The sequence below is a fragment of the Mchenga conophoros genome, linkage group LG3 (genome assembly GCF_057382185.1).
Source record: "Mchenga conophoros isolate Kocher_MC1m ecotype Shallow Benthic linkage group LG3, M_conophoros_male_GT1.1, whole genome shotgun sequence".
NCBI lineage: Eukaryota > Metazoa > Chordata > Actinopteri > Cichliformes > Cichlidae > Mchenga > Mchenga conophoros.
Window position 1 is genome coordinate 29803024 of NC_140528.1, and position 70857 is coordinate 29873880.

The window sequence follows — 70857 nt, forward strand, 5'->3', positions numbered from 1 at the left end:
ATCACCACCTGAATCCATACATGACACTTCTGCTTCTCTGCAGAGGAACCTAATTCATTTAAACCCAAATTACCAATAAAAATATTCAGTCACAAACAATATTTTCACAAAATGCAGATGATTTTTTTCCACACATGGATCATTGGAGTAGGAAACATTTGAGCCTTTTGAGCTGTCAGTGTTAAGCCTGCACTCAATACTCACTGCAACCAAAAGACGTCCAACAGAAAGTGTCATCATCCATGTTAAAGGATGGAACAATGTCCTCCTCATGATGCTCATAAACAGAAAATCTGCTTCACGAGTTTTTTCTCTTAGAGCTCAGACACTCACCTGCTTCCTCTGACAGATCCAGACCTCAGACATGTAACTCTGACTGAGGGAGCAATGATCTCTTCAAAGTTTTCATCACCACAGTATGAGAAGAAAACATCATCAGCTCAGCCAGTAAAAGCAGGAGCTGGTGTTTCACCTGAATGTGTTGTCTCATTGCTGACGGCAGGTCAGAGTAACTGATGATGATTTAGTTTTGGAGTCCAGCGATTCTGTGGCTCAGAATACCAGAACACAAACTCTGTGTCCTTCCATTAGTCGAGGTTTTCCACACATGCTCAGCAAACTGAACGAGGTGACCGTGGTCGGTCCTGCTCTACAGCAAAACCAGCAAAGTATGACTTTTATTCTGTTGGGTTTGCTTACATGTTTGCTTACACATCCTTTGTTCTTTGTGTGACTACGTCATAGCCCATCCATCCATTTTCTTCCACTTTTCTAAAGCAGACAATATACATACAGTCTGTTGTCATAGGTTACGTGGAAACGTCCTTTGTGGTCAGTTAGGCTTTTGAATTGTTCCACCACGAGACACACACTAGCTCAATCCTAGAGCGAAGCTTCGTGAAACTGTGAAACATCTGAAGCATTTGATGATGCTGTTCTGTGAAATAGTGAGGGGACAGACTAGTTAAACCAGACTGTTAATAACTGTGATCATCAGGTGCTCTGAAGAAATCCTCACACACACAGAAAGCTGCGACTGTAATGATCAGTCAGTAAAATCATTCCTCTGTTAACATTTGTGTTGATCACAATAAATCAGTTTATAAGTCAAACACAGAGAGGAAAAACTTTTACTTTTACTTTTACTTTTAAAATGTTTACTGTAATAAGTAGTGATGTGACGTTCTGTATCGCGGCTTCAAAGCTTGTGTCGAGTAATGGAGGGGGCGTTTCCGCGATGCGCGTATCGAGGCTTGCTTCATTTATGAGAGGAGCTGAAAATGATGACGTCCGAAGCCTCGCTGCCCGGCTGTACCACGTGACTGGTTCATGAAGTGGTTCGAACTTTGCTGCGAGCTATGACAGCGATATAAACCCCTCAGACTTCAATCAAAAATGTGGGTGTTTGATGGAGAGTTGTTAGTGAGAGTTTGGAGACAGTTTGGAGGTTTATGAGAGTGAGGAGAGAAAGTCAGGAGAGAATGGAGCCAGCTAAGAAGAGGAGGATGTCCTCCCCTGTGTGGGAACATTTTGATCTTATTCCTCCCAACAAGGATGTAAATTTCTACAGAAGATGTATTTTCATAATACTGATGGTGCAATACAATTTATGTTAAGCTGTCTGTACTTTTGTACAAGGTGAAGTGTTTGCTATGTGCCAGGGAGCTGGGATATAACAACAACACCTCATCCATGCTTAGGCACTACAGAGCTTTGCATGAGAATAAGGGGGACACCGATTGTGGAGCAAGACCAGGTGAGCCATCAAATGCAATGATAATATAGCATGCAGTAATGTTACTAAATGATATAACAATATTATACAGCTGTAATAAGTTACGTGTGTGATATTTATATGTGTGCTTTGTCTTTATTGTCTTTCCTCAGGAGAACAATCTCAAATAGATGAAGACCTGGTTACCGTGGTGATTGAGGACTCCCAGCCATTTAGCATTGTGGAGGACAAAGGATTCAAAAGATTTGTTAAATCATTAAATCCCAGCTATGTTCTCCCCACTAAAAAGGTCATAAAAGCAGTGAAAATTTAGTTTTTACAGAATAAAATGTGAACAGGCAGGACTGAGGCCTCAGTGTGTAGCTGTCCATACCTCAGCGTTACAAAAGCACAACCACTGTCCACACCCCAACCACACCTCACCTCACAGTAAATGATCATTTTCCATACTGCCAGTATAAATATACACAGTATACTGCATCACTACAATATACATGTTTTACACACTCCTTTTGTTGTTGACATTTACAGGCTGTGTGCAAAAGGCCACACTCTCTTTACATCCAGTAGGTGTCCTACTAGAGCAAATGAAGCTTCAAGAAGCTTTGCGCTGGGGTGAACCAATTGGATGAAAAGCTTCAGTGCTTCATGAAGCTTCATCTGCCCATCACTAGTAATAAGCACACAGGGTTACAGATTTCCATGGACTCAGTCAGCTTAGTTTGGTTGATGTTTAAGTTGTCTTTGCTTGACACACATTTTTACAGTATAAATATTTTCCTTACGGTGGTGCAGTGTGTGAGTAACAGGTTAGAATGAGGATGACGTCACTTAATACAGTAGTTGACATTTTCTTTTAAAAGTAGAAGAAAGTAGAGCCCAGACCGAGTCAGAGCTGAAACCTCTTGCTGTTATATATTCTCCCTGAGAGCAGTAATGAGCTTTCATTGACATATTTCAATGAGAGTATACACCAGCTTTTACATTTTAATGACAGGCCTCAGTTGGGTCATTGAAACCAAGCACACCATTGTTGTTCTTGTGACAATACCAATAAGTTTGATGTGTCACATGACCCTCTTCCTATTGAAAAAACAAAAGTTGTATCCAAGATGGCCGACTTCTAAATGGTCACCATGGTCACCACCCAGCTGGAGGAGTTTGCCCCCCTCACACATACTAATGTGCCACAAACAGGACTTTAATATCACCAACCATTCCCATGTTGTTACGCTGTATGTATGTATCCATATAAATGGCCCACCCAGGTCAAAAGGTCATCGATCAAGTTTGCATTCTTGAGTGACACAAGCTGTATGCATATGTTTTTTTTAGCGTGGCTCTTGTGGTCCTCCATACTTTTATAGTTTGAAGTGTCAGAGACGAGCTGTGATCAGTTTGTTCACTCTGAGCCAGTCTGAGCAGTCAGACAACATATTTGTAAATCAGCACATGAAGGTGACGCCCTTTCACACTTCCACCTCCTTCCAGGAAGCAGCTCACCTGTGTGTCTGTGTTTAGTGTCCAGGTGTGGAGTGGATCTTGTTGTTGGTATGTGTGAAGAAACTGTAAGTTTGCTTTTTTCCTCCTTTAACAGTTTGACTCTTTGTTTCTGTGATGTTTGGACCAGATGTTCAGCTCTTAGTTCAGGATAAACTTTGATCACTGTTGTGTTTGAAGACAAATCCACATGATTCTAAATTATTGATTGAGTTGAAACAAACAGCTTTATAAACAGTTCATGTTTGATTGATAACTTCATAAACAAACTGTGCCTTTTTATTTCTTGGAATGAAAACATTGTCTCAGCATTACATCACATACATCAGTGTCCAAATGTTTCATGTCAGTCCTTTAAAATTAAAATGACATGAATGTTAGTTGTAATGTGTTTGATTGCAGTCGGGTTGTAAACTTCATATTTCCTTGATTGATCATAGAATCCATTTGTACTCCTGTTTGAATCGCATCAAAGAATCAGACAACAAACTGCAGTAATAGCCTCTGAAAATCTGAAAAGAAAGACAAAGTTGCTCCACACTCATAGGCCCAGATGAGACACAGCCTCATTTTTCAGGTGTGAATCAGACAGTTAAAAACATGTCAAAAAAACTCAGCTCTTATCATGTTCCTGAACCTCCTAAGCTGGACTCCTTCCTGATATTTGGAGGCTAAGCTCAGAGCTCTCTGAGAGGATTCTCAGGCTTTTTGAGAATACCAACACGGTGTGGAAAAATCCTCTCACTCCCTCTTCTCTCAGATGGCTGGGTCACTCAGATACTCAGCACCAATCCATCTGCCGATCTCCCGTGTCCTCCCCTCACTCGTAAACAAGACTTGAGACACTTAAATTCCTCCACTTGGGGTAGTAACTCACCCCAGAGTGGGTATTTCACCATTTCGGGTGCTGAATCTCATTTCCATTGCAAATGAGAGGTGAAGGCCACCACCTGAAGAAGCCAACAGAACCACACTAACTGTGAAAAGCACAGACGAGATTCTAAGACCACCCCAGTGAAAACCTTCTGCCACTTGGCTACACCTAGAAATTCTGTCTATTAATAAGAGAATCAGTGACATAGGGCAACACTGATGGAGTCCATCACCCACTGGGAACTAGTCGGACTTTTTGCCAGCAATGCGGCAAAAAGTCCACAAAACACATGACCTCATGGTTGGTGAAACTCACATGCACCCAATTATCCTTGAGAGAATAAAGAGCTGGTCCAGTGACTGGGACAAAAACTCAGTCTTTCCTCCTGTATCCACAGTTAATGGATAATCTCTTGTTCTTTCAGATGAAAATGCCCTCTCGTATTTTACAGATCAATGATGGCGAAGTCTGTTCCATTGCAACTCCTGGAAATGCTAGATGATCTGGGAGAGGAACAGCTGAAACGTTTCCACTTTTACCTGCAGAATGAACCTGTAGGTGATTTCCAGACTATCAAAAAGAGTCGTCTGGAGAATGCAGACAGGCTGAAAACGGTAGATGTGATGATACAGAGCTATTCAGACCATGCAGTGGAGGTGGCAACGTTGATTATTATGATGATGAATAATAGTAAGTGAAAAAAAGACATGAAAACAACAAAATAAATACAAAGGTTTATTTTATTAAGCATGTTGAGAGTCAGGTTGTGTCACTTTATGTTTTTAAATTTCTCACGTGTCTCCTCAAATTACTTAGAGGAAATATCCTAAAGATATTTTTTTGTTAGTTTTTTGTTTTAGCAATTCAGGTTAGTTAATATTTTTATTTATTTATTTTTCTTCCCAGTTACTCCCTTAATAAATAGCATGCCATTAATTTGTTAATTGTCCAGCCAAACTATTAATACATTAAATAATAACATTTCTAAAAAGATTATCCTGTTATGCCTGTTTTACCTTTACCTCTCCAAAAATTGCATGAAGAAATTAACACCTTTGATTTATTGATATTTAAGCAATTCATCTTGCTTTCATCTTTTCATTTCATTTTCATGAACTGACTTTCGTGGAAAACACGCTACACCCAATGTTATGTTTTTACTTTGTCTACTTTTATTATTGAGCTTAAATAAAGTTATAAAACAGGTAGTTACTACTGCAGGTCTCTGTGCTGTACATAGATAGCAATTCAATTGAAGTACATTTTGGAGTTGTTGCCCACTGACTCAATGTTTTCCTCTCTATAAATTGAAAAATTAAGGAAGAGTGCCGAATAGTGGTCTCGCTCAGGGCAGTGAAGTAACCCAGAAACTGTAAGTAAAGTTCAAAAATCCATTTTGTCTGTCACTCAATAAACCTTTCAGATACAGACGTGGACAAAATTGTTGGTACCCTTCATTCAATGAAAGGAAAACTCACAATGGTCACAGAAATAACTTTAATCTGACAAAAGTAATAATAAATACAAAATCTATGAATGTTAACCAATGAAAGTCAGACATTGCTTTTCAACCAAGCTTCAACTGAATTATTTAAAAAATATAAATGCATGAAACAGGCCTGGACAAAAATGATATTACCTACAACTTAATATTTTGTTGTACAACCTTTTGAGGCAATCACTGCATTCAAACGATTCCTGTAACGGAGACTTCTGCACCTCTCAGCAGGTATTTTGGCCGACTCATGAGCAAACTGCTCCAGATTTTTCCGGTTTGAAGGATGCCTTTTCCAGACTGCATGTTTCAGCTCTTTCCAAAGATGCTCAATAGGATGGAGGTCAGGGCTCATAGAAGGCCACTTTAAAATAGTCCAATGTTTTCCTTTTAGCCATTTTTGAGTGTTTTAAGCTGTGTTTTGGGTCATTGTCCTGTTATAAGACCCATGACCTGTGACTGAGACCAAGCTTTCTAACACTGGCCAGCACATTTCTCTCTAGAATCCCTTGATAATCTTGAGATTTCATTGTACCCCGCACAGATTCAAGACAACCTGTACCAGATGCAGCAACGAAGCCCCAGAACATAACCGAGCCTCCCCCGTGTTTCACAGTTGGGACAGCGTTCTTTTCTTGATATGCTTCATTTTTCCGTCTGTGAACATAGAGCTGATGTACCTTGGCAAAAAGTTAAATTTTGGTCTCATCTGTCCATAGGACATTCTCCCAGAAGCTTTGCTGCTTGTCAACATGTAGTTTGGCATATTCCAGTCTGGCTTTGTATGATTTGTTTTCAACAATGGTGTCCTCCTTGGTCATCTCCCATGTAGCCCTCTTTAGCTCAAACTACGACGGATGGTCTGACACTAATGTTCCTTGAGCTTGAAGTTCAGCTTGGATCTCTTTAGAAGTCTTTCTGGGCTCTTTTGTTACCATTCAGATTATCAGTCTCTTTGATCTGTCATCAATTTTCCTCCTGCGGCCAGGTCCAGGGACATTGGCTATAATCCCATGGATCTTAAATTTCTGAATGACATGTGTAACTGTAGTCACAGGAATATCTAGGTGCTTGGAGATGGTCTTATAGCCTTTACCTTTAACATGCTTGTCTACGATTTTCTTTCTAATCTCCTGAGAGAACTCTTCTGAAGAATTAACCACATATTCACAGGCTACTGGCCCTTTCTGCCACACACATGTAGTACACATGTAGTTTAAATGGCGTCTGGCCTTTTAAACTTTGAGAGGCTGAAACTTTTTGGCATTGTTAACACCTGTTTTTAATCGTTTGAGCAAATAGAATCACTGTAACAATGCCATGTTCACTTAGCTCCAACCAATCAGAAGTTGCAGCCAAACCCCACATGGGCCCAGATTTACAGCATGCGCCGTCTGTCCAGTGACGTGTCTGTAGCAGGGTCGAAAATGATGGTTTTGGACAGAGGTGGCTCTGATGTGCCCAGTTAGCCATGGTAGCTGCTGATATCACAGGGCTACTGGCTACCGCAGAAATAATGGAAAAAAGAAAACTCAGGATGGTAAGCCAACTTCTGTCTTAGTGCATTTGAACCGCTATGTGATTTTGTGGTCTTCCTTTGCAGCTCTTTCAGTGAATTATGGTCTGAGCATGATGAACATTGGTATTTGGAATCTGTGATAGCTCTGAAGGCTAGCTAGCCTTTCTTTAGCTGGTTACATGAGAATTTCTGGTTCAGTTGTTTGTTTAGTGGACTTTTACATAACTGCTCTTTTAATCATCACTTGTTTTCGTTGTTTCTTTGGATACCACACATGTTTGGACTTATACTTCTAAACCCGTGTTATGATGGATTAAATGTGATCTCCTCCCTTTTCCCCTAATTTTTGGGGTGTGGGTGCTTAACAGGACTTAAACTGCAATAAATATGTAGAAAAGGGTGTTCTAAAACTTTTGAGTTTACGTTTTGAGTTTATAGTGTATGTTAGAAAGCATGAAACACATTTCAGATCGCTGGATGCTACAGGAAACTATGAAAGGTCATTAATAAAATCAAAGGCAGGGAGGTATCCTTTCCAGCTAAACAGAAGAGGAATATAAAAATAATGAAGGTGACAGTTTGAATCAGTTATATTTCATTCAATACAGTGTTGTACTGAGTGCAGATCATTAGCAGTTTGAGCCACATATGGATTGAAGTGTATTTGTGAAAATCTCGGACTGTTCCTTTATCGGTGTCTAACAGTATGTGTATGAAAGCCATGTAATGTCCATGTGTGCATGCTGAAAGAGACTGTGCTGGTTTGACCCCCCTCCTCCTTTCAGGGTGGAGCCTGCTGGAGTCCTATCGCTCAGACAAAGTCTAAGGAAGTGTAAGTGTGTTTTTAATGGGAGTCATGAAAACAAAGCAGCACACATTCAACCATCTTCAAACTGTCACATCACTCATTCACATCTCTGATGTCAGGAGTCATCATCAAAGTGTCAAGTGATGATGGATCAATAACTACAGCTGGATTGTGTTTGTTCTCTCATCAGATTCCTGTCAACTTACAATCGACACAATGACAGCACAAAAATACCTCAAACTGTCTGACAACAACAGAAGGGTGACATGTACATTTGATGAGGTTCAGTCATATCCTGATCATCCAGACAGATTTGATGGTGATCCTCAACTGCTGTGTAGAAATGGTCTGACTGGTCGCTGTTACTGGGAGGTTGAATGGAAAGGAGAGGTGCATGTATCAGTTAGTTACGGAAGAATCAAAAGGAAAGGAATCAGTATGGACTCTACGTTTGGAGGGAATGAGCTTTCCTGGTGTCTGATCTGCTCTAATGATGACACTCAAGGTGTAGTTCACAATAACAGATTGACCTCTGTTTCCTCCTCCTCCTCCTCTTCCTCTTCCTCTAACAGAGTGGCAGTGTATGTGGACTGTCCTGCTGGCACTCTGTCCTTCTACAGAGTCTCCTCTGACACTCTGATCCACCTCCACACCTTCAACACCACATTCACTGAAACTCTCTATCCTGCGTTTGCAGTTGAATATGGTTCATCAGTGCTTCTGTTGAGTTGAGTGTAAAGAGTGTCTCCTGTTAGAGAAACACTGTAACAGTTGTTGAAAAGATAGTTCAGTCTGTACATGTCTGTCTCTTTCACTCAGAAACATGTTTTCAGATTCATAGATTCAGTCAGTTGATGTTTGAAACTGTTCTAAATGATTTCTTGTAAACTTCTTCCTCTTCAGTCTTTTAAAGATGCAAGCTACTATTGTTCCAGGCCCACATGTTGTTTTTCTATATTTTTTCCACTCAAAGCTTCACAGTGAATATCAGTATGTTGTGTTTCTCTGAAGCTCAGTTCACACAGTTCCAGCTCCTCTGGATTTTCAACAAGTCTGAGCTCATGAAAATTAATCCAAATGTTTGATTAATGGGACTTTTTTAATGGGATTTTTCCAAACTCATCATATGTTTAACTTATTGTTGGAAGCTCATCATTTATAAACACTTTTGCCATAGAAGCTGCAAATATTGGCTCAATGGATTTTAATGCAGTTATAACGATAAAATGATTGTCTGGGAGTATCATCATCAACTAATAAATAAGAAAGACTGAATTTACCAATTGAAACTAGTCTTGTCTTCTTTCTGAATGTCTTTTGACAAAAAGACACAATGTCTTTATATATATATATATATATATATAAAACTCCACCGCAGAATGCAGCGGCGGAGAAAAAAAGACCAACCAGGTACGGGAACAAACAATACGGAAAGCAGTGGCGGTGACAGAGCAGATCCGGAGGCCGACCGCGAAGCCGACCGCGAAGCCGACCACGAAGCCAACTGCAGCAACGAACTCATTCAGGAGGCCGCCTTACACAGTAACAATGTCCAGCTAGGGGCCTAGAGAGCGGCCGGCAAAGGTGAGGTGGTACAGGCCGAGCGGGACCTAACGGCGGTGTAGCAACTGCCGGACAAGACAATCAGAATCAGAATACTTTATTGATCCCTGGGGGAAATTATTATCCAGACGAGGCTGGACCAGGCAAGGATGGTGCTGGATGGGCTCATCTTTTCAGTCTTTTCTTAAAATGTAATCAGGTTTAATTTGTTCAGGTTCCCGCGCAAGACCTTTGAAACAATTAATAGAAATAGAAGTCTGATAAGGCCTGAGTTTTTTAGCCTTTCTTTTAACCTGATATTTATTTGTTTTTCAGTTTTGCTGCTCCATAAAAAGAATGAATTTAATATCAAAAAGAAACATTCAGTTATTTTAATTCAAAAAGTCACGAGCTTCATCTTCATTCTGCACACAAGAAAAATCAGCTCACCAAATACAGCATGAGACCGTTCCACAACAGAAACATTCAGAAACACACTGAAATCAACGTTTCCTCAGTAAATCTTCAATGACGTGAAACTCTCTGTTTCACATCAATAATCAGTCCCAGTGAGGATGAGGAGGGTCTGAGATCATTCGGACCAGCTGCCACAGTTTTCCTCCACATGTTTCATTTGTACTGAATCATATAAAAATCAGTTCATCACAGGATGGTGTCTACCTCGGAATTTATTAAAACATTAGCATCAACCGATCAGCATCACTTTCTTCCTTATCTTATCTTAACTTATCTTAACTGCACTACTGTATAGCTCTGTGTAAATAATCATTCTGTACATTCAATAATCTTTAATCCAACAACTGTTTACAACTTGCATAGTTCCCATTTCTGTATAGCTGTATATCTCAGATTTCTGTAAAGTTATTTATTTCACATTCTGTATAGTTTTTCATATTTATATCCTGTTCATAGCCTGTACATAGCTTGTACTCACTACAGCCTGTACATACTTAGTTATAGAATATTCACAACATACTTCATACCGTGTACATTATAACATACCATAATAGACCCATTTCTGTAATATACTTACATATCTATACTATTGCTAATATATATTGTAATATACCTATATCACTAAAGCACTTCTGGATGGATGCAAACTGCATTTCGTTGCCCTGTACCTGTGCATGTGCAATGACAATAAAGTTGAATTCTATTCTATTCTATTCTATTCTATTCCTCGGATGAAGAGATAGATTCCTGCTGCCACGCCGAGGACACCGACAGTCAGACCCACTCCACAAAATTTTGTAGGTTCCAGAATGGATTCAACGTCCTCCACCTCTGCAGAGACAGAGAGAGACGTGGACCTTCACATCTGTAAACAGTCAGTCTTTGTGCTGGGACCAACACTTTCTGCTTGTTTTTTTTATTTCAGATCATATTATTAGAGATCATTGAACACACTTCCATTGCTTTGCACACATGGAGCCTTTGCCTTAGAATATAACTCACCTTGTGATTACTGTTGTTGGTACATTTTATAATAAACTGAACCTGATATACTCACCATAGATTTTGGTAACTGGTTGGGTCAGGGCCACATGTTCCACTATGCAGGCGTACAAATCTCCTCCCTTTGGAACAAAGTCCAGTTTGGACGTCTGGCTGAAGGAACCATCCTTGTTGGATAAGGGAACAGTGATGCTGGTTCCTATAACCACTTTCTTCGTGTTCTTGCTCCAGGCGACGTTAACGGGAGCAGGATAGAAACCAGTCACATGACAGATCAGAGTGTTCTGGACTCCAATCTCCACATTTACTATATGTGACAGGTGAGACCTGGAGACTTGGGACCGCCCCTGGTGGGCGGAGCTGGTCTTCGCTCCTTTCATAAGCGCAGGTGTGGGCAATTGGGTATTCCTTTGCAAACCTGAAGCTGCGAGTGCTTGGTCCGAGTTGGGCAAGTTGGTGTTTCTTAACTATGAAAGTCTGATACGCGTCCTCCCCTAAACTTCTGTTAGAACGGTAGGTTACACAAAAATGTACCACTTGAGCTCTGGCTGTTGGCAGAGGTTTACAGTTATTTGCACCCTTGTAGGTGGGAAACATTGCTCCCGTGAGAACGGTATAGTGGACTTCATCGCCACTGACCCACATTTATTAGGGTGTGACACGAACTTGTGGACAGGTAACAAAACCAATTCAGTGGAGGAATATTCCTGTGTTTTATTGTCCAGCTAGTGATCTCCTGCCTTTTATTCACAGAGTACCGAGCTGCTGCTTTGCCAGGTGGATTTCTGGCTGCGGGCAAAGGACCCGACACATCAGTGTGTTTTAATTTGTTTTAAACTGGTGTAAGCCGACAGACTGACTGCTGCGGCTGTCGATGGTTTTGGTTTTTTGTTTTACTTTTTCTGTATCAGTAGGCACCACAGATATTGATTCGCAGGCGGTGAAGGCGCTGCAGGGAAAACAAATCCTTTTTTGTCTCCCCGCTCTTGCATGCACAGCGGGGGGCCCGAGTGAAGACGGCACCGAAGATTTGCCTTTTTTTTCTATAGTGTTTTACCCATTTGGGGTCATGTGTGAGTTGCCGTCCATTTTTAACCTGTGTGCTATGTTGATTTGTTTTTAAACTGTTCTCCGCAGCGCTTGTCCTGCCTCACGGGCAATCGTACAGTCTTATCGTTTTTTAATAAGGTAACGTTTTTAATTGTTTTTAGGTGCTGCTGTTACACTGTTTCTTTTATTTTGTATTAAAAATTAAACTCTTTTAAACTGACTGTGCGCCTACGGCTCTGTCCTATTTTAAATAGGTACCTACCACGGGTCACATATAGTGTAGATTTCCACACTGTCAGGAGCATCTGTGCACAAACACATACAGTTTGCTCACAACACCGCGTGACAGGCTGCACTCAATAACACGAGAAAACAAAAAACTGAAAGAAACAGAAGCTTCTGCTGCTGAACTCCAGTTTCTAGTGAAAATGGAAAAAACACAAATGTGCAAAAACTGATTTTTTTTGTTGTTTTCATGACATGTGATAAAGTGGAAATACATACTGTAGGTTCCCTATTTCATTTCATAGGAAGCATTATATTTCCATAGCATAAGATAAGATAATATAAACTAAGATAAGATAGGACAAGAGAAGAAGAACTTTACCGAGGCAGAGAGAAATTCTTTTGTCATAAACATAAGAGTGCTAAACAGAGCTGCTAGTAAGTAGATCATCTTTGTTCTTAATCAAAGACATGAGTCTGATCAACATCTTAGCAGAATGATGTCGTCTATTTCTGCTCATCATCATCGCTGTGTTGGATTATGATTCTGAGAAGGATTTGGGCGCCCATCATTTACCAGGAGGAGCCTGGTAAATGATGGACCTGGTGGTCAGAGGGCCCTGACCACCAGAGGGCCCTGTCAGAGGGCTCTGACCACCAGAGGACCTGGTGCAGACTGCGAACCACCAACCTTCTGGTTGGTAGATGAGCTGCTCTACCACCTGAGTACAGCCACACACTGAAACGTATTTTAAAGTCTCTCAGTATGGTCAGCCCATACTCAATTTATTATGGTCAGCCCCTTTGCCACCACTCCTCTCACAATTTGAGTCCCATCAGTCCAATATGTACACCAACATGCCAGAGGGCCAAGGAGTGATAAGACTTCAGACCTGCCTACAACTCATCCTTCTCATTTTGCTTACTGCTATCTGCTGGTGGACCACCTGCACTACCACAGGTCGTACTGATAGTGGACTGAACCACCTCCTCAAGTTCCTTCTTCTTGGCCTGGAAGTCGTCCAGGTCAGCATCTTGGTGGGAGTCCAACCACTCAATCTTTTCCTCCACTGCCTTCTCAATGGATTCAATCTGGTTCTTCAGGGAATATGCGTAGCCCTCCAGCTCATTGTGAGCATTGATCCTGTCTTTCACCTTCTTGTCTTCCTCAGCAAAGTGCTTGGCGTCGTTCACCATGCGTTTGATGTCCTCAGGCATTAGCCAGTTCTGGTTAGTTGTGATCTCGTTCTTTTTGCCTGTGGCCTTGTCCTCAGCAGTGACACGCAGAATGCCACTGAAGTTAATCTCAAAGGTGACTTCAATTTGCGGTACACCACGAGGAGCAGGGGGGATGCCAGTCAGGTTAAAGGTAGCCAGAAGATGGTTGTCTTTGGTCAAAGGACGCTCACCTAAAAAAAAAAAAAAAAAAAAAAAAAAAAAAAGGTGACAATTAGACTTGTGGAACATATAATTTAACTGTCACGTGTTTCTTGTCATTGGATTCTTTTTATAAAGCACTAGATTGGAACTTGAAAAAACTATATCCAAACTCTTACCTTCATAAACTTTGATGACGACAATAGGCTGGTTATCAGAGGCTGTAGAAAATATCTGGGCTTTTTTGGTGAGCACCACTGTGTTCCTGGGGATCAGCTTGGTCATTACTCCTCCAACAGTCTCAACACCAAGGGTAATGGGGCATACATCCAGAAGAACCACATCACCTGCAAGTGAAGGAAAAGGTTTAGTAAACAGGATCACATTTGAAAGCTCAACCCTATTAAATAAAAATTTTCTAAGAGTCATGACTCACCAGTGTCCTCCTCTCCAGAAAGCACACCAGCCCGCACAGCAGCTCCATATGTAACAGCCTCATCAGGGTTGATGCCTCTACATGGCTCTTTGCCATTGAAGAACTCCTTCACCAACTGCTGGATTTTGGGGATACGAGTGGAGCCTCCAACCAGGACAATCTCATCAATGTCAGACTTCTTCAAGTCAGCATCTTCCAGCACTTTCTGTACAGGCTTCAGGGTGGACCGGAACAGGTCCTGGGTTTTAAAGAACACACAAGTTGTCCTACCGCTTCTTCATTAGGATTTGATATGCAATATTTTCAAAACCAGATTAATATCTTACCATGTTCAGCTCTTCAAACTTGGCACGAGTCAGGGTCTCAGCGAAGTCTTCCCCCTTAAAGAATGACTCGATCTCAATGTGGGTTTGGTGCCGGGCAGATAGCTCCCTCTTGGCCTTCTCGACCTCGCGACGCAGCTTCTGCACAGCACGGTTGTTTTTGCTCACATCTTTGCCAGTCTTCTTCTTGTACAGCTTGATGAAGTGCTCCATGATACGGTGGTCAAAGTCCTCACCTCCCAGATGAATGTCACCACTGGTGGCCACCACTTCGAATACACCATTTTCAATGGTCAGAATAGAAACATCAAAGCTGCCACCGCCCAGATCAAAGACAAGAATGTTCTTCTCTCCATCCTTCTTGTCCAGGCCATAAGCAATACCAGCAGCAGTTCTAAAGAATACAGTGAGAACTTATTGTTAGAAGGGGGGCAGGGACATTTTTTACAGTTTCAAATAGCAGATGATCAAATTCATTTTGACTGGATGCTTACGCCTCATTGATGACTTGCATAACATTCAGACCAGCAATGGTACCAGCATCCTTAGTGGCCAGGCGCTGGGCATCATTGAAGTAGGCTGGGACAGTTATCACAGCATGTGTGACCTGAGGAAAAAGGATAAAGTTAGATTTGACGATACACCAATTAATTAAGATTAGCATTTTTGTACCTTCTTTCCCAGGTAAGCCTCAGCAGTCTCCTTCATCTTAGTCAGCACCATCGCACAGACCTCCTCAGGAGCAAAGGTCTTAACCTGGCCACCACCAATGTCAACCTGGATATGGGGCTTGCTCTTCTTCTCAATAACCTTCACAGTAATATACATCAATATTAATTTAACAAGAATTTAGCTCAAACATGACCCAAAGAACCAACAAGTTTTATTTTCAGTTTACAAGCTCACCTTGAAGGGCAGGTACTTGATGTCCTGCTGCACAGACCAGTCATCCCATGTGCGACCAATCAGCCTCTTGGCATCAAAAATGGTGTTCTCAGGGTTAGAGGTCAGCTGATTCTTGGCAGCATCACCAATCAGACGCTCACCTTCACTGGTGAAGGCCACGTAGGAGGGGGTGATTCGGTTTCCCTGGTCATTGGCAATAATCTCCACACGCCCATTCTTGAACACTCCAACACTGCAAGATAACAGCTTGAATTCAGTCTGAATCTCACTTTTTTTTTCCAACAGTGGTATCGTGTCATTATTTAAAGAGTCTGAAGTGACTTACCAAGAGTATGTGGTCCCCAGATCAATCCCAATCACAGTCCCAGTGTTCTTGTCATCATCGGCGGCGCCAAACACTGTGCCGACTAACAGAATCACAACCCACAACAGCTTCATCTTTGTTTGTTTCCTCTCCAATCTACAAGGAGAAATGTATAAAAGAAATACAACATAAATCAATGTGGCCTTGAGATCAATAAGTGGACTAAGCCTCCCAAGTTCAAAAAGCCAATGGTACAGATGTGATTTGGTGAGTCCCAGAACCATGGCAGACTTGAAGTTGGTCTTAGAGAATAAATACTATAAATATTTTATGACTGTGTTATTGTACCTAGAGTAGAATCAGTCCAGTGTTCTTTTAGCAACTTAAAATATATTGACAAAACTGTGCAACGTTTGTTGCGATTTGTAAAAATAAAATGTTTGACTGAGTGAATGACTTTTTTTTTTAAACTAATATTTTAATTTTTTTTTCACAAATCATGGTCACAATACATAATGAAAACGTTGCCATTATACAAAAAAAAAAAAAAAGAGAAACATCCCCCCCTCCCTCCCCACCCGAGGCTCATGTAAACAGAAACAAAACAAAAACAAACAAAAAACGTATGTCACACGTCTGGAAAACACGTTTCTATATAGTCAATAAATGGGTTCCAAGTCGCAGAGATTTTTGTTGTGATGAGAGAACTCTGTATCTAAGTTTTTCCAGTGGTAAAAAGAAAAGCACCTCCTTTAACTATTGTATGTATGAAGGAGCCTTATCAGACTTCCAGTGGAATAGAATAAGTCTACGGGCAAGCAACGTAGCAAACGCTATGGCATTTTCCTGAGATTTACTAATTTTGTATTGAAATGGCATAACTCCAAAAATGCCAATGCGGAAATCAAGCACTAAATTTTGCGCACTGATGTGAGATAATACTTTAAATATATTTCCCCAGTAATTATCCAGGTTCGGACAAGACCACATCATGTGACCCTCATTTGCTGGATTATATCCACACCTGGGACAGGCAGGATCGGCTTCTGGGAAAAACTTTGAAAGCCTCTCTCTTGTATAATGAAGACGATGAAGAATTTTAACCTGAATTAAACCATGGCGCATGCAAAGGGAGGAAGTATGTATACGATTCAAACAAGATCTCCACTCATCATCAGATCAATCCACCCCAATGTCTTTTTCCCAATTATTTTTAGTTTTTTCCCAAGTAATAGGCCTTAAGCTCTGTATCAGTTTGTATATGACGGAGATTCTCCTTTTGCCAAAAGGATCCATTTCCAAAATGGTATCCACTTGATTTTTAGGAGGTAGGTAGGGGAAAGAAGGAAACAATGTTTTTGCAAAACGTCGTATTTGCAGATATCTAAACATATGTGAGGTTGGTATATTGTAATCTCTCAGCAGAGCGTCAAAGGTGTTAAAAGTTTCTCCTGAAAATATATTGTAAAAAAACTTCAAACCATTATTATGCCAAATTTGGAATGCTTTATCTGAAATGGATGGCAAAAAAAAAAAGGGTTAAAAGCAACAGGAAAAAAATTACTAACCTGTTGCAAACAGAAGTGCCTTCTGAATTGAAGCCATATTTTAATAGATGTTCTTTATTTTGTTATTTGTTATTTTCTGTTTTTGATTTAGAGCTAGGGATGAGGTTAGGAGGGGAAGTGGATTTGACATCAGTTCCATTTTTACCCAAGCCTCACCCTCGCTGTTCTCATAAACATATTTCCAGTGCAATAATTTGGTGATATTAGCCGCCCAGTAGTAAAAGATAAAATTTGGCAACCCTAGCCCACCAGCCTCTTTTGGTACTTCCAAATATGTTTTTTCTATTCTGGGATTTGAATTTTTCCAAATAAATGTTGCTATTAATCTGTTTAAATCTTTGAAACTTGATTTGGTTATAAAAACAGGAACCATTTGGAAAACATAGAGAAATTTTGGTAAGACCGTCATTTTAACTATATTTATTCTGCCTGCTAATGAGATCGGAAGTGTTGCCCATTTTTTAAAATCTTGTGATGTTTGTTCTAACAAAGTGTCAAAATTATGAATCCGCAACTCGTTCATTGTACGGGTTATATTTATTCCCAAATATTTAAACGTTTCTTTTTCTAATTTAAAAGGGAAGGCAGAGAAATCTTGCTCTATGTTATTAATAGGGAACAGTAGGCTTTTTGAATAGTTCAATTTGCATCCAGATATGCGTCCGAAGTGGTCTAATACCTTGAGCAGTTTAGGGATTGATCCCGTTGGATTAGATATATACAGCAATAGGTCATCTGCACACAATGATACTTTGTGCACTGTCCCGACCCTAGAGATTCCGGCAACCTGACCGTCCTCCCTAAGAGCGATAGCTAAAGGTTCAATTACTAACTTGAAAAGATAGGGAGATAAACTACAGCCTTGCCTGCAGCCTCTACCAAGCTGAAAAATGTCAGAGGTTACATTATTTGTCCTCACTGCTGCAACTGGAGAGGAATACAGTATTTTAATCCATTTTCGAAACAATGGGCCAAATTCAAATTTATTTAGGACCACATGAACATATGGCCATTCTATACGGTCGAAGGCCTTTTCTGCATCAAGAGAAATTATTATTTCTGACTTTTCTTTTGGTTCTGATGCATATAAAATATTAAATAGGCGGTGCATATTATAAAATGACTGTCGCCCTGGTATAAAGCCGGTTTGATCAGGATTAATAATTTTTGGCAGTGTAAGATCGATTCTATTAGCTAAGATTTTTGTGAGAATATTGTAATCACAATTTAAGAGGCTCACCGGTCTGTAGGAGCTGCATTGTGAGGGATCCTTACCCTTTTTGTACAGCACAGAAATTATGGCTTGTTTCATAGTATCTGGTAATTTCTCTTGAAAGAATATTTCCTGGTATACATCTTTGAGTATTGGTGCTAGTTTGTCTATAAATATTTTATATAGTTCAATAGGGAAACCATCAGGTCCTGGTGCCTTGTTACTTTGCATTGATTTAATTACTTTGTGTCACGGTTAGGTGGTCCTCACCGATTACCTTGCCACTTTTTGGGGGTGTTTGTGTGTACTGTGTCGTGTCTCCTCTCCATCTTGTGCATGTGTTTTGCTGCGGAGACATGTACCTCTGGAAGCCGTGGCACGGCACGGCAGCTGACCCGAGGGGTGGGTCCGGAGCTGGAAGCGTCGCACCTGTATGTACAGTGGGGCAAAAAAGTATTTAGTCAGCCACCGATTGTGCAAGTTCCCCCACTTAAAATGATGACAGAGGTCAGTAATTTGCACCAGAGGTACACTTCAACTGTGAGAGACAGAATGTGAAAAAAAAAATCCATGAATCCACATGGTAGGATTTGTAAAGAATTTATTCGTAAATCAGGGTGGAAAATAAGTATTTGGTCACCTCAAACAAGGAAAATCTCTGGCTCTCACAGACCTGTAACGTCTTCTGTAAGAAGCTTTTCTGTCCCCCACTCGTTACCTGTATGAATGGCACCTGTTTGAACTCATCATCTGTATAAAAGACACCTGTCCACAGCCTCAAACAGTCAGACTCCAAACTCCGCCATGGCCAAGACCAAAGAGCTTTCGAAGGACACCAGGAAAAGTATTGTAGACCTGCACCAGACTGGGAAGAGTGAATCTACAATAGGCAAGCAGCTTGGTGTGAAAAAATCAACTGTGGGAGCAATCATCAGAAAATGGAAGACATACAAGACCACTGATAATCTCCCTCGATCTGGGGCTCCACGCAAGATCTCATCCCGTGGGGTCAAAATGATCATGAGAACGGTGAGCAAAGATCCCAGAACCACACGGGGGGACCTGGTGAATGACCTGCAGAGAGCTGGGACCAAAGTAACAAAGGTCACCATCAGTAACACACTACAACGGCAGGGAATCAAATCCCGCAGTGCCAGACGTGTTCCGCTGCTGAAGCCAGTGCATGTCCAGGCCCGTCTGAAGTTTGCCAGAGAGCACATGGATGATACAGCAGAGGATTGGGAGAATGTCATGTGGTCAGATGAAACCAAAGTAGAACTTTTTGGTATAAACTCAACTCGTCGTGTTTGGAGGAAGAAGAATACTGAGTTGCATCCCAAGAACACCATACCTACTGTGAAGCATGGGGGTGGAAACATCATGCTATGGGGCTGTTTTTCTGCCAAGGGGACAGGACGACTGATCCGTGTTAAGGACAGAATGAATGGGGCCATGTATCGTGAGATTTTGAGCCAAAACCTCCTTCCATCAGTGAGAACTTTGAAGATGAAACGAGGCTGGGTCTTCCAACATGACAATGATCCAAAACACACCGCCCGGGCAACAAAGGAGTGGCTCCGTAAGAAGCATTTGAAAGTCCTGGAGTGGCCTAGCCAGTCTCCAGACCTCAACCCCATAGAAAATCTGTGGCGGGAGTTGAAAGTCCGTGTTGCTCGGCGACAGCCCCAAAACATCACTGCTCTCGAGAAGATCTGCATGGAGGAATGGGCCAAAATACCAGCTACTGTGTGTGCAAACCTGGTAAAGACCTATAGTAAACGTTTGACCTCTGTTATTGCCAACAAAGGTAATGTTACAAAGTATTGAGTTGTATTTTTGTTATTGACCAAATACTTATTTTCCACCCTGATTTACCAATAAATTCTTTACAAATCCTACCATGTGGATTCATGGATTTTTTTTTCACATTCTGTCTCTCACAGTTGAAGTGTACCTCTGGTGCGAATTACTGACCTCTGTCATCATTTTAGGTGGGGGAACTTGCACAATCGGTGGCTGACTAAATACTTTTTTGCCCCACTGTAATTACTTCGCCGGCTACAACTGATCTGAAGCAGCCCTATTTAACGGTGCAGTCGAGTCACAACCAACGCTGGAACGTTGAACTAAACCGGGTAGCGTAATCGTGGCTAGTATACTCAGCTTGTGAAAGAGAGACGGTTGTATTACAGTGCGTGTGCTTTTCTCATCTGCCCTCAGGATTCAGAGATCGGAGGAGGAGCCGGCACAAGGAGCGGTTTTGGATTATTACAGCACTGTCACTGCGGGGAGAAGTCATCGTATAACTGCACTGCTCTTTCTGAATTACAGACTCGAACTATTGACTCACCTTTTCACTGTGAATAAATTCACTGTCACTCTGCAAGGAGTCTCGCACCTGAGTCCTTTAATTCCATTTCATCATGACACTTTGACAATTTCACTAATGGTTATCTCTCTATCAATTTCTGTTCTGTCATTTACAGATATTTGTGGAATCGGTAATCTATCAAGCGTTTCAGCAATCTTTTTTTCATCAACCGGATCTGAAGTATAAAGACTGGAACAGAACATTTTAAACTGGTCATTAATGGTTTTCGGATCGGACGTCTTTTCTCCAGAGGTTTTACAGATTTCAGAAATCATGTTAGCTGATATGGATTGCTTAGTTTGATGTGCCAAAAGTTTTCCGGCTCTTTCTCCATGTTCATAGAACTTTTGCCTTTGTTACACCCTGGACTAGGCAACCGGGGTGCAACGTAGAAAAACAAAGATAAGGAAAATAAAACCACGAGGAAAAACACTAAGGCTCTCCACCAAAATCCCAAAACGAAAGTGTCTCAAAACGAAAGTAGTGACAAAACCCATTTACAGCTATTTACAACAAACTATTTATTTACAACAAAACACCAAACTATTTACAACACGGGGAAGATCGCGACCATGACACACTGAAACACAAGGCTTAAATACATAGAAGGAGCAATCAGGGAATGGACCACAGGAGGGAACACAGATGGGGCAAATTAGACCTGACGAGACAAGGAAATGTAAACTGAACACACTAAGATAACACAGACTTTCAAAGTAAAACAGGAAATACATGACAGTCACGGAAAAACAAAACACTGACAACACCGAAACGTAACACCTTGATTTGAAAAATTAACGTTCTGTTTGCTGAATGGACCGAATTTTGTATTCTGAATTTAGTAATAATTTTCTCTTATAGAGGTCTGGTGTTGGATTTTCTGCATATAAGCAGTTTTTAAGCACTCTTTTATACTGTTGGCTAGGTTGTTCATTTGTTGTAAGTATTTCTTTTTTGAAATGATACATATGAAATTATCTGGCCTCTAAGATAGGCCTTTAATGCCTCCCATACAACAGTCATTTTCATCCCTTGGGTTTGATTTGTCTCTAAGAAAAACTGTATTTGCTCAGAGACCATTTTTTTTAAATGAGTCTTTAGTTAGGAGTAAAGGATCAAGCAGGCCGGTTTTTGACTTGAGCGTTCATAAAAATTTACATCTAATTGTACTCGACTATGGTCTGAGATAACAATAGAGTTGTATTGGCAATCTAAAACCTTGGGAAGAATTCTATTATCTAAACTATTATCTTATATTATCTATATTACTATTAAACTATTATCAGCATTGTAGCAATAACTGCCGTAGGTTTCCCGGTGTTTTCAAAGCCCTCCTTCACCCCTACAATGCGTGCATTGCACCGGCGTTGTCGCCCCTCGATGTTGTCCAACTTGCTGGTCAACTTAGCAACGTCCGATTTCAGCTTGCTAACCTCGTTTTCCAACTCCACTGTCCGGTCTGAAGAAGTATTCAAAGCAAACTCAACACTTTCCAAACGGGTCTCTTGCTTCTCCAGATCTTCTTTGATTGTGTCTATTTTATCATTTAAATCTTTCGTGCTTGAATCGATACGGTCCAATATCCTCTTTTCAGAGCTAGCAATAGCTCTCATAATCTCACTCATGTCATGGGGTGGTGCCTCCGGTCTGTCCTCAGCATGGTCCTGTCAGGATCTGACGGCGCCCTGACCGGTCGACCTGCCAGTGTGTGTATATCTGTGTGCGTGTGTGTGTGTTCACCCAGAGATTGACGGAGGATTTACGGACACTAAGGAAGCACTTGGAGGAGAGACGGGCACTCACTACCACGCACGGGCTTACACGGAAGGAGGGACGCACTATCACCATTGTTGCACATTTGAACTGTTGTCACCTTGCTGCACTGTAAATAAATGCACTGTCATTATTTCTGAGCTCCGCGCCTGAGTCCACTCTTTAACAACCGTGACAGGTCCGAGGCTTTTGCGGCCTGCTCTTTCCCCGATCTAGTTTTGCTCATATTTCGTACACCGTAGCCTTGAAGATGTAAAAAGTGCCTCAGAGCAGCACACGGGCGTGTTATCGTACTGTTGTTAAAAGTTCGTTAGTTTTGGAGCAATGGAATTATGAAAAAAGTTAGTCCATTGAGGAGCCCTGTACAACACGTCTTCACATGGCTACCAGACACGCCCTCCTCCAATCTGAGTGGGAGACTTTTAAGTCACTCAACATTTTTAAATAATAGCCTTTCTTACTTCTTAAACACAGACTACTGTAATTTATGATTTTGCCAGTTTAGCTGACTATGCACCAACCTAGACCCCAATTTAAGACAACCGGCACCAGTTCGAGTCTCACCTGCTTGACTTTGTTGTTGAAGTCTTGAATCCTCTCTTTTAGAAAATAAAATAGTATGAGCAGCGATAACCTTTAGAAGTTTCTCTTTCCCTTCGTGCTCTGTTTGTGGCAGCACTCAGCAGAGAACCAGTGTCAGGTTTCCTAGTAGGCAGTGCAGAGCAAAATGAAACTTCAAATCTCTGTCATCAAAATCACAGCGACTTGTGAGATAACGACTCAAAAATACATCTATATGTGTACAGTCAGTGGGAGACTAATACATTGTTCTTCTCACAGTTTCAGTTTGGTAGAGAAATGTTTCTCTCTGCGTCATTCAGACCCGCCCCATTTTTCAACTCTGCCGTCACCAGGTTCCTCGTTTCACATACTGATGCTATCACAATAATTTTAGTAAAATTCTTTCACTTTCGTTACATAAAAGAAAGAGGAATTTGGTTATCTTGGCCCATGAGAAGTCTAAAACAAATAACATGGATATGGTTAAATCTCGAGTTTTTAGCAAGGAAAGTAGGAGACTGTTGTCATGAAGTGGCTTGAGGAGAGTGGAGCTATGCACTTGCAAACAGAGTTCAGTTCCTTGCCAAACAAACAAGCTTAAAACAAGACAAAATCTGTTGTTCTGCAAATTAGTTTAAGAATTTAAAAAGACATGGTGATTTTTTTTTAACTACTATACTAACCCTTTTTAGTTTTGCAATTATTTGCTATATTGAGAGGATTTACTTTATTTCTCTATTTTTCTTTATTTTGCCCATTAATTTGCAGTAGGCCATTCAAGGATGAATTTGTTGGTGTTGGGTGTAAAGATCTGGAGGGATATTTTTGTTTTATTCTTTCTTTATTTTTTATTCTATTTTTCAGTTTTATTGTTTTAAGACTTGATGAGAGAGTTACTCCATTACACCTTGTGTCACTTAAAAATGTGAATTTGAGTGATGGCTTTGATGTTTGACTAACACTTTCTGTTTGATCACATGACCAGGATTTTCCCAGTTACAGGAAGTGTGAAGGGACATGTGCAGTGAAGTGTGCCAGGCGCGTGACCAGGACATGGCCTCTCCTCTCAGACTGATGAAGTACAATCTCTGTGCATCTTAGCTGTGCATAATAAATGAATGAAAGGCAGGTTTGTGATGATGCCTGAGGTACAAAAGAAAACCTGGGCTGCTAATTAAGTGAAGCACAACATACAGACACATTTGACTGCTTGCATCACTAAAAAACCCACTGATACAAATGAAAAAGAGCGATAATGAAATCAGCTTGTTAAAACTCTGAAGAGGAGATGTTTGCTAATATGCAGGTAAGTAACAGCAAGGCATACCTGAGGTGATGTTGCAGGAAGTTCTGAGTAATACAGCAGATCAGTGATGTATCAGAATGTTCAGTCAAAGCACTTATGGCTGTATATAGACCGATTGATCACTGTAGTTAGTTTACCTGCCTTCTACTTTAATTCTGTGTAATTAAAAACAGATGACAACAAAGTAAAGACAACAATCGCTTTTGCTGAGCTAAAGGAATCAAGTAATCAATCAGTAATTTAAGCTTCTTACTGTAAAGTGGTATTATGTTTATTATACTATATTGCAACTAACCTTCCCACCTCTCTCTATCTAACTGTATTTACCACAGGGAACAAACCCTCTCATTACCGGGAAGAACCCCAACGTACAGGCAGCAAGCCGAGGGGATATTAGAAAACCCAACCCAGCCCACCGCCTCTCACCAGGGGCAACTCCAGACTGAGACAGAGTCCAGCCGCTCTCCAGGAGACTGGTTCCAGAGCCCAAGCCATACGTTGAGGTGAGCCCGACTATATCTAGCTGGTACCTCTCAACCTCATGCATCTCGGCTCCTTCCCCACCAGAGAGTTGACATTCCATAACCCAAGCACCAGTCTTGGTAGCCAGGGTTCAGTCCTCCAGGGCCTTTGCTGCTGCCGCCACCAGGGAAACAATGCACCCGACCCCTACGACACCTCCTGTGGGTGTTGGGCCTGCAGGAGGATGGGCCCATGTCCTCTTTTCGGAATGTGCCCGCCGGGCCCCATGGATTAAGGTCCGGCCACCCGACGCTCGCCCTGGGGCACCCTACCCCGGGCAGGGTAGACTGTTCCCTCTGTGATATGCCCACAAGGGTCTTCTGAATCGCTCTTTGTCTGGTCCCTCACCCAGGATCAATTTACCATGGGGGACACTACCAGGGGGCAAAAGGCCCCGGACAAGCCCCTAGGATCACACAAATGCCTCCAGCACGATAAGGTAGCAATTCGCAGAGGGAATAATCTCTCTATGTAAAAGTCTAGAGCCTCTGAGGGTTATCTGAGTACTTCTTACATTACACAAAGTAAAGGTTTCCATCATGGTGTTCATGAAGTGCTGGATTTTGTGGTGGGAGACACCACCACAACCAGAAACAAAGGTTAGATATTATAGTTTACCAGACAACATCGAGTTTGAGAGGTCATGGATTTATAATTGAACAAAAAATTACAGCTATTATGAATTGGACTGTTCAATCGCACTGCTATGAAAGTGGTATATCCCATCTGTCCACCATTGAAAAGTCTTTGATCTATGGTTGACTGGGAAATTAGTGAAATGAGGTTGATTTAAAATTGACACAGAATTTCTGCCAAGCCATTTATTTACAGTTGAAAAAGTAGGATTTATATTTGAGTGGAGAAAACGAGAAAACCACTGCTCAGCTAAATCAGATTGAAACAAGTTGCTTTAGGATGAGGTTGATAAAAACTTCCATTGTGACCAAATTCAAACAATTCTTTAAAATAGACAAGAAAAAAAACTCTTCCACAGTGATGTGAAAGACTCATTGACAGTTTCTGCACATCTATGTTTATGGAGCTACATGTTTACTATGCTGGTTTTACCATTATGTGGTGCTGTTTGTATTAGTTCTTGTGAAAGCTGTAACAGTGACAGACTTGGTTAAATGAAAGTGTATAAGTCATGTAGCTTCTTGCACTTACAGTGGTTTATTTGCTTCATCAACACACATGATCAGAATGTAGAACTGGAGTCATGACACAAACATGTTTTTACCTGCTTTTAGTGACAGGCTTTGTAATTCAAGCTGAGGATACAATGGAGCGATGCAAAGATTTACAGCACATGAAGCAGAAACATTAAAACCATCACCTTATCTGAACTAAATACAACAAACATCCTGCTACAGTTTAATAATGAACCAATCCAGCAACAATGAAGGAAGAAACCAAGATGCTCCTGACTCTGGTAAAGGAGAGGACATGAAACACAGACTGCTCTCTGCAAATGTCTAAGCTGCAGGTAAAAATCTGTTGGTCATTTTCAAACCCAGAGACTGTAAACACTGAGCAGAAACACAGAGTTCACCCCAGAAAATCTACATGTGCAGCTAAGAAGTGACTTTAGGTTTAAACTTTAGTGTTTTATACAAATAAAATTAAATGTCTCATTTTTCCTCTGACTGACCCACTCGTGCTGCCCTCCTGTGGTCATGGCTGCAGACATGCCACAGGCTTCAGTCCTTCCCCCTGAAGCCCACCTCTTATAGCACACTACATAATCAGTGACCCAAAGCCACAAACCTGCAGCACAGCCGTACTGCAGTCCCAGCCACACGAAAGGAGTCGAGGCATTTTTGGCTCTTTCCTGGACCCATCGCTGCTGATGAGGGTTGCTGATTGTAACCAGGCCATGATGTGTCTGTCTGCAGTAATTCAAGGCTTCCTCCCAGGTTTTGTTTTCCCTGATCAGAATCAGTTTATCTGCCATAAAATCAGAGAAAACATTAAATCAGTAAAATCTGGACTTCAAGTCTCTGGATGTTTGGTCCAGTTTCACTGGAAGAACAAAAGAAAACATTTCAGTGATTCTTCAGATGAATCAGTCGCTCTACAGAGAAATCTCTGTTCCAACCATCAGCTAAACATCTTCACCTGCAGAAATAAGTGGCTGAAGAAACACACTGACCTAAATCCTCTCAGAGACAAATCTGTGTAAACTCACCATCATAGCAGAAGAAAGGCTTTCTGTGGTCACATACAGCAGAGCTCCATCTTCCTGATCTCTCTAACAGAGTCGTTGCACATTTCCTGTTGTTTAGTCCATCATTAAATGAGTCCCAGTATCTGAAAGAGAAGTTACTCCCATCTGACCACCTCCAGCTGTCTCTGAACAGGCCGATCCACAAGGCTTTAGAGTTCTTCAGCTTCTTAAACTCTTCACTGTATATCTGATCGAGTCCACTGGCCAGGTCGGTGTGATGTCCGTGTTGCAGGGAGAATGGACTGCCATACACGTTATGTGTCTGTGAGCGAGGAGGGACCTTCAGTAATAGTAATAAATCACACAGCAATAGTACATTCACGTAGTTGTAAAAAGCATGATAATATATCAAGTAATCCAAAGTATTCAGAATACATTACTGTCATTGAGTAATGTAACGGAATATGTTACAGAATACATTTTGGGGCATGTAATCTGTAATGGAATACATTTTAAAAGTAACCTTCCCAACACTGCCCATCAGAAGAAGCAGAAACAGACTCCACTGCATCGTCGCTCTGTCACATGAAAATGACTTTTCTTTCATTTGGAGGAAACAATGAATCCAGCAGCTCTTCAGTGTTTGATGGACACCACACTGCCAGCGAGGCCTGCAACTTTAACAGTACCAAGCGCAGACAACCAGAGCAGATGCAAGGGAGTGTTTTAACATAATTTATTGCTGAATGAACAATACATGTGACAAAGGTGAATACACCGTGATGTGACAAACTGTGGTGTGGAAACGTGGCCGTAAAACTATCAGAGTGGCAAAAACGTAACCCAACTGGATCTTGGGCAGGTAAGTAATGGTCACACTGGGGAGAGAGGAGAGCAGAGTTATAGCTGTGTTCAAGCGGATTGCCAGAGAGGGTGAGTATAACAGTCTTTCCAGCTTGCTTGCAGGAGGTGGAAGTGCAGTATTGAGGGGGAGGTGATGTAATTCCTTAGTGTTTGAAAAAGGTGAAACGGCTGACCTGGTTGGATCCAAAGTGGTGAGCGAGCAGGCAGGTGAGGTTTGGAGATATTTTCCAGTGAGAGGATACGAACTGAGATCCAAGTGGTGGAGTGGCAGTCTGCACTGGATCATTGAGCCATCAGTGTCAGTCTCTGAATCTGGTAAATCTGAATCTGTGAGTTAGAGATCGTTTCTAACCTGGACAACTTTCTGTGTGTGTGTATAGATCTGCCCTGGACCCGAGCGAGCCTGTGTGTTTTTGGAATCTGTCGAGGAGAGGAGCTTGTATAACATTAATCCCTGTTTCCCCTGGAGCACCGGATCCCTCTCCCTGCCACACTGTATATATTTCTACCTTGTGTTTAACTGTAATTAAACGCACACTCTTTTGCCAAAGATTTCTGGTCTGCGCCTGAGTCCGTTTCAAACACTGAAAGTCTCTTGCAAGCGGTTGCAAGTAAAAATGGATCTAGCTATGTTAATGACTCCTTTCCATGCCTCTTCACTATATTGAATATTAAGATCTCTCTCCCATTTATGAATAGCGCTCAGTGTGCTGCTACTGAGAGTCTACAGAAGAGTATAAAACACAGAAATACAACGAGTTCTGGCTTTTCGCTTAATAAGAAATGTCTCCATTTCATCATATAAAATGATTTCTAAACACTGTGGAGTTTTGGAATGAACAAAATTACGAACCTGGAGAAAGACAAAAAAAAAATGGTTTCTCGGAATATTAAAATCTGACTACAGTTGCTCAAAGTTCATCAATTTGTTGTTTTGAAACAAGTCGCCAATTACCCTTAATCTATTTTTATGCCACTTATCGAACATACCGCGAGACGTTTCTGGAACAAAGTCTTTGTTTCTCAATAAAGGAGTCAAGAATGAAGTCCAGTCTTTTCTACCCAACGTGTACACATTTCCCTCCAAACCCTTATTGTAATATAAATAATTGGGTTATTCGTAATCTCTGTTTGTAATTTTTTTTTGTCACAGACATCTAAGCTTCAAAGAGAAGAAGGTGAAGAAGACCAAGAGTCAAGGTGGGAATGAGAGTTTAGATAAGCATGTAGCCACTCCCATAAGAAATGGCTATGATATTATGCCCAATTATAAAAACATAATTTTAAAAAGGTAATCTTAATAAACATGTCAAAGAGTTTTTCTGTGTAGTGATGCAGCAGCAAGCCCGCCCTCCATCATCACTCATCACCAGGTTGTCATCTATTATTGGGGTTGCAGAGCTCAGGCCTCGTCTCCTTCTTCCTGTCAGATAATCAGCTGCAGTACCTAAAAGAGTTTAGTCACTACAATCTGCCCACTCCCACCCACCCACTCTCTGCTGCTCTGACACAGTTTCAGAGTGTGCCCTTTGACACTCTTCTGTGTTTGACCTTGTTGCAGAAAAATAAACGGAGCACTCAACCCAAACAGACTTTTGACAGAAACCTGCGAAGGCATGAGTCCATCATGAATAATGATAACAGCTCCTTTATGTCCACTGTGTGGAGACAATCTTTGTTCATCTGTCAGCAGGGTAGCTCCACAACTCCCATAACTACAAACCACACCTTTAAGTCCACCAGACTGACTGTTTAAACATGTCTGTGTTCCTCGTGGGTGACTCAGACTTCAACTTTGCGCTCTCCGGTTGGACGAGGGCAACTCGCTGTAACTGATGGAGCTGTGAATTCTGCTCTGCACCAGAAAATCCACAAGGATGATGTCTGACCATCAGGTCATGGTGAGAAGGTCAAAGCACTCAGATAGCAGGACAATGATCTGAAACACAGCACCAAGTCCACCTCTGAATGGCTCAGAAAAACCAGTGGCTGGGTGTAGACTTTAAGCCTGAGATGCTTCATCCTGACCTTAAACCGCCATTCGTGCTAAAAAAAACTCCAATGTGTCTGAATTCAAACCATCCTTCAAAGAAGATAAGACGAAAATCCACACATCTTTGATTTGCAGTTCTCGATGCCAAGGTTGATACAAGGTACAGACTTTTGCACACAGGTAGGTTTGGATAACATTTTCCCTAAATAAAATTAACATCTTTTAAAAACAACAGTTTTATTACTCAGGTTATCTTTGACGAGGTGGTGGCAGATACCTGCTAAGAACACTGCATATTGTGTTTCTTATAAGCTCATGATTACCTCTGCTCCTCAGTATCACCACCTGAATCCATACATGACACTTCTGCTTCTCTGCAGAGGAACCTAATTCATTTAAACCCAAATTACCAATAAAAATATTCAGTCACAAACAATATTTTCACAAAATGCAGATGATTTTTTTCCACACATGGATCATTGGAGTAGGAAACATTTGAGCCTTTTGAGCTGTCAGTGTTAAGCCTGCACTCAATACTCACTGCAACCAAAAGACGTCCAACAGAAAGTGTCATCATCCATGTTAAAGGATGGAACAATGTCCTCCTCATGATGCTCATAAACAGAAAATCTGCTTCACGAGTTTTTTCTCTTAGAGCTCAGACACTCACCTGCTTCCTCTGACAGATCCAGACCTCAGACATGTAACTCTGACCGAGGGAGCAATGATCTCTTCAAAGTTTTCATCACCACAGTATGAGAAGAAAACATCATCAGCTCAGCCAGTAAAAGCAGGAGCTGGTGTTTCACCTGAATGTGTTGTCTCATTGCTGACGGCAGGTCAGAGTAACTGATGATGATTTAGTTTTGGAGTCCAGCGATTCTGTGGCTCAGAATACCAGAACACAAACTCTGTGTCCTTCCATTAGTCGAGGTTTTCCACACATGCTCAGCAAACTGAACGAGGTGACCGTGGTCGGTCCTGCTCTACAGCAAAACCAGCAAAGTATGACTTTTATTCTGTTGGGTTTGCTTACACATCCTTTGTTCTTTGTGTGACTACGTCATAGCCCATCCATCCATTTTCTGTCACTTTTCTAAAGCAGACAATATACATACAGTCTGTTGTCATAGGTTACGTGGAAACGTGCTTTGTGGTCAGTTAGGCTTTTGAATTGTTCCACCACGAGACACACACTAGCTCAATCCTAGAGCGAAGCTTCGTGAAACTGTGAAACATCTGAAGCATTTGATGATGCTGTTCTGTGAAACAGTGAGGGGACAGACTAGTTAAACCAGACTGTTAATAACTGTGATCATCACGTGCTCTGAAGAAATCCTCACACACACAGAAAGCTGCGACTGTAATGATCAGTCAGTAAAATCATTCCTCTGTTAACATTTGTGTTGATCACAATAAATCAGTTTATAAGTCAAACACAGAGAGGAAAAACTGCTGCGTTTACTGTAATAAGCACACAGGGTTACAGTTTTCCATGGACTCAGTCAGCTTAGTTTGGTTGATGTTTAAGTTGTCTTTGACTTCCTGTCATCAGGTTTGTTCCACACAGTGTTCAGCAAAGCTAGAAGGTTTTAACTAACTCAAAATATATTTTTAAATGAAAAGGTTGAAAAATGTGATTTCCTTCACTATAAGAAGTGAACATTTATCACATTTTCACAGGTTAGACCAATCGCAATAGTCCATTTCACACACACCTGTGAACCTTCCTCTGATGAGTGACCTCTGAACCCTGGAGAAACTTCCTGCTGCTGTGGATGTTGTATCCTGTAACAGTGAGGTGATGTTCACTGAGTCTGGAGTTTGGGTCACAGTGAACCTGCAGGACTCCTGTTGCTTATCAGATATTCACAACAGAAGCTTCAGTGGGAATAAAAAAGAAAGAAAGAGATCACCTTGAATTAATTAATGGCATGTTTTTGAGTTTTGATTTTTACAATAGAAATATTTTCCTTACGGTGGTGCAGTGTGTGAGTAACAGGTTATAATGAGGATGACGTCACTTAATACAGTAGTTGACATTTTCTTTTAAAAGTAGAAGAAAGTAGAGCCCACACCGAGTCAGAGCTGAAACCTCTTGCTGTTATATTTTCTCCCTGAGAGAAGAGATGAGCTTTTACTGACATATTTCAATGAGAGTATACACCAGTTTTTACGTTTTAATGACAGGCCACAGTTGGGTCATTGAAACCAAGCACACCATTGTTGTTCTTGTGACAATACCAATAAGTTTGATGTGTCACATGGCCCTCTTCCTATTGAAAAAACAAAAGTTGTATCCAAGATGGCCGACTTCTAAATGGCTACCATGGTCACCACCCAGCTGGAGGAGTTTGCCCCCTCACATATACTAATGTGCCACAAACAGGACTTTAATATCACCAACCAATCCCATGTTATTACAGTGTATCCATATAAATGGCCCACCCAGGTCAAAAGGTCATCGATCAAGCTTGCATTCTTTAGTGACACAAGCCGTATACATGTGGTTTTTTTAGCGTGGCTCTTGTGGTCCTCCATACTTTTATAGTTTAAAGTGTCAGAGACGAGCTGTGATCAGTTTGTTCACTCTGAGCCAGTCTGAGCAGTCAGACAACATATTTGTAAATCAGCACATGAAGGTGTCAGCTCTTATCATGTTCCTGAACCTCCTAAGCTGGACTCCTTTCTGATATTTGGAGGCTAAGCTCAGAGCTCTCTGAGAGGATTCTCAGGCTTTTTGAGAATACCAACACGGTGCGGAAAAATCCTCTCACTCCCTCTTCTCCCAGATGGCTGGGTCACTCAGATACTCAGCACCAATCCATCTGCCGATCTCCCGTGTCCTCCCCTCACTCGTAAACAAGACTTGAGACACTTAAATTCCTCCACTTGGGGTAGTAACTCACCCCAGAGTGGGTATTTCACCATTTCGGGTGCTGAATCTCATTTCCATTGCAAATGAGAGGTGAAGGCCACCACCTGAAGAAGCCAACAGAACCACACTAACTGTGAAAAGCACAGATGAGATTCTAAGACCACCCAAGTGGAAACCTTCTGCCACTTGGCTACACCTAGAAATTCTGTCTATTAATAAGAGAATCAGTGACATAGGGCAACACTGATGGAGTCCATCACCCACTGGGAACTAGTCGGACTTTTTGCCAGCAATGCGGCAAAAAGTCCACAAAACACATGACCTCATGGTTGATGAAACTCACATGCACCCAATTATCCTTGAGAGAATAAAGAGCTGGTCCAGTGACTGGGACAAAAACTCAGTCTTTCCTCCTGTATCCACAGTTAATGGATAATCTCTTGTTCTTTCAGATGAAAATGCCCTCTCGTATTTTACAGATCAATGATGGCGAAGTCTGTTCCATTGCAACTCCTGGAAATGCTGGATGATCTGGGAGAGGAACAGCTGAAACGTTTCCACTTTTACCTGCAGAATGAACCTGTAGGTGATTTCCAGACTATCAAAAAGAGTCGTCTGGAGAATGCAGACAGGCTGAAAACGGTAGATGTGATGATACAGAGCTATTCAGACCATGCAGTGGAGGTGGCAACGTTGATTATTATGATGATGAATAATAGTAAGTGAAAAAAAGACATGAAAACAACAAAATAAATACAAAGGTTTATTTTATTAAGCATGTTGAGAGTCAGGTTGTGTCACTTTATGTTTTTAAATTTCTCACGTGTCTCCTCAAATTACTTAGAGGAAATATCCTAAAGATGTTTTTTTTGTTAGTTTTTTGTTTTAGCAATTCAGGTTAGTTAATATTTTTATTTATTTATTTTTCTTCCCAGTTACTCCCTTAATAAATAGCATGCCATTAATTTGTTAATTGTCCAGCCAAACTATTAATACATTAAATAATAACATTTCTAAAAAGATTATCCTGTTATGCCTGTTTTACCTTTACCTCTCCAAAAATTGCATGAAGAAATTAACACCTTTGATTTATTGATATTTAAGCAATTCATCTTGCTTTCATCTTTTCATTTCATTTTCATGAACTGACTTTCGTGGAAAACACGCTACACCCAATGTTATGTTTTTACTTTGTCTACTTTTATTATTGAGCTTAAATAAAGTTATAAAACAGGTAGTTACTACTGCAGGTCTCTGTGCTGTACATAGATAGCAATTCAATTGAAGTACATTTTGGAGTTGTTGCCCACTGACTCAATGTTTTCCTCTCTATAAATTGAAAAATTAAGGAAGAGTGCCGAATAGTGGTCTCGCTCAGGGCAGTGAAGTAACCCAGAAACTGTAAGTAAAGTTCAAAAATCCATTTTGTCTGTCACTCAATAAACCTTTCCGATAAAGACGTGGACAAAATGGTCGGTACCCTTCATTCAATGAAAGAAAAACTCACAATGGTCACAGAAATAACTTTAATCTGACAAAAGTAATAATAAATAAAAATTCTATGAATGTTAACCAATGAAAGTCAGACATTGCTTTTCAACCATGCTTCAACTGAATTATTTAAAAAAGATAAATGCATGAAACAGGCCTGGACAAAAATGATATTACCTACAACTTAATAAGATAAGATAAGATAAGATAACTCTTTATTGTCATTGCACAGTCATACATAGTACAGTAGTACAATGAAATTGGAAAAACTGTCCTACGTCGGCACTACATATAACACAACACGACACGAGATGACACATCACAACGTAACAAACAACACAACACAGTATATTAACTTAGTATAAAAAAGAAGAATAAGTGTATGTGTATTGCACACTGTTATTATTGCACATTAATTATTATTGCACCTTGTTATAAATATAAATATTATTGTTATCGTTTTAAACATTGTTACCTCCCCCCTAAAAAGTCCAGGGAGGTATCCAGTCAGGTCAGCTATTTACATTGATCAGGGCTATTGCCCTGTTGTAAAAGCTGTCCTTGAGTCTATTTGTTCGGGACCTCAGCAGCCTGAACCTCCTGCCAGACGGCAGCAGCTTAAACACCCGGTGTCCTGGGTGTGTGCAGTCCCGTAGGATGCTGCGTGCCCTCTTGAGACAGCGAGTGCTGTACAGGTCCTTCAGGGAGGGAAGAGGATGTCCAATGATTTTTTGGGCCATGTTGATGACCCTCTGGAGTGCCTTTCTGTGTGCTGTGGTGCAGCTGGAGAACCACACACCGATGCAATATGTCAGCACACTTTCAATGGAGCAGCGGTAGAAGACGTAGAATACTTTGTTGTACAACCTTTTGAGGCAATCACTGCATTCAAACGATTCCTGTAACGGAGACTTCTGCACCTCTCAGCAGGTATTTTGGCCGACTCATGAGCAAACTGCTCCAGTTGTTTCCGGTTTGAAGGATGCCTTTTCCAGACTGCATGTTTCAGCTGTTTCCAAAGATGCTCAATAGGATGGAGGTCAGGGCTCATAGAAGGCCACTTTAAAATAGTCCAATGTTTTCCTTTTAGCCATTTTTGAGTGTTTTAAGCTGTGTTTTGGGTCATTGTCCTGTTATAAGACCCATGACCTGTGACTGAGACCAAGCTTTCTAACACTGGCCAGCACATTTCTCTCTAGAATCCCTTGATAATCTTGAGATTTCATTGTACCCCGCACAGATTCAAGACAACCTGTACCAGATGCAGCAACGAAGCCCCAGAACATAACCGAGCCTCCCCCATGTTTCACAGTTGGGACAGCGTTCTTTTCTTGATATGCTTCATTTTTCCGTCTGTGAACATAGAGCTGATGTACCTTGGCAAAAAGTTAAATTTTGGTCTCATCTGTCCATAGGACATTCTCCCAGAAGCTTTGCTGCTTGTCAACATGTAGTGTGGCATATTCCAGTCTGGCTTTGTATGCTTTGTTTTCAACAATGGTGTCCTCCTTGGTCATCTCCCATGTAGCCCTCTTTAGCTCAAACTACGACGGATGGTCTGACACTAATGTTCCTTGAGCTTGAAGTTCAGCTTGGATCTCTTTAGAAGTCTTTCTGGGCTCTTTTGTTACCATTCAGATTATCAGTCTCTTTGATCTGTCATCAATTTTCCTCATGCGGCCAGGTCCAGGGACATTGGCTATAATCCCATGGATCTTAAATTTCTGAATGACATGTGTAACTGTAGTCACAGGAATATCTAGGTGCTTGGAGATGGTCTTATAGCCTTTACCTTTAACATGCTTGTCTACGATTTTCTTTCTAATCTCCTGAGAGAACTCTTCTGAAGAATTAACCACATATTCACAGGCTACTGGCCCTTTCTGCCACACACATGTAGTACACATGTAGTTTAAATGGCGTCTGGCCTTTTAAACTTTGAGAGGCTGAAACTTTTTGGCATTGTTAACACCTGTTTTTAATCGTTTGAGCAAATAGAATCACTGTAACAATGCCATGTTCACTTAGCTCCAACCAATCAGAAGTTGCAGCCAAAGCCCACATGGGCCCAGATTTACAGCATGCGCCGTCTGTCCAGTGACGTGTCTGTAGCAGGGTCTAAAATGATGGTTTTGGACAGAGGTGGCTCTGATGTGCCCAGTTAGCCATGGTAGCTGCTGATATCACAGGGCTACTGGCTACCGCAGAAATAATGGGAAAAAAAACTCAGGATGGTAAGCCAACTTCTGTCTTAGTGCATTTGAACCGCTATGTGATTTTGTGGTCTTCCTTTGCAGCTCTTTCAGTGAATTATGGTCTGAGCATGATGAACATTGGTATTTGGAATCTGTGATAGCTCTGAAGGCTAGCTAGCCTTTCTTTAGCTGGTTACATGAGAATTTCTGGTTCAGTTGTTTGTTTAGTGGACTTTTACATAACTGCTCTTTAAATCTTCACTTGTTTTCGTTGTTTCTTTGGATACCACACATGTTTGGACTTATACTTCTAAACCCGTGTTATGATGGATTAAATGCGATCTCCTCCCTTTTCCCCTAATTTTTGGGGTGTGGGTGCTTAACAGGACTTAAACTGCAATAAATATGTAGAAAAGGGTGTTCTAAAACTTTTGAGTTTACGTTTTGAGTTTATAGTGTATGTTAGAAAGCATGAAACACATTTCATATCGCTGGATGCTACAGGAAACTATGAAAGGTCATTAATAAAATCAAAGGCAGGGAGGTATCCTTTCCAGCTAAACAGAAGAGGAATATAAAAATAATGAAGGTGACAGTTTGAATCAGTTATATTTCATTCAATACAGTGTTGTACTGAGTGCAGATCATTAGCAGTTTGAGCCACATATGGATTGAAGTGTATTTGTGAAAATCTCGGACTGTTCCTTTATCGGTGTCTAACAGTATGTGTATGAAAGCCATGTAATGTCCATGTGTGCATGCTGAAAGAGACTGTGCTGGTTTGACCCCCCTCCTCCTTTCAGGGTGGAGCCTGCTGGAGTCCGATGGTTGACACCAGGTCTGAGGAAGTGTAAGTGTGTTTTTAATGGGATTCATGAAAACAAAGCAGCACACATTCAACCATCTTCAAACTGTCACATCACTCATTCACATCTCTGATGTCAGGAGTCATCATCAAAGTGTCAATCAATGAACAGATGATGGATCAATAACTGCAGCTGGATTGTGTTTGTTCTCTCATCAGATTCCTGTCAACTCACAATCGACACAATGACAGCACAAAAATACCTCAAACTGTCTGACAACAACAGAAGGGTGACATGTACATTTGATGAGGTTCAGTCATATCCTGATCATCCAGACAGATTTGATGGTGATCCTCAACTGCTGTGTAGAAATGGTCTGACTGGTCGCTGTTACTGGGAGGTTGAATGGAAAGGAGAGGTGCATGTATCAGTTAGTTACGGAAGAATCAAAAGGAAAGGAATCAGTATGGACTCTACGTTTGGAGGGAATGAGCTTTCCTGGTGTCTGATCTGCTCTAATGATGACACTCAAGGTGTAGTTCACAATAACAGATTGACCTCTGTTTCCTCCTCCTCCTCCTCCTCTGTCTCTAACAGAGCAGCAGTGTATGTGGACTGTCCTGCTGGCACTCTGTCCTTCTACAGAGTCTCCTCTGACACTCTGATCCACCTCCACACCTTCAACACCACATTCACTGAAACTCTTTATCCTGGGTTTGCAGTTGAATATGGTTCATCAGTGCTTCTGTTGAGTTGAGTGTAAAGAGTGCCCTCCTGTTAGAGAAACACTGTAACAGTTGTTGAAAAGATAGTTCAGTCTGTACATGTCTGTCTCTTTCACTCAGAAACATGTTTTCAGATTCATAGATTCAGTCAGTTGATGTTTGAAACTGTTCTAAATGATTTCTTGTAAACTTCTTCCTCTTCAGTCTTTTAAAGATGCAAGCTACTATTGTTCCAGGTCCACGTGTTGTTTTTCTATATTTTTTCCACTCAAAGCTTCACAGTGAATATCAGTATGTTGTGTTTCTCTGAAGCTCAGTTCACACAGTTCCAGCTCCTCTGGATTTTCAACAAGTCTGAGCTCATGAAAATTAATCCAAATGTTTGATTAATGGGACTTTTTTAATGGGATTTTTCCAAACTCATCATATGTTTAACTTATTGTTGGAAGCTCATCATTTATAAACACTTTTGCCATAGAAGCTGCAAATTTTGGCTCAATGGATTTTAATGCAGTTATAACGATAAAATGATTGTCTGGGAGTATCATCATCAACTAATAAATAAGAAAGACTGAATTTACCAATTGAAACTAGTCTTGTCTTCTTTCTGAATGTCTTTTGACAAAAAGACACAATGTCTTTATATATATATATATATATATATATATATATATATATATATATATATATATATATATATACATCCAAGAATACATTGGGAAGATGGCCCCAACTGACCGAGTGCTCAGTGAATACCTCAGGCAGCAGAAACCCAAGAAAGTGGAGTAAGGCGAGGAACCATCATGGAAGGACAGGCCCCTGCACGGTATGTACCACCGGCAGATAGAGGAGGTGGCTGATATCCAGAAATCCTACCAGTGGCTGGACAAAGCTGGACTGAAAGACAGCACAGAAGCACTAATCATGGCAGCACAAGAACAAGCTCTGAGCACAAGATCCATAGAGGCTGGGGTCTATCACACCAGGCAAGACCCCAGGTGCAGGCTGTGTAAAGATGCCCCAGAGACAATCCAGCACGTAACAGCAGGGTGCAAGATGCTAGCAGGCAAGGCATACATGGAACGCCATAACCAAGTGGCCGGCATAGTGTACAGGAACATCTGTGCCGAGTATAACCTGGAAGTCCCGAGGTCAAAATGGGAGATGCCCCCAAGGGTGGTGGAGAATGACCGAGCTAAGATCCTGTGGGACTTCCAGATACAGACGGACAAAATGGTGGTGGCTAACCAACCGGACATAGTGGTGGTAGACAAACAGAAGAAGACGGCCGTAGTGATCGATGTAGCGGTTCCGAATGACAGCAATATCAGGAAGAAGGAACACGAGAAGCTGGAGAAATACCAAGGGCTCAGAGAAGAGCTCGAGAGGATGTGGAGGGTGAAGGTAACGGTGGTCCCCGTGGTAATCGGAGCACTAGGTGCGGTGACTCCCAAGCTAGGCGAGTGGCTCCAGCAGATCCCGGGAATAACATCGGAGATCTCTGTCCAGAAGAGCGCAGTCCTGGGAACAGCTAAGATACTGCAGGACCCTCAAGCTCCCAGGCCTCTGGCAGAGGACCCGAGCTTGAAGGATAAACCACCCGCAGGGGCGTGCTGGGTGTTTTTTTTTTTTTTTTATATATAAAGACACAATGTCTTTATATATATATATATATATATATATATATATATAAAACTCCACCGCAGAATGCAGCGGCGGAGAAAAAAAGACCAATCAGGTACGGGAACAAACAATACGGAAAGCAGTGGCGGTGACAGAGCAGATCCGGAGGCCGACCGCGAAGCCGACCGCGAAGCCGACCACGAAGCCAACTGCAGCAACGAACTCGTTCAGGAGGCCGCCTTACACAGTAACAATGTCCAGCTAGGGGCCTAGAGAGCGGCCGGCAAAGGTGAGGTGGTACAGGCCAAGCGGGACCTAACGGCGGTGTAGCAACTGCCGGACAAGACAATCAGAATCAGAATACTTTATTGATCCCTGGGGGAAATTATTATCCAGACGAGGCTGGACCAGGCAAGGATGGTGCTGGATGGGCTCATCTTTTCAGTCTTTTCTTAAAATGTAATCAGGTTTAATTTGTTCAGGTTCCCGTGCAAGACCTTTGAAACAATTAATAGAAATAGAAGTCTGATAAGGCCTGAGTTTTTTAGCCTTTCTTTTAACCTGATTTTTATTTGTTTTTCAGTTTTGCTGCTCCATAAAAAGAATGAATTTAATATCAAAAAGAAACATTCAGTTATTTTAATTCAAAAAGTCACGAGCTTCATCTTCATTCTGCACACAAGAAAAATCAGCTCACCAAATACAGCATGAGACCGTTCCACAACAGAAACATTCAGAAACACACTGAAATCAACGTTTCCTCAGTAAATCTTTAATGATGTGAAACTCTCCATTTCACATCAATAATCAGTCCCAGTGAGGATCAGGAGGGTCTGAGATCATTTGGACCAGCTGCCACAGTTTTCCTCCACATGTTTCATTTGTACTGAATCATATAAAAATCAGTTCATCACAGGATGGTGTCTACCTCAGAATTTATTAAAACATTAGCATCAACCGATCAGCATCACTTTCTTCCTTATCTTATCTTAACTTATCTTAACTGCACTACTGTATAGCTCTGTGTAAATAATCATTCTGTACATTCGATAATCTTTAATCCAACAACTGTTTACAACTTGCATAGTTCCCATTTCTGTATAGCTGTATATCTCAGATTTCTGTAAAGTTATTTATTTCACATTCTGTATAGTTTTTCATATTTATATCCTGTTCATAGCCTGTACATAGCTTGTACTCACTACAGCCTGTACATACTTAGTTATAGAATATTCACAACATACTTCATACCGTGTACATTATAACATACCATAATAGACCCATTTCTGCAATATACTCACATATCTATATTATTGCTAATATATATTGTAATATATCTATATCACTAAAGCACTTCTGGATGGATGCAAACTGCATTTCGTTGCCCTGTACCTGTGCATGTGCAATGACAATAAAGTTGAATTCTATTCTATTCTATTCTATTCTATTCCTCGGATGAAGAGATAGATTCCTGCTGCCACGCCGAGGACACCGACAGTCAGACCCACTCCACAAAATTTTGTAGGTTCCAGAATGGATTCAACGTCCTCCACCTCTGCAGAGACAGAGAGAGACGTGGACCTTCACATCTGTAAACAGTCAGTCTTTGTGCTGGGACCAACACTTTCTGCTTGTTTTTTTATTTCAGATCATATTATTAGAGATCATTGAACACACTTCCATTGCTTTGCACACATGGAGCCTTTGCCTTAGAATATAACTCACCTTGTGATTACTGTTGTTGGTACATTTTATAATAAACTGAACCTGATATACTCACCATAGATTTTGGTAACTGGTTGGGTCAGGGCCACATGTTCCACTATGCAGGCGTACAAATCTCCTCCCTTTGGAACAAAGTCCAGTTTGGACGTCTGGCTGAAGGAACCATCCTTGTTGGATAAGGGAACAGTGATGCTGGTTCCTATAACCACTTTCTTCGTGTTCTTGCTCCAGGTGACGTTAACGGGAGCAGGATAGAAACCAGTCACATGACAGATCAGAGTGTTCTGGACTCCAATCTCCACATTTACTATAGTGTAGATTTCCACACTGTCAGGAGCATCTGTGCACAAACACATACAGTTTGCTCACAACACCACGCGACAGGCTGCACTCAATAACACGAGAAAACAAAAAACTGTGAAAGAAACAGAAGCTTCTGCTGCTGAACTCCAGTTTCTAGAGAAAATGGAAAAAACACAAATGTGCAAGAACAGATTTTTTTTGTTGGTTTCATGTCATGTGATGAAGTGGAAATACATACTGTAGGTTCCCTATTTCATTTCATAGGAAGCATTATATTTCCATAGCATAAGATAAGATAATATAAACTAAGATAAGATAGGACAAGAGAAGAAGAACTTTACCGAGGCAGAGAGAAATTCTTTTGTCATAAACATAAGAGTGCTAAAGAGAGCTGCTAGTAAGTAGATCATCTTTGTTCTTAATCAAAGACATGAGTCTGATCAACATCTTAGCAGAATGATGTCGTCTATTTCTGCTCATCATCATCGCTGTGTTGGATTATGATTCTGAGAAGGATTTGGGCACCCATCATTTACCAGGAGGAGCCTGGTAAATGATGGACCTGGTGGTCAGAGGGCCCTGACCACCAGAGGGCCCTGTCAGAGGGCTCTGACCACCAGAGGACCTGGTGCAGACTGCGAACCACCAACCTTCTGGTTGGTAGATGAGCTGCTCTACCACCTGAGTACAGCCACACACTGAAACGTATTTTAAAGTCTCTCAGTATGGTCAGCCCATACTCAATTTATTATGGTCAGCCCCTTTGCCACCACTCCTCTCACAATTTGAGTCCCATCAGTCCAATATGTACACCAACATGCCAGAGGGCCAAGGAGTGATAAGACTTCAGACCTGCCTACAACTCATCCTTCTCATTTTGCTTACTGCTATCTGCTGGTGGAACACCTGCACTACCACAGGTCGTACTGATAGTGGACTGAACCACCTCCTCAAGTTCCTTCTTCTTGGCCTGGAAGTCGTCCAGGTCAGCATCTTGGTGGGAGTCCAACCACTCAATCTTCTCCTCCACTGCCTTCTTAATGGATTCAATCTGGTTCTTCAGGGAATATGCGTAGCCCTCCAGCTCATTGTGAGCATTGATCCTGTCTTTCACCTTCTTGTCTTCCTCAGCAAAGTGCTTGGCGTCGTTCACCATGCGTTTGATGTCCTCAGGCATTAGCCAGTTCTGGTTAGTTGTGATCTTGTTCTTGTTGCCTGTGGCCTTGTCCTCAGCAGTAACATGCAGAATGCCATTGACATCAATCTCAAAGGTGACTTCAATCAGCGGTACACCACGAGGAGCAGGGGGGATGCCAGTCAGGTTAAAGGTAGCCAGAAGATGGTTGTCTTTGGTCAAAGGACGCTCACCTAAAAAAAAAAAAAAAAAAAAAGGTGACAATTAGACTTGTGGAACATATAATTTAACTGTCACGTGTTTCTTGTCATTGGATTCTTTTTATAAAGCACTAGATTGGAACTTGAAAAAACTATATCCAAACTCTTACCTTCATAAACTTTGATGACGACAATAGGCTGGTTATCAGAGGCTGTAGAAAATATCTGGGCTTTTTTGGTGGGCACCACTGTGTTCCTGGGGATCAGCTTGGTCATTACTCCTCCAACTGTCTCAACACCAAGGGTCATGGGGTACACATCCAGAAGAACCACATCACCTGCAAGTGAAGGAAAAGGGTTAGTAAACAGGATCACATTTGAAAGCTCAACCCTATTAAATAAAAAATTTCTCAGAGTCATGACTCACCAGTGTCCTCCTCTCCAGAAAGCACACCAGCCCGCACAGCAGCTCCATATGTAACAGCCTCATCAGGGTTGATGCCTCTACATGGCTCCTTGCCATTGAAGAACTCCTTCACCAGCTGCTGGATTTTGGGGATACGAGTGGAGCCTCCAACCAGGACAATCTCATCAATGTCAGACTTCTTCAAGTCAGTATCTTCCAGCACTTTCTGTACAGGCTTCATGGTGGACCGGAACAGGTCCTGGGTTTTAAAGAACACACAAGTTGTCCTACCGCTTCTTCATTAGGATTTGATATGCAATATTTTCAAAACCAGATTAATATCTTACCATGTTCAGCTCTTCAAACTTGGCACGAGTCAGGGTCTCAGCGAAGTCTTCCCCCTTAAAGAATGACTCGATCTCAATGTGGGTTTGGTGCCGGGCAGATAGCTCCCTCTTGGCCTTCTCGACCTCGCGACGCAGCTTCTGCACAGCACGGTTGTCTTTGCGCACATCTTTGCCAGTCTTCTTCTTGTACAGCTTGATGAAGTGCTCCATGATACGGTGGTCAAAGTCCTCACCTCCCAGATGAGTGTCACCACTGGTGGCCACCACTTCGAATACACCATTGTCAATGGTCAGAATAGAAACATCAAAGCTGCCACCGCCCAGATCAAAGACAAGAATGTTCTTCTCTCCATCCTTCTTGTCCAGGCCATAAGCAATACCAGCAGCAGTTCTAAAGAATACAGTGAGAACTTATTGTTAGAAGGGAGGGCAGGGACATTTTTTACAGTTTCAAATAGCAGATGATCAAATTCATTTTGACTGGATGCTTACGCCTCATTGATGACTTGCATAACATTCAGACCAGCAATGGTACCAGCATCCTTAGTGGCCAGGCGCTGGGCATCATTGAAGTAGGCTGGGACAGTTATCACAGCATGTGTGACCTGAGGAAAAAGGATAAAGTTAGATTTGACGATACACCAATTAATTAAGATTAGCATTTTTGTACCTTCTTTCCCAGGTAAGCCTCAGCTGTCTCCTTCATCTTAGTCAGCACCATCGCACAGACCTCCTCAGGAGCAAAGGTCTTAACCTGGCCACCACTAATGTCAACCTGGATATGGGGCTTGCTCTTCTTCTCAATAACCTTCACAGTAATATACATCAATATTAATTTAACAAGAATTTAGCTCAAACATGACCCAAAGAACCAACAAGTTTTATTTTCAGTTTAGAAACTCACCTTGAAGGGCAGGTACTTGATGTCCTGCTGCACAGACCAGTCATCCCATGTGCGACCAATCAGCCTCTTGGCATCAAAAATGGTGTTCTCAGGGTTAGAGGTCAGCTGATTCTTGGCAGCATCACCAATCAGACGCTCACCTTCACTGGTGAAGGCCACGTAGGAGGGGGTGATTCGGTTTCCCTGGTCATTGGCAATAATCTCCACACGCCCATTCTTGAACACTCCAACACTGCAAGATAACAGCTTGAATTCAGTCTGAATCTCACTTTTTTTTTCCAACAGTGGTATCGTGTCATTATTTAAAGAGTCTGAAGTGACTTACCAAGAGTATGTGGTCCCCAGATCAATCCCAATCACAGTCACAGTGTTCTTGTCATCATCGGCGGCGCCAAACACTGTGCCGACTAACAGAATCACAACCCACAACAGCTTCATCTTTGTTTCCTCTCCAATCTACAAGGAGAAATGTAGAAAAGAAATACAACATAAATCAATGTGGCCTTGAGATCAATAAGTGGACTAAGCCTCCCAAGTTCAAAAAGCCAATGGTACAGATGTGATTTGGTGAGTCCCAGAACCATGGCAGACTTGAAGTTGGTCTTAGAGAATAAATACTATAAATATTTTATGACTGTGTTATTGTACCTAGAGTAGAATCAGTCCAGTCTTCTTTTAGCAACTTAAAATATATTGACAAAACTGTGCAATGTTTGTTGCGATTTGTAAAAATAAAATATTTGACTGAGTGAATGACTTTTTTTTTTAACTAATATTTTAATTTTTTTTTCACAAATCATGGTCACAATACATAATGAAAACGTTGCGATTATACAAAAAAAAAAGAGAAACATCCCCCCCTCCCTCCCCACCCGAGGCTCATGTAAACAGAAACAAAACAAAAACAAACAAAAAACGTATGTCACACGTCTGGAAAACACGTTTCTATATAGTCAATAAATGGGTTCCAAGTCGCAGAGAATTTTTGTTGTGATGAGAGAACTCTGTATCTAAGTTTTTCCAGTGGTAAAAAGAAAAGCACCTCCTTTAACCATTGTATGTATGAAGGAGCCTTATCAGACTTCCAGTGGAATAGAATAAGTCTACGGGCAAGCAACGTAGCAAACGCTATGGCATTTTCCTGAGATTTACTAATTTTGTATTGAAATGGCATAACTCCAAAAATGCCAATGCGGAAATCAAGCACTAAATTTTGCGCACTGATGTGAGATAATACTTTAAATATATTTCCCCAGTAATTATCCAGGTTCGGACAAGACCACATCATGTGACCCTCATTTGCTGGATTATATCTACACCTGGGACAGGCAGGATCGGCTTCTGGGAAAAATTTTGAAAGCCTCTCTCTTGTATAATGAAGACGATGAAGAATTTTAAACTGAATTAAACCATGGCGCATGCAAAGGGAGGAAGTATGTATACGATTCAAACAAGATCTCCACTCATCATCAGATCAATCCACCCCAATGTCTTTTTCCCAATTATTTTTAGTTTTTTCCCAAGTAATAGGCCTTAAGCTCTGTATCAGTTTGTATATGACGGAGATTCTCCTTTTGCCAAAAGGATCCATTTCCAAAATGGTATCCACTTGATTTTTGGGAGGTAGGTAGGGGAAAGAAGGAAACAATGTTTTTGCAAAACTTCGTATTTGCAGATATCTAAACATATGTGAGGTTGGTATATTGTAATCTCTCAGCAGAGCGTCAAAGGTGTTAAAAGTTTCTCCTGAAAATAAATTGTAAAAAAACTTCAAACCATTATTGTGCCAAATTTGGAATGCTTTATCTGAAATGGATGGCAAAAAAAAAAAAGGGTTAAAAGCAACAGGAAAAAAATTACTAACCTGTTGCAAACAGAAGTGCCTTCTGAATTGAAGCCATATTTTAATAGATGTTCTTACAACTGGATTTGTTATTTTCTGTTTTTGATTTAGAGCTAGGGATGAGATTAGGAGGGGAAGTGGATTTGACATCAGTTCCGTTTTTATCCAAGCCTCACCCTCGCTGTTCTCATAAACATATTTCCAGTGCAATAATTTGGTGATATTAGCCGCCCAGTAGTAAAAGATAAAATTTGGCAACCCTAGCCCACCAGCCTCTTTTGGTACTTCCAAATATGTTTTTTCTATTCTGGGATTTGAATTTTTCCAAATAAATGTTGCTATTAATCTGTTTAAATCTTTGAAACTTGATTTGGTTATAAAAACAGGAACCATTTGGAAAACATAGAGAAATTTTGGTAAGACCGTCATTTTAACTATATTTATTCTGCCTGCTAATGAGATCGGAAGTGTTGCCCATTTTTTAAAATCTTGTGATGTTTGTTCTAACAAAGTGTCAAAATTATGAATCCGCAACTCGTTCATTGTACGGGTTATATTTATTCCCAAATATTTAAACGTTTCTTTTTCTAATTTAAAAGGGAAGGCAGAGAAATCTTGCTCTATGTTATTAATAGGGAACAGTAGGCTTTTTGAATAGTTCAATTTGCATCCAGATATGCGTCCGAAGTGGTCTAATACCTTGAGCAGTTTAGGGATTGATCCCGTTGGATTAGATATATACAGCAATAGGTCATCTGCACACAATGATACTTTGTGCACTGTCCCGTCCCTAGAGATTCCGGCAACCTGACCGTCCTCCCTAAGAGCGATAGCTAAAGGTTCAATTACTAACTTGAAAAGATAGGGAGATAAACTACAGCCTTGCCTGCAGCCTCTACCAAGCTGAAAAATGTCAGAGGTTACATTAGAGAATAAATACTATAAATATTTTATGACTGTGTTATTGTACCTAGAGTAGAATCAGTCCAGTCTTCTTTTAGCAACTTAAAATATATTGACAAAACTGTGCAACGTTTGTTGCAATTACTAAAAGTAAAATGTTTGACTGAGTGGGAGACTTTTAAGTCACTCAGCATTTTAAAATAATAGCCTTTCTTACTTCTTAAACACAGACTACTGTAATTTATGATTTTGCCAGTTTAGCTCACTATGCACCAACCTAGACCCTAATTTAAGACAACCGGCGCCAGTTTGAGTCTCACCTGCTTGACTTTGTTGTTGAAGTCTTGAATCCTCTCTTTTAGAAAATAAAATAGTATGAGCAGCGATAACCTTTAGAAGTTTCTCTTTCCCTTCGTGCTCTGTTTGTGTCAGCACTCAGCCGAGAACCAGTGTCAGGTTTCCTAGTAGGCAGTGCAGAGCAAAATGAAACTTCAAATCTCTGTCATCAAAATCACAGCGACTTGTGAGATAACGACTCAAAAACACATCTATATGTGTACAGTCAGTGGGAGACTAATACATTGTTCTTCTCACAGTTTCAGTTTGGTAGAGAAATGTTTCTCTCTGCGTCATTCAGACCCGCCCCATTTTTCAACTCTGCCGTCACCAGGTTCCTCGTTTCACATACTGATGCTATCACAATAATTTTAGTAAAATTCTTTCACTTTCGTTACATAAAAGAAAGAGGAATTTGGTTATCTTGGCCCATGAGAAGTCTAAAACAAATAACATGGATATGGTTAAATCTCGAGTTTTTAGCAAGGAAAGTAGGAGACTGTTGTCATGAAGTGGCTTGAGGAGAGTGGAGCTATGCACTTGCAAACAGAGTTCAGTTCCTTGCCAAACAAACAAGCTTAAAACAAGACAAAATCTGTTGTTCTGCAAATTAGTTTAAGAATTTAAAAAGACATGGTGATTTTTTTAACTACTATACTAACCCTTTTTAGTTTTGCAATTATTTGCTATATTGAGAGGGTTTATTTTATTTTTACTTTATTTTGCCCATTAATTTGCAGTAGGCCATTCAAGGATGAATTTGTTGGTGTTGGGTGTAAAGATCTGGAGGGATATTTTTGTTTTATTCTTTCTTTATTTTTTATTCTATTTTTCAGTTTTATTTTTTTAAGACTTGATGAGAGAGTTACTCCATTACACCTTGTGTCACTTAAAAATGTGAATTTGATTGATGGCTTTGATGTTTGACTAACACTTTCTGTTTGATCACATGACCAGGATTTTCCCAGTTACAGGAAGTGTGAAGGGACATGTGCAGTGAAGTGTGCCAGGCGCGTGACCAGGACATGGCCTCTCCTCTCAGACTGATGAAGTACAATCTCTGTGCATCTTAGCTGTGCATAATAAATGAATGAAAGGCAGGTTTGTGATGATGCCTGAGGTACAAAAGAAAAAAAAGGTCTAGACCTGGGCTGCTAATTAAGTGAAGCACAACATACAGACACATTTGACTGCTTGCATCACTAAAAAACCCACTGATACAAATGAAAAAGAGCGATAATGAAATCAGCTTGTTAAAACTCTGAAGAGGAGATGTTTGCTATGATGCAGGTAAGTAACAGCAAGGCATACTTGAGGTGATGTTGCAGGAAGTTCTGGGTAATACAGCAGTTCAGTGATGTATCAGAATCTTCAGTCAAAGCACTTATGGCTGTATATAGACAGATTGATCACTAGGGATGGGTATCACTTAGGTTTTATCCGATACCGGTGCCAAATCGGTACTTTTGAAATGGTCCCGGTGCTTAAACAGTGCTCAAACCGGTGCTTAAAGAATGGAGAACACAAAATTGGTCCAAAAACCTCTCATGTTCAGCTGTTTTTTTGTAAAAAGATAACAATGTTAGCCTTTTCTGCAGCTATGGGGCATATATGGTATCACTCTTAGCTGGAAGCAGTGCTTAAACAATGGAAAAAATACAAACTTTGTCCAAAAACCTCTCATGTTTAACTGTTTTCCACTTTTTCTTTGGTCATTTTAGCCTTTTTGGCCAGGGTGAAGGGAGTATCTGCCATCAAACAAGAGGACAGCTGCATGTAGCTATGATGGTGTTTGCTAGTTCACCTTACATGCATTAATGTAATAACGTGGTTAGCCTACTCAACGTAAATTACACACGAACAACATTAAGCTACTCACGCAGAGAAGAACGGCTGCTGCTGCATCATCATCCTCATCATTTCTGCTACACTGGCAGGGCTAGGGGCCAGGACTCTCCTCTTCGGGTTTTTGGGGGATGTTGCTAACTCCGGGTCCGATATCAGGCACCACATCCGCAGTAGATGTGCTCGGTGAGAGGTCTCGCAGCAAGGTATCAAATACGGTGCATTTCTTGGCTTTAACAAAATACTATACGTCGCCAGGTGGTTCATCAGATTCGAGGAGTTACCTCCTTTTCACAGTATCATCTTAAAAGAATATCTCCTCTGGATATGCAATTGTTTTTAATATGGCACCTTTTATATTTCACAAACTGCAGATGATGAAATCCACTTTATTTTGATCATACTTACTGAGCTACATCTTTAATATGTCAATAAACTATCTGAAAAAGAACGGTATTGTAGATGTAAAGATGCATCTTAATTGAAGCAAAGGCAAAAATCTGGAATAAATTTGATGTGACTGTTCATATAAAATCCAACAAAGATGTGTGTGTCTGTGTCTGTGAAGGTTCTCAGTCATCCAGGTCATCATAGTCAAAGGAGCTTGCAAAGAAAAGCGTCTGGACTTCTTTAAGTTGCTTGAAGACGTTTCACCTCTCATCCGAGAAGCTTCTTCAGTTCTAAGGTCAAATGGTGGAGAGTCCCAGATATAAACCTAGTGGGAGTGACCCCCCCACAGAGGGACAAAAGGACCCCCTGATGATCCTCTAATCGCCTGAGCCAAGGTGTGAAACTGGGTGTGGGCCCCAATCAGCCAGAGTTTCGGGTGTGTTCATTGTGAAACCTGGCCCCACCTTATCATGCGAATTCCTGAGGTCAGATGGCCCAGGATGTGAGTGGGTGTTAAGGCGTCTGGGAAGGGATCTCAAAACTGGATTATAGATGGCAGAGAGTTGGTGTCGTGTGTGTGTGTGTGTGTGTGTGTGTGTGTGTGTGTGTGTGTGTGTGTGTGTGTGTGTGTATAACCCAGTCATAAATTACATATTGTTATATTTACACAAAACGTGTTCTTCATACCTGACTTTTAGGACCTTCAAGCCTGTAGTTATACTCATTATCAGAGCCCCTCCTCATTGTTCTTCTTCTTTGGTGCAACCCTATAAACACAGTGTACCCCTTTGGCCTTGCCCCTTTTCTACAATTCCCCTGTGGGAGAGGTGGGTGTCATTTCTTTCCAGACACTGTAAAACACACATATAATGCATATTTAGTCACCCTGATATTTCTGAATGTGTGTCTTTAGTTCAGTTATTGTCATCATTGTGCCAGTTTTTATTAGATGCTATAAATGTGTAGTATGTGTGTGCCACAAATGTGTTTTAGGTGCCATTAACACTAGCATGAATATATAATTCTGGCTAGCTTGGGAGTTGTGGTGGGTTGAGCTAACCCTCTCCCCCACTGTTTGTATTTGGTTGTAGGAGCTGGAGCGAGCAAGTTATTTACTTGGATGTCATTCATACTTTTACTTTTACTCAACGCAGAAACACACTGGGTCCATTTTCATAACAAGTGACAGCTCAGACATCTGTTAATGAGAGAACATGTTTTTTATCATAAAGACGGTGATGTGAAGCATCAGCAGGACGTTAAAGTGTTCAACAGTCTGGACCCTGAGACATAATAAAAACAGACTTGCCAAAGTAAAAGCAGAGGCCTCTGTGTGCTCATTTAACAGCTGCTAGTACAAAAAAAAGTGACAACGTGTGTATTAGATACCCTCAGTCCAAAAGCAGAAAACATAAAGAATAGAATCCACAACAATGTCATCCTAATGGCATCCTGGGGGTTGTTACAAGGAAATATGTAACCCAGTTCCTGAAATCATCTCAAACAAAAAAAGAGAGGAAAAATTAAAACATTTAATGTTCATTGTTCTGTTCTTACTGTCCCTGTTAATGAAAGATCAAAATATTTATTTAAATATAGAAGGGACGCAGATTATATATGATATGCTTTGGTCAAACAAGGGTTAAGTTTTCTCAGAGGGTTGATGAGCTCTGATGAGAGCCTATTGTTTTACTCCACTCCTCGCATGTCAGCCAATCGGTGAAGCTCTAGGCAGCTCTTGTCCCTCCTTAGTATCAGCTCCCAAGTTTTCAGTCTCTTGCTCCTACAGCCAAACAGAGCAGACGGACTAAAACTTTGTTATCGGTAAGCTGGAGAAATTAACCTTTAATGAGTTAAAAAAATACCATCTAAACTGATATTTTTCACAAATTATGTATTTGCACTTGTTGTTGTCAAAGGCAGAGCGAAACCGGAAGGTTTACTGAGCTATGGCTCCACGTAAACGCTGAGCATCCACTCGACGGCGGTAAGCTAAATGTGGCTAATCAGACACGTGATGGGCGGAGTGTGGGTGCAGTTATTGGATGTCTCTGAAACGCACTGTTGCTATGCTAGTTAGATCATTAACTAAGTCATTAACATGTGAAAAGCTGTAAATGGTTAAAGCAGCTAAAAATAACTTGATGAGAGATAATTGTAAGCAGACTTTATCCTGCTTACTGTTTAAATTTTGATGTCAATCAGTTGTTTTACAATACTCAGTATTGAACACTTGGAGGTAATTTTTAGTGTATTTCCACTTGTACTAGTAGGCCTATGGTACAAGCGGGATTAAGCACGTCTATTTTAATACTCCTATTTGTGGACTGAGTCCTTGTGTTTACTGGTTATTGAAATTGATTATTTGCACTTTGTTCAATTTCTGATAAGCATTTGCATATTATTCCATTTCTTAAAAGGGGTAATATACTTATTTATTTGTGATTAGATATATATGTACAGTGAGTTATTTTGATGTTTACAATGAAAGTGAATTATATGGTGACTATAATTCGTGAATGTTTGCAACCTTGTAGATAATCTTTAATGTTACTGCAGGTTACAAATAAGTATTGAACCTTGATACTGTGAAATTTTGGATATTGATACTTTGACCTTTGAAACTTGATATTTTAATGTTGTACAATGTGACTGAACTGATGATGATTGAATTGATGATAACTGATCTGAATAGTTGTTACTGCACTGTGACACTACTTTAGTTTAATTTGTGAGAGTTATCCTTAAAGGGCACGTGACATATATTTGGCCATTGTTTATAGGTCAGGTTTTTATATGGGACGAATCCAAAGACCAGGTCAGCGATTCCAGAACCCAGAGTGTTCCAGTGTTCACTGGATGGCGAGCCAACTCAAGATCCTAGGAGATGATATACATATACATGCACACTCACGCGCACATTGATGGACTAAAATCCTCTACTGTACAAGTAGTACGGTAGGACAGACAATCACACACACTCCTTGTCGGACGAATTCTATTGGAATACACCCGTTTATCATGGGCCCCACCGGTACCATTTGGACTTAAAAAAGACTAATTCTTTTACTTGTGCACAATTTTATTTTATTCAATTTTTTTGCTACTTTGGGGGAAATTTTTATACTTGACATTCTGTTAAAACCTGTTGAAATACTGTGTTGTTTACAAATTTATTTTACAAGGCTTAACATCACTGAAGCACTTTTAAAGCCACACAACTGTGTTTGTCTGGTTTCTCTGCCATTCGTGTACCAGAGCTCTAAGAGTCGTTCTCAGTCTTCTGATATTACTTATTACCTTGGTAATTATCCATTGGTGCTTTATGTAACTCCACGAAAGTGCTATAAATACAAAAAGAAAAAGCTGCAAAACCTATATCAGAAAGTGTCGAATTTAGAAAAACAAAGGAGTACAGGGGTCAAGAGTGAGTATTCTTTGAGTATGGATGTTGCTGTTTTGAAAAGAGTCATGAAGAATCTGCTGTCCAGTATACGTAGAGCCCAAGCAACTGCACATGTATGAAAAGAAGTTCTTTGCATGGACTTTGAATACATCAATACCATAACGCTCATATTTTGCGAAAGAACAGCACACAGTGGCAGGTTATGCAACCACTCAAAATACAGACAGTTGAGGCAAAACGATATAATATATAATATATTATATATTATATAATCAATCTTTCATTATGTCCCTAAACTTGAAAGAAGCAATCCTTTTAAAAGATTTATCTGATTAATTCCTTCCTTTTTCTGTGAATTAACAGAAGGACATGCTGACAATATCTACTGTATCCTTTCTAAGTGTGGGATAAATGTTCAAAAAGGTTCGACTATGTGTCTTTGTAAAAGGGTAGGCTAATAAACTGGATTTATCTAATTTATCTCTTTGAGATTATGATTAATAACCAATAAAGTGGGCTTCAAAGAGTACAAGTAGCTCTGGGCTACTAATAAGCAAGCACACATATGTTTGACAGGTTTTAGATCCAAAAGCTTTCAAGCATTTGAGTCTCTACTTTCAGGTTTTTAAATGTTCTTGCTTTCATACTTTTGCTTATTAATTCATTCAGTTATTAGGTTAATAAAGTATCAACAGTGGACATGGTATCTTTTCTTAACTTGGCTTCTATTATATCTGTAACATGTCCCGATTCGTGATTGAGGTGAGAGACAAACGACCGCAGGTCCAAGTGCGTGAAAACAATGATTTTATTAAACACGTGTGGAGGAAATACACCATCACAATCCTCAGCATAAAACCCCCTTTTTAAACACACGTGTGGGGAGATGAACACTGTCACACAGTCGGCGTTGATCTCCCCCGAACAATACACCAGCAGTTGTTTATATAATATCAGGGTATCGTTTATGATGCCCCTCGTGCGTCAAAGCAGATAGATAACATGCATCAGTTACAGTAACCACAACCTTTGACACATTCAAAAAGAACAGTTCCTTCCTCTGTTCCTCCGCCAGATGCTTCCTGTTGACCTTCTTACTCTCGCTTACTTCTGGAACTAAACTGTCACTTATGCAGGCCCAAAATAAATGCAGTTACAAGCAACATATGTCTGAACTCTTACCTAGGAACAAGTCTATATACTGTATATGTGTGTACTAAACTGGTTCAAAACATACTTAGAAAACAGGAAATACTTTGTATCAATAGGTAACTTCACATCTGAGCAGACAAGTATCACATGTGGAGTTCCCCAAGGTTCCATCTTGGGACCCCTTCTGTTTAACATTTACATGCTCCCACTGGCACAGATTATAAACAACAACAAAATAAACTATCATAGCTATGCAGATGACACACAAATATATATCACAATGTCACCAGGAGACCAAGGCCCTGTACAGGCTCTTGGTAAATGCATTGAGGAAATTAATGACTGGTTGTGCCACAATTTTCTCCAGCTAAACAAAAACAAAACTGAGGTAATAGTCTTTGGCGCCAAAGAAAAACGATTACAGGTCACCAGAGAACTTCAATCTATACATCTAAAAACCACAAACCAGGCGAGAAATTTGGGTGTAGTGATGGATGCAGACCTAAACTTAGAAAAACACATAAAGACAATAACAAATTCAGCTTACTATCACCTCAAGAATATTTCAAGGATAAAAGATCTGATGTCTCAACAGGACCTGGAAAAACTAGTCCATGCATTCATCTTTAGTAGGCTTGATTACTGTAACAGCATCTTTACAGGTCTACCTAAAAAATCAGTCAGACAACTACAGCTCATTCAGAACTCTGCTGCTCGAGTCCTCACTAAGACCAAAAAAGTGGACCACATCAGTCCAGCTCTGAGGTCTTTACACTGGCTGCCTGTCCGTCAGAGGATAGACTTTAAAGTTCTGATGCTGGTCTATAAAGCTCTGAATGGTTTAGGACCAAAATACATCAATGACCTCCTGACCCAGTATGAACCTTCCAGATCCCTCAGGTCATCTGGATCCGGTCTTTTATCAGTTCCCAGAGTCAGAACCAGACACGGGGAAGCTGCATTCAGCTTTTATGCTCCTTATATCTGGAACAAACTCCCAGAAAGCCTCAGATCAGCTGAAACACTCAGTTTATTTAAATCCAGGTTGAAGACTCACCTGTTCTCAGCTGCATTTGAATAAAGCACCAAATCCACACTTTTAAGCTTAAATTTCAAAACTAACATTAACTACTGATTTTATCTACTGTTCTGATTTTATCTGTTTTGATTTTATATACTGTTTTGTTTGTTTGTTAATTAGTTTGTTTGTTTGCTTGTTTTAATCAATATTAAATCATGCTTTTTATTTGTTTCTGTTTCTAATGATTCTGTAAAGCACTTTGAATCACCTTGTTGTTGAATTGTACCATACAATTGTAACCACGGTAACCTCTGACCCCACTTCCGCCAGTCCCTTTATTGTGGCGGGAATGAATCCTGTATAAGTTCCGGGTCAGTCAGCTGCATGTCCCTGCTCCTCTGGCTGCTGTTGTCCCTGTGGTTGGCGTACTTGTCAGATCACGACAAATTTTGCACTACAGGCCAGTTGACAGCGTGCAATAACCCGGCCGATTCATTCATCTTTACACTACCTCACACTCGACTCAACGGTCAGGTTTTTTTTGTTCTCCCGCGATCTGCCCTGATCAGCGCGAGATGGCGAGCCACCCGACCACCGCTACGGTGCGGTAGGAATTGTGAACCTATGGACTGAATCACAAATTGTTGACAATGACCTATCACAGGTCCATGGAACTAAACTAAATCACATACTGGACTACACCTCATCCCACCTCCTTTTGGAACCTACTAAGCTGTTTTGTATTGTCAACATTATTTTTGTTTGTGATATATATGCATATGTTTTTATTTCTTTTGTACATCCGTCTATACACTTCTCATAACAAACATAATATATATATGTATTTGAGCTCTACTTTTGTTTCCTGTGTTTTATTCACACCCTCAGGCTCCATAGTCGAATCTTATTCTGATAGCTCATTGTCTATGAGGCTGCAGTCAGGTGCCCTGGTCCTTTAACCGCGTTACAAGTGGCGAACCAGCCAGGAGCCTTTGTGTGTGAATATTTTGGGGTCTTACGTACAATTTTCTTTACTTATTTACTTCGCTTTTGCTGAACATAAAATCAAAAATGGATTCAGTTGCACTTTCTGGCATAAATATATCACAGTCTGTGATGATCTCCGGTGTGTCTAACACAAAATCTGATAATGAAATTCTTGACTACTTGCGTACTTATGGAAATCTTAACCGTCATTTTTACGTAAATGATCCCGCAAGTACTTTCTTCAAAAACCTGATCGCTGAGTTTGTAGATACCACTGCTTTTACAACTCTAGAGCCGTTTCTGCCATACACCCACTGTTCTAAAAGTGTTGCCGACCTTGTTTTCCGCGTCACAGCTTTGGCCTGTGAGTACGCCGCCACGGAGGACAGCAGCAGTCCCCCTCCCAATTACCTCAAAGAGCTCAAGCATATTGCTGATCGCAGCGGGCACCGGTTTGAAGATGTCTTGAAGACAGTAATGAGGCAGATTGGTCAACATTTGCATGAAGCAGGAGCAGGTGATGATGGAAAAATTGAATATGATGAGGAAAATGGAGTAGATGAGGACATTGGTGTAGAGGAACAAGAAAGGGAACTGGAGCAGCAGCAATTGTCTTCACCTCCTGCCAGACAGGTTTCCACTGACCAGCAGGGGGCACGACCTCGTCAAAGCCAGACTGGACCAACTCCAAGAGTATCACTCACAGCCCCTGATCTCAACCCACCACAAATACAAAGGGTTGTTGTTGAGCATGTGGTCCGAAACCCAGACATAAGCACCACAACTTCACTACGTCTCCGTGCTTTTTCAGGAAGGATTCCTAAGCCAAGTAGTGAAGCAGATTTTGAATCATGGCGTTCCCAAATTGATCTACTGCTTGCCGACCCCAGTTTGTCAGCTCTATACGTCGCCAGGCGTATTATAGAGAGCCTGTTGTCACCTGCTGCTGATTTGGTTAAAGGTCTAAGCCCCAACACATTGCCTTCAGTCATACTAAGTGTACTTGACTCCGCTTTTGGAACAGTTCAAGATGGTGAAGAATTGTATGCTCAATACTTAAACATTCTTCAAAATCCAGGTGAACGACCATCCGCTTACCTCCAAAGATTGCAGCTAACCCTCAGCACTGTTGTAAAGCAAGGAGGACTTGCAGCTGCTGACATGAATAAGCATCTGCTGAAGCAGTTTTGTCGTGGGTGTTGGGATAACACTATACTAACCAAACTACAATTAGAACAGCAAAAGGACAATCCACCACCTTTCTCTGACTTGTTGTTGTCATTACGGACAGAAGAAGACAGACAAATTGCTAAGGAGTCACTTATGAAGAAATACATCGGTTCATCAAAACAAAAAGCTAACATCCAATCCCAAAGTACTTGTTCTTGTGGGCACTCTACAGCTAATGAAGAGCTAAAAGAAATGAAAAAACAACTCCAAACCCTCCAACAGCAAATGTCCCAACTTTTGTCCCAAAAACGTCCAACCGAGTCAAAGTTTAAGCCACGACAAACCAAATCCAGTCATTCTTCACCTCAGTCAAATACCAGACCCAAGCCATGGTACTGTTTTAACTGTGGAGAAGATGGCCATGTTTCTTCCACCTGCAACAACAGAGCAAACTCCAGTCTTGTTGAACAGAAAAAGAGCCAATTAAGAAAAAAACAGCAAGAGTGGGACGCTAGAAATACTTCATCTTTAAACTAGAAGGAGTTTCTGTGGTGGGACACACAGGAGCTGCGTGCACGAACAGTCCCAGAAACCACAACAAATTTCCATTGTTGCCAAAAGGGCTTGTGGGGACCAAAAGCACAGGCCAAATTCAAATCAAAGGCAACCATTTCAACTGTCTTCTTGATTCTGGCTCTCAGGTTACTACGATTCCTTTTTCCTTCTATAATACTTACCTTTCAGACCATCCAATCAAACCACTGGATGATCTGTTGGAAGTAGAAGGAGCAAATGGACAAGCCGTACCTTACCTGGGATACATTGAGATTAACATGACGTTCCCAGCTAATTTTCTTGGTTCATCCATTAATGTTGATACACTTGCGCTTGTCATGCCTGACGTCCAGCAATCACCCCCAATGATACTTGTTGGTACCAACACTCTTGACGTTGCGTACAGCAAACACTGTGATACCCTCTCTGAGCAGTCATTCCTGCCATCTGGTTCCGGTTACATTGCAGTTTATAAAATCCTCCAGTGTCGCCACATCCAGAATTCAAATGACCAGTATGCTCCTGTAATCTTAAAGTCAGACCAACCGCATACGATTACTGCCGGCCAAACCACTGTCCTTGAGGGATGCCTGGTCACAAGGCTATTCCAAGGTGAGAAAGCAGTTATTCTGGAACACCCCACCTCCAGTTCTCTGCCTGGTGGACTCCTAGTAAAAACCTGCCTTGTGGACTTACCTAAACGTCGGCCATATTCTCTGCCTGTTGTAGTGAGTAATGAGTCCGACCATGAAATCCACATTCCAGCTCGAGCTATTATTGCAGAAATCAGCGCCTTCCAAGAGGTCATTTCCAAAGAGCAACCCACCCAGTATTCAGACCAGTCTATAGAGTCGTTACCTCCATCTCAACCACCATACAACTTTGGAGATTCCCCCTTAACTCCAGACTGGAAAGAACGCATTGTTCAAAAACTCAACACTATTCCTGAAGTATTTGCCAAACACGATCTGGATTTCGGCAGGACCAACAAAGTTAAACACCAAATCAAATTGTCCGATCCAACTCCTTTCAAGCAAAGACCACGACCAATTCACCCTCAAGATCTTGATGCTGTCAGGAAGCACCTGCAAGAACTTCTTGACTCTGGCGTTATCAGAGAATCTGACTCACCATTTGCCTCTCCAATTGTGGTTGCACGCAAAAAGAACGGCAGTATACGTCTTTGTATTGACTACCGCAAACTCAATCTGCAAACAATCAAAGATGCTTATGCTCTGCCTAAACTGGAAGACACCTTCTCCGCACTTGCAGGATCAAAGTGGTTCACGGTGCTAGACCTCAAGTCGGGTTACTACCAAATCGAAATGGAGGAGAAGGATAAGGCAAAGACTGCCTTTGTCTGCCCAGTAGGATTTTGGGAATTTAATCGGATGCCACAAGGGATTACCAACGCACCAAGCACTTTCCAACGGCTGATGGAAAAATGCATGGGAGAATTAAATCTAAAAGAAGTCTTGGTTTTCATTGACGATCTCATTGTCTTTGCACCAACTCTTGAGGAACATGAAGCTCGCCTGATGAAAGTTCTCACCAGACTCAAAGATTTTGGCTTGAAGCTTTCACTTGAGAAATGCATGTTCTTCCAGACATCGGTGAAGTATCTGGGCCATGTAGTGTCCCAGGCTGGTGTTGAAACTGATCTGGACAAGATTTCCACACTCACTTCTTGGCCAGTGCCAAAAAACTTGAAGGAATTAAGATCTTTCCTTGGTTTTGCTGGGTACTACAGACGTTTTGTCCAGGGATATTCGGCCATTGTCAAGCCGTTACATGAACTCACTGCTGGTTATCCACCTTCTCAGAGGAAACTGAGACGAACTGTAAAGCCAGAGAATTACCTCAACCCCAAAGAGCCATTTGGAGGACGATGGACGCAAATGTGTCAACAAGCTTTTGAGTCCATTATTGACAAACTCACTTCTGCCCCAGTTCTGGCATTTGCTGATCCCCAGAAACCATACACACTCCACACTGATGCCAGTGCCACAGGTCTTGGCGCGGTGCTGTATCAAGAGCAGGATGGAAAAAACAGAGCTGTAGCATATGCCAGCAGAGGTCTTTCCCGGAGTGAGTCAAAGTATCCCGCCCACAAATTGGAGTTTCTTGCTTTGAAGTGGGCGGTGACTGAAAAATTCCACGACTACCTTTATGGTGCTCAGTTTACAGTTGTGACGGACAGCAACCCATTAACATACCTCTTATCATCAGCAAAACTTGACGCTACCGGTTACAGATGGCTTTCAGCTTTGTCCACTTTCACCTTCAAATTAATCTACAGAGCAGGAAAGCAGAACTCGGATGCTGATGGTTTGTCTCGCCGACCTCATGGTGAACTGTCTGATGATCCTCTGTCACAGAAAGAACGTGAGCGAATCTGGAGATTTGCATGGCAACATCTCAATGAACCAGATTATGTCTCTATTGACCAGCATACCATCAAAGCAGTTTGTGACCGTCATCTGATGTACAGTTCAAGCACGGATCCTGATCTTGCTCTGGTGTTATCCATGTCTGTCAATGTCGACAGTCTGCCTGACAGTTTCACGGACGACATCCAGTTCACCTCCATGGTACTCCCCCAAATCTCAACAGCTGACCTTGCAGCCAAACAACGCCTTGACCCTGTCATCCGGCATGTCATAGCTCAGGTTGAACGAGGCGAGTCACCACCGCCATTCCTGAGGGAAGAACTTCCCGATCTACCTCTATTACTGCGAGAAGTAAATAAACTGGAGCTCCATAACACCCTTCTCGTCAGGAAGAGACAAGTGGGAAGTGACTTCGCATACCAGCTAGTGCTACCTGAGGAATATCGACCAGTTGTACTTAACCACCTACATGATCAAATGGGTCACATGGGAATTGACAGAACGCTGGACTTGGTCCGTTCCCGGTTTTATTGGCCTAAGATGACAAGTGATGTGGTCAATAAAATAAGACAGTGCGAAAGATGCGTGAGACGCAAATTCCCATCTGAACGAGCCGCACCTCTGGTCAATATCAAAACCTCTCATCCCATGGAACTGGTGTGCATGGATTTTCTCTCTGTGGAACCAGATCGTGGAGTCAAAGACATACTTGTCATAACTGACCATTTCACAAAATATGCCATTGCTGTGCCAACACCAAACCAGAAAGCCAGGACTGTTGCCAAATGTTTATGGGACAACTTTCTTGTGCATTATGGTATCCCAGAACGTTTGCACAGTGACCAAGGCCCTGACTTTGAATCCAGAATCATCCGAGAGCTTTGTGAAATGGCTGGGATCCACAAAATAAGAACCACTCCATACCATCCAAGAGGCAATCCTGTTGAACGGTTTAACCGAACATTACTGGATATGCTAGGAACACTCACAGCTCAACAGAAATCCCATTGGAAAGATTTTGTAAAACCCCTGGTGCATGCATACAATTGCACAAGAAACGATGTTACAGGTTTTTCACCATATGAGCTTATGTTTGGCCGCCAACCTCGCTTACCGGTGGACTTGGCCTTTGGACTACCCCTTGCCAAAGAAGGATCAACATCCCACACACAATATGTGGACAAACTAAAGTCCCACCTAGAAGAAAGTTACAAGCTGGCCATCGAAAACTCAGAAAAGGTGATGACACGTAACAAAAACAGATTTGATAAAAATGTCACTGCATCACAGCTGAATGTTGGAGACAGAGTTCTTGTGAGGAACGTGCGGCTAAGAGGCAAACACAAGCTTGCAGATAAATGGGAGTCATCTGTGTACATTGTAGTGAAGAAAGCCGGCACTCTTCCTGTGTATACAGTTCGACCCGAAGGCCAAGACAAGCCCCTGAGAACTTTACATCGAGACCTCCTACTGCCCTGTGGGTATTTACCACCTGAAAAGGAAATGCTTACTAAGCAGAAGAGGAAAATGCCTGTCTTACCCGTGTCTCCTGTACGTGCTGATGATGCTGATAACAATGACGAAGAGGAACTAATCTCATACCTACCTGTTCCCTTCTCTGCTGAACCTGTCACCTTCACAACAACCATCGACTTACCCAATACTCCGCAACCTGTGCCACTTATCAACCAGCCCGATGTCCCTGTACTATTGGCTACAGAGGACGAGAATGCTATCCTCTCAGAGGAACCTGTACCTGCTGAAGAGGAACAAGTTATTGCTAGCGGAACCGTGGAAGCTGGCTATACACTTCTCATAACAAACTGTTTGTTATGAGAAGTGTATAGACGGATGTACAAAAGAAATAAAAACATATGCATATATATCACAAACAAAAATAATGTTGACAATACAAAACAGCTTAGTAGGTTCCAAAAGGAGGTGGGATGAGGTGTAGTCCAGTATGTGATTTAGTTTAGTTCCATGGACCTGTGATAGGTCATTGTCAACAATTTGTGATTCAGTCCATAGGTTCACAATTCCTACCGCACCGTAGCGGTGGTCGGGTGGCTCGCCATCTCGCGCTGATCAGGGCAGATCGCGGGAGAACAAAAAAAACCTGACCGTTGAGTCGAGTGTGAGGTAGTGTAAAGATGAATGAATCGGCCGGGTTATTGCACGCTGTCAACTGGCCTGTAGTGCAAAATTTGTCGTGATCTGACAAGTACGCCAACCACAGGGACAACAGCAGCCAGAGGAGCAGGGACATGCAGCTGATTGACCCGGAACTTATACAGGATTCATTCCCGCCACAATAAAGGGACTGGCGGAAGTGGGGTCAGAGGTTACCGTGGTTACACAATGCCTTGCCTTGCCTTGCCTTGTCTTGCCTTGCCTCGCCTCGCCTCGCCTCGCCTCACCTCACTCGAAAAACAAAAACATTTTAGAAGTATACTTCCTCACTCATTCTGAGTCATCTGTTACCAAGCAAACTCCAACGCAGCAGGTTGCTGAATACACACAGGCCTCTATTCAGGCCTGTTTCTAGATTATGTGTGGTGTATAGGCATTGTAAGCGTGTTCTTTCCATAGCTCTAAGCCACTTTACTCAATAGATCGGCCGGACGTCGCATCGACCGAAGCTTCTGACCATCAACTATCTGACCGAGCATCAACTCTTTATTAAGCACCAAAATGCAATGTGTATAACATGATTACAGTTGCACCTGCAATGAACGATTATTATGTGATTATGCTAACACCTGAAATACAGACTTTACAGTCTTCTCTCACCCCCGTTCTCTGTGGCCTGCTGGAGCGGGGGGGCTAGGAGGAGTAGGCTGTCCGGCTGCGGTCTGGGGTGTGGGGCCTCCCTGCTGCTGCGGAGTCGGGGCGGTCTGCCTCTCCCCACCGCAGGGAAAAGGGTAACACCACCTGGATCTGGGTGCGGTTCCCCCCTCCAGGGGCAAGGGTACCTAGACCCGGTTTGTAGAGTACGCTTGGGGAGTGTGATCGTGTATACAGCGTCTCTTTATGTCTGTTTCCACGTCGGTTGAGTGTGAAGTGCACATGAGAGCATGAGGGTGGGAATCAGAATCAGAATCAGAATCAGAATACTTTATTGATCCCTGGGGGAAATTATTTTTTGTTACAGTGCTCCATTTTAAATTAACATTAAGACAAGACAGACTAAGAATAGTACAATAGATATACATATATATACATACATACATAAGTCACTCATAAATAAATAGTTGGAAAAGAAACATGTGTAGCTGTAGCAGCAAACAGTGTGTTAAGTGGATGCGTTGTACAGGGAGATGGCCACAGGCAGGAATGATTTCCTGTGTCATTCAGTGGTGCTTTTCGGTAATCTCAGTCTCTCACTGAACGTGCTCCTGTGACTGACCAACATGTCATGGAGTGGGTGGGAGGTGTTATCCAACATTGTCTTTATCTTGGACAGCATCCGCCTCTCCGACACCACCTTGAGGGAGTCCAGCTCCATCCCCACAACATTGCTGGCCTTACGGATTAGTTTATTAAGTCTGTTGGCATCTGCGACCCTCAGCCTGCTCCCCCAGCATGCAACAGCATAGAGGATCGCACTGGCCACAACAGACTCATAGAAAATCCTCAGCATTTTCTGGCAGATGTTGAAGGACCTCAGTCGCCTCAAAAAATAGAGACGACTCTGGCCCTTCCTGTAAAGTGCTGTGGTGTTTTTAGCCCAGTCCAGTTTATTGTCAATGTGAACTCCAAGGTATTTATAGTCCTCCACAATGTCAACACTGACCCCCTGGATTGAAACAGGGGTCAAGTGTTTCCTGGTCTTCCTGAAGTCCACGATCAGTTCCTTGGTCTTTGCCACGTTGAGCTGCAGATGATTCTGCTCACACCACGTGACAAAGGAGTCGACCATAGCCCGGTACTCTGTCTCATCATCCCTGCTGATGCATCCAACCACCGCAGAGTCATCAGAAAACTTCTGAAGATGGAGGTCTCTGTGCAGTGGCTGAAGTCTGTGGTGTAGAGGGTGAAGAGGAAGGGGGAGAGGACAGTCCCCTGTGGTGCCCCTGTGTTGCTGATCACCTTGTCAGACACACACTGTGGGAGACGTACATATTGTGGTCTTCCTGTCAGGTAATCAACAATCCAGGACACCAGAGAAGCATCCACCTGCATCGCTGCTAACTTATCACCCAGGAGGGTCAGCCTGATGGTGTTGAAAGCACTGGAAAAGTATAAAAACATGACCCTCACAGTGCTCGCCGGCTGGTCCAGATGGGTGTAGACACGATTGAGCAGGTAGATTATGGCGTCCTCAGTTCCGAGACGAGGCTGATAAGCGAACTGAAGGGGATCCAGGTGTGGTCTTACTATGGGTCGCAGCTGGTCCAGGATGAGCCTTTCCAGGGTCTTCATGATGTGGGAGGTCAGTGCCACGGGCACTGAATGGATGTTTGTGTCTGTGTGTGCCTGTATGTTTGTATCTATATATCAGGTTGGGTATCAGACGCCACCTCTCTGGGGACATCTCGGGCCTTCCAAGGTTTGGAAGCCTATCTCCACCCACCACCACTTCCCCTGCTGGTGGCGGACTCCCTCAGGTGTCGGTGCGTTGGTGGTTCTTTGTATCTGGGGTGGGCGTCGGGTACACACCGGCTCACTCCTTGGCGGCCGCTTATTGGGGCTCGCTCGGGCCATTTCGGAGGTGGGGTGCCCCCGGCCTCTCGGCCTGGGGCTCGGTCACTCAGGCACAGCTGGCTGCCGGCGGAGCTCACGGGCGCGTCACTGCAACTCCCCCTGGCTTCTGCTCCGCGGCTGCTGGATGAGCCCTCATCTGGGACTCTCCTTAGCTCTTACTGGGACAGTGGCGCAGCTGCCCCTCTGTGGGTCTTCCTTGGTCTCTTGTGTTCTGGGGGCCTCTGGATGTCTGGAGTTTTGATCTCCTCCATACCCGCTTGATACCATAAAGGACAGGGCTGTGGCTCCCCACACTCCCTAGCAGATCATTACATGGAGAAACCTTTGGAATGCAAGCATGCTGATCCACACAGGTATGCACACAGGTGTACACATGGGTATTCACAGATGCGGACTACAGCTTTCTTGGCTGCTGCCTCAAAGCACACTGTGCACTGTCTATCTTGCGTGCTGCACAATATCGTTTATTATTTAGTAACTATTGATATCTATGGCTAGCTAGTTTATTGTGATGGTGCTTTTTTTTTCCGATTATTATGTTGCTCTTTGTTGTTTGCTGTCTCCTCTGTTTGTTTTTTCTCCATACAGGTGACCCAGGAGGTTTTTTTGTTGTTTGTTTGTTTTTTTCTCTCTTCCCCCCTTCTCACCGTCTCTTCTCCCCTTTGGTTTTCTTTCTTTCTCTCCCCCTCTTTCTTTCATTCTTTCCCCCTGTCCTATCCCACAGTTATGTCTGTCCCGTTTGCAACTGAAAATAAAATAAATTCATAATTATAATAAAGGTCAACTAAATGGACCAATATGGCAAGGCCATGATGATCCACTTGGTAAAATAAATCCGCTTGGCATCTTTCTTGGCCTCAAGACAACAATTCTGATGGCTATAGATCCAAACGGGACAAAAAAAAAAAAAAATGAAATACAGACTTTAATGTAGCATCAACAGCTTCAATAAATGCTTTGATGAAATGATAATTAATGCAATAGTAATGATTATGAACAGTAACAGTAAAATAATTTCCTTATCTCCACAAACACTACAAACTGAGTCATAGAATTCATTCAAATTCATTGTAACTGAAAGAAAGCAAATATAGGCATATTAAAATGTTTCTTTAATACTCTTACTGTATTTATCCTGATCTATTCTAAACCGTTTAGAAAGTTTGTCCAACGGTATGTGAGGAATAACAAGAATTCTTGTTCCTTTTCATGACATTCCCCCTAAATCCAGGCTAACATTAGAGCAACCAAAAAGCAATAACACAACCTACTGAGAAAATGATGAAATGCACTCTCGATATTTTGCTCTTTATGAACAAACTAGAAAAAAAATCACTGATGGAAAAAGAGGAATTTATTTTTAAAAAGTGAAATATTACCATATTTAAAATACACCCATTTTATCTGAATTATTTGCTTAATTCAGATACTGTAATATAAATTTACTGGCCAGTTCATAAGGTACACCTTGCTAGTGTAGACCTACCTTCATTCTTCATATCTCTTTTGAGATTCAACACGTGGAAATATTCACGCATGCTGATCCAAACTGACATAACTTCATCACACAGTTGCTGCAGATTTGTCAGCTGCACGTCCATAAGGCAAATCTCGCATTCCATTCAAAAGCTACTATATTGGAGTAACATCCGGTGACTGTGGAGGCCATTTGAGTGCAAAAAACTTCTTTGTCATGATCAAGGAAGCAGTTTGAAATGATCTGAGCTTTGTGGCGCAGCACATTAACCTGTGGTTAAAACTCACAATGAGAACCATATAAAAATAAACACAGGGACTTGCCAGTCTAAGGAGCTTGGAAAGAAAAGCATCTGGAGCAGGGGTGGATCTAGAGAAATTTTCTTAGGGTGACATGAGGGTGGCAAGTGGGGTGGCAAAATCAAAACACATATGCAGGTGGTTACATATGGTTAAAATGATTCAAATGCAGTAAGTATACATGTTTTTCATATAAATATCGTCTGTAACTTAATTATTGTCTGTAGCCCACATAATTATACACTTTAGTTACATAAAACATGTGAGTTTTGATCTTATGTACTGTAGCCTGTATAATAAATAAATATGTAACACAAAATCCAGAAAGCTACACTACATGGTGTGGTTCAAACACAAGTCTACCACTGTTTTTTGTTAGAAAACAGTCACATTGTTACAGCTTAAATTACACAAAATGTCAGAAATCTGCACTGTCATGAAAACAAATTTAAACGTAATTTTTCATGATTTGTTGGATTAACCCACTGAGGTCTGAAATACAACTGGCTATTTTTGACTCATTTTGAGTTTATGTTTGTATTTCACCCTCAAATTGTTTTATTTTATTTCCCCTTGCCTTGTTTGGTATCTTTCCTTTTAGCTCAACTGGATTTAGTTGTTTTTCACTGACATACTGCAATGGTATTACTGATCTGAAATCACACAAAGAACTTAAAATCCTAGTAGTATTTTTTACTGTAAAAAACCCCCACAGACATGTTGAGTAAATGTTTATAACTTGAAATGCAAATATAAACTGTACATTTTGTAAACATATACAACTATTTATCTATTTATTTATCAACTAAAATGCAGCCAATACACCTGCTGTTTTTTTCATTTTGTACAACCATTTAAACATATTACTAAAACTAAAATTAGAGAACAATCAGGTGTCGCAATAAGGTGCCCCACAAATGATGTGTGCCAGTAAAAAAAAAGTTTGTGGATGATTGAGCATACATCAAGACATTTGTGGCTCTAACTGCTGAAATGTAACATCTCCAATATTGAATACAGACTTTAATTGGGTAGTTGTGCATGTGGGAGAGGTGATTGCAGGAGAATTGTGTTTGAATCCCCCACAACCTCTGAGACAGATTCACATCTTGAGATTCAAAGACAGTAAAATCGTCAAACACAAAAATAGATCAACACCCATATATATGAAGAAAAAACAGGCAGTGGCATCAGGAATCAAGAAGAGGTTTTCCTTCACGACTATTGCTTTGACTGACAGCATTTGTCAGTTAATGCCAGTAAACAGAGTTGATCTTCTGATCCTTGTTTATACTCATGTCCAAATAACACTGAGCATTTCTGAAACAAGGTTGTGAGACAGGCACAGAGTGGTACAGTCTGGAGGGGCTGCTTTGCACCCTCAGGACTTCCTGTTTGGGGTGTGCTCCAGTTTGCACATTTCTGACTTATTGACTTTATTCTAAAGAGAATACTATACTATTCTACAGAGAGTACCATTCAACAGACCAATGATTCTGTCTTTCAGCAGCACATTTAGCAAGTGCTTTGCAGTAGATATAATCGCCCACCAGATGGCGACAAAATGTGACACACAGTGAGCTTAGGCGTACACACACAAACACATATATGTAAACACAAATTTTGTAACTTAAGATTATCCTTAATAATTAATGATTTACTGGATATCCAACACACAACTGTGCACCCTTTAGTCAGAGTAGTTTAGAGTGCAAAAACCTGCTGATATCTCAATTCTGTGTTTGTGGAGTTGACTAAACGTATAACACTGTCGGTATATTATGTGAGAAAGAAAGAAATTACTTAATCCTTAGGTTTAAATAATGATAATATGACTCCCAAAATGCCTAGACTGAGTAGAAAGTGAGATGGAGCTTTTATGTTCCAGGCAGATAAGACATATTGTTATCCAGAGAATAGAAACGAGAAAGAGCTATCAATCTGTCATCCTTTCCATGTCCAGGCCGGGTGAGGTTTCCTGTGTTGAGTCAAATGGGTTAGGGCCACATTACTATGTCAAATATACCATTCAACATTTTATGCTTTTATGGGTGTTTAAGAGGGAAAATGCTCTTACATTTTTTTAATGCAGAGCCTTATTCTGGTTGGTAGTGAAGTATTTACGTTAACCTCTTAATAGTTTTTTATCTTGTCCCTTTCGTCTCACTACTCTCTATCACCTTTTCTACCCCTTTGAAGAAATGAGGCTCCATAAATGTTAAAGAGGTAATTAATATTTTTCAGTTGCAGTGAATAGAAGAAGCAATAACAATACAACATAAACCAGTGACACACTCCGTGGGCCTGGTGCACCCTGGAGGGGCCGAAACACCTGATGAATCGATGGACGATGTGTCCCAAATTATATTTTGATAATCAAATCCCTAAACCTAACCAAGGAAAAATGGCAGCTTGGGTAAAAGACTGAAAGTTACGGCACACAATGATGTGTGCTGCTGGTAAAGTTTCTGGGCTGCCCGTCCTCAAAACAGCCATCCTTCAAGATTTCCTCCATTTAATGCAATGCATTATCAGGGATTGTAACGTCTAGTCCTTTTACTGAATGTTTTTCTTGAACTTTAATACTATAATTCAAGTATGTGGGCTAGAAAGTGGGACCAAGGAGGAATCATGTAAAATTCATACAATTTGTGTTTTTTTCAGAGACACTCATAGTACAGTCAGTGTTAGTCATTAATTTCTGACCCTAGCTCGTAGTGCATCACTCAGATCTTATAAGTGAAAGTGTAGCATCATCTCTGAGGAGACAAATAAGAAGAACTTTTATATTAATGTATCTCTGACAAACATAGAGTTTCACTCACTCCTTGATCCTCAACATAAACTCGAAGAAGGAATATGGTTAGTGAGTTGTCCTTTAAGTGCGCTTGTGATTTGATTTGATTATAATAAGATTATAACATTGGACGTAGCCTCCTGTTAAAATTGTTCTGTTGCCAGTAGGCTATCTTTGAGATCTCCAGGTGTAGATGACTCATAAATGTAGGTAAACGAAAATATCCACAGACAGTTTTACAGTATTATGTCCTCAGTATAACTCTGTATTCTATAATATTGTTTTCACTGTAGTTTACAGGCTTTAATGGGACATCTTTTTAAAATTATGACAAGAAGTTATCATGAGCTGTCAGACTGATATTTTATAACTTTCTTTGCATTTCTCTTTTTGTATTGACCAGATAATCATGAATGGGACATGGCTGAGTCGTTTAGGGGCAATGCATGAACACTGCAGATTATTACCAGAGAGCTGCCCCCAGAGCCTGTGGGTGTTTGGGGGTGCACAGCAGACTGGAAATCTCAACCGTATCCAAAATGTACCTTTAAAGTATCCACACATGGTACTGAATTTAAATCAATCACACAGTCATTTATGAGACAACCAAATGAGGCTCTATTAGCACCTCATGCTAAAAATAAGCATAAGAAAATTAGAATGTTGAATACCAGATGCAAGGTTTTAAGCCAATACTGCTGTACTACTGTTAATGAAGCACAAACAAACAGTACATACATATAATAATAACAACAACAACAATAATAATAAATGGTTATACCTGTTTGTTACCGTCTGTTTTCAAGTGCAAAGGGTATCAAACTCTGACTTTACCTTGTGCACAGTTTTGCTGTAAATACATTCCTTCACTCCACTCAAGCTCAAGACAAACGGTCTACCTGCTGATGGCAGCTGATGTGGGCGACCGTG

The 70857-nt window shown here is 41.3% G+C and overlaps 6 protein-coding genes and 1 long non-coding RNA gene across 9 annotated transcripts; 3 read left to right on the forward strand and 4 right to left on the reverse strand.

The window, feature by feature from the left end:
- The first annotated feature begins 4567 nt into the window (after positions 1-4567).
- Positions 4568-9074, forward strand: LOC146578072 (stonustoxin subunit beta-like). The gene is made up of 4 exons (XM_085267750.1): positions 4568-4799; positions 5430-5481; positions 7909-7955; positions 8122-9074. The coding sequence occupies exons 1-4, from the start codon at positions 4568-4570 to the stop codon at positions 8661-8663; spliced, it is 873 nt and encodes a 290-aa protein (XP_085123876.1). The 3' UTR covers positions 8664-9074.
- Positions 9075-10648: 1574 nt separating this feature from the next.
- Positions 10649-11257, reverse strand: LOC146578073 (H-2 class II histocompatibility antigen, A-Q alpha chain-like; the record flags this gene model as incomplete). Its single annotated transcript, XM_085267751.1, has 2 exons — positions 10649-10781; positions 11008-11257. Coding segments are annotated over 2 exons (366 nt in total), but the record flags the coding sequence as incomplete, so codon positions are not given.
- Positions 11258-11271: 14 nt separating this feature from the next.
- LOC146578074 (uncharacterized) lies at positions 11272-12222 on the forward strand. Its single transcript, XR_014891654.1, has 2 exons — positions 11272-11628; positions 11706-12222. It is a non-coding gene; the product is annotated as an uncharacterized LOC146578074 (long non-coding RNA).
- Positions 12223-12724: 502 nt separating this feature from the next.
- LOC146578075 (endoplasmic reticulum chaperone BiP-like) lies at positions 12725-23486 on the reverse strand. 3 transcript variants are annotated; one of them, XR_014889879.1, is made up of 10 exons: positions 23063-23486; positions 15595-15729; positions 15270-15501; positions 15036-15173; positions 14858-14970; positions 14367-14757; positions 14041-14278; positions 13784-13951; positions 12894-13636; positions 12730-12830 (listed from the first exon to the last, which is right to left on the reverse strand). XR_014889879.1 is itself a non-coding variant. In XM_085256415.1 (9 exons), exons 2-9 carry the CDS (start codon positions 15705-15707, stop codon positions 13125-13127), a joined length of 1905 nt encoding a protein of 634 aa, XP_085112541.1. In that variant the 5' UTR covers positions 15708-15729; positions 23063-23486; the 3' UTR covers positions 12725-13124. The 3 variants fall into 3 exon arrangements, 2 of the variants coding, with proteins under 2 accessions (XP_085112541.1, XP_085112555.1); XM_085256415.1 differs by having other exon boundaries at positions 12725-13636; XM_085256429.1 differs by lacking the exon at positions 23063-23486 and adding an exon at positions 18717-18739 and having other exon boundaries at positions 12725-13636.
- Positions 23487-33275: 9789 nt separating this feature from the next.
- Positions 33276-38038, forward strand: LOC146578076 (stonustoxin subunit alpha-like). Its single transcript, XM_085267752.1, has 2 exons — positions 33276-33507; positions 37500-38038. The coding sequence occupies exons 1-2, from the start codon at positions 33276-33278 to the stop codon at positions 38036-38038; spliced, it is 771 nt and encodes a 256-aa protein (XP_085123878.1).
- Positions 38039-40534: 2496 nt separating this feature from the next.
- Positions 40535-41808, reverse strand: LOC146578077 (H-2 class II histocompatibility antigen, A-Q alpha chain-like). Its single transcript, XM_085257049.1, has 2 exons — positions 41410-41808; positions 40535-41184 (listed from the first exon to the last, which is right to left on the reverse strand). The coding sequence occupies exons 1-2, from the start codon at positions 41708-41710 to the stop codon at positions 41069-41071; spliced, it is 417 nt and encodes a 138-aa protein (XP_085113175.1). The 5' UTR covers positions 41711-41808; the 3' UTR covers positions 40535-41068.
- A 664-nt stretch (positions 41809-42472) lies between these two features.
- LOC146578078 (endoplasmic reticulum chaperone BiP-like) lies at positions 42473-47847 on the reverse strand. The gene is made up of 9 exons (XM_085256401.1): positions 47716-47847; positions 44975-45105; positions 44650-44881; positions 44416-44553; positions 44238-44350; positions 43746-44136; positions 43420-43657; positions 43163-43330; positions 42473-43025 (listed from the first exon to the last, which is right to left on the reverse strand). Exons 2-9 carry the CDS (start codon positions 45085-45087, stop codon positions 42514-42516), a joined length of 1905 nt encoding a protein of 634 aa, XP_085112527.1. The 5' UTR covers positions 45088-45105; positions 47716-47847; the 3' UTR covers positions 42473-42513.
- Positions 47848-70857: the final 23010 nt, after the last annotated feature.

Coding starts and splice junctions, on each gene's coding strand:
- LOC146578077 (XM_085257049.1), bottom strand. CDS start 41,710: ATGTGTTTGTGCACAGATGCTCCTGACAGTGTGGAAATCTACACTATA. Junction 41,185..41,409: donor ACCAGTTACCAAAATCTATG/GTGAGTATATCA, acceptor CTGTCTCTGCAG/AGGTGGAGGACGTTGAATCC.
- LOC146578075 (XM_085256415.1), bottom strand. CDS start 15,707: ATGAAGCTGTTGTGGGTTGTGATTCTGTTAGTCGGCACAGTGTTTGGC. Junction 14,279..14,366: donor AGTTTGAAGAGCTGAACATG/GTAAGATATTAA, acceptor TTTAAAACCCAG/GACCTGTTCCGGTCCACCCT. Junction 13,637..13,783: donor CGTCATCAAAGTTTATGAAG/GTAAGAGTTTGG, acceptor TTTTTTTTTTAG/GTGAGCGTCCTTTGACCAAA.
- LOC146578076 (XM_085267752.1), top strand. CDS start 33,276: ATGGCGAAGTCTGTTCCATTGCAACTCCTGGAAATGCTGGATGATCTG. Junction 33,508..37,499: donor TATTATGATGATGAATAATA/GTAAGTGAAAAA, acceptor TTCTCTCATCAG/ATTCCTGTCAACTCACAATC.
- LOC146578078 (XM_085256401.1), bottom strand. CDS start 45,087: ATGAAGCTGTTGTGGGTTGTGATTCTGTTAGTCGGCACAGTGTTTGGC. Junction 44,137..44,237: donor ATGCAAGTCATCAATGAGGC/GTAAGCATCCAG, acceptor TGTATTCTTTAG/AACTGCTGCTGGTATTGCTT. Junction 43,026..43,162: donor CGTCATCAAAGTTTATGAAG/GTAAGAGTTTGG, acceptor TTTTTTTTTTAG/GTGAGCGTCCTTTGACCAAA.
- LOC146578072 (XM_085267750.1), top strand. CDS start 4,568: ATGGCGAAGTCTGTTCCATTGCAACTCCTGGAAATGCTAGATGATCTG. Junction 5,482..7,908: donor AGTGAAGTAACCCAGAAACT/GTAAGTAAAGTT, acceptor TCCTCCTTTCAG/GGTGGAGCCTGCTGGAGTCC. Junction 7,956..8,121: donor CAGACAAAGTCTAAGGAAGT/GTAAGTGTGTTT, acceptor TTCTCTCATCAG/ATTCCTGTCAACTTACAATC.